This window comes from Phocoena sinus, chromosome 16 (assembly GCF_008692025.1).
Source record: "Phocoena sinus isolate mPhoSin1 chromosome 16, mPhoSin1.pri, whole genome shotgun sequence".
In the NCBI taxonomy this organism is placed as follows: domain Eukaryota; kingdom Metazoa; phylum Chordata; class Mammalia; order Artiodactyla; family Phocoenidae; genus Phocoena; species Phocoena sinus.
This window is the reverse complement of record NC_045778.1, coordinates 65,736,784-65,798,376: the sequence shown is the minus strand read 5'-3', so window position 1 is coordinate 65,798,376 and position 61,593 is coordinate 65,736,784. Positions and strand designations below refer to the sequence as shown.

Sequence of the window (61,593 nt, the reverse complement as noted above, 5' to 3'; positions counted from 1 at the left end):
CTCTGAGGGTAAAAAAAAGTCAGCAAGAAATAGGTGGTATATATATTAAGAAGGAAGAAATAAAACTGTCTCTATTTGCATATGACATGATTATGTAGAAAATCTCAAAGAATCTACAAAAAAGACCTAGTAGAATAAGGGAGATTTCCAAGGACACAAGAGTATTCAACCCAGTATAGACTGTACTGGTGACTTGCTTCCAAAGGAGTGTCAAAGGGGGAAAAAAGTAACTATAGTGAAGAAACCTGACAAACAACCTTGGGCAGGTGATCGAGGTAAACATCACCAGTGATAAAGCATGTTAACAACAGGCACTGCTGATGTGATGTGATGAGAACATTTCACCTCTATAGTATTATATATTTAACTCCAGTTTAACCATGAGAAAAATAGCAGACAAGGGCAAATTGAGGGACATTCTACAAAACATCTGAAAAGCAGTCCTCAAAACTGTCAAGGATGAAAAACAGACTAAGAAACTGTCACAGACCAGAGGAGACATGACAAGTAAAAGTAATGTAGTATCCTCTGTGGGATCTGAGAAAAAAAGGCATTAGTGGAAAAACTGGCAAAATCTGTAGTTGAAAAACGAAATGTACCCTCGTTGGGGGAAAAATGTACCACGGTAACTGTTATGGGCTGAATTGTACCCCCCCTCCAAATGTACATGTTTAAGTCCCAAACCCACTACCTCCAAATATCACTACTGTTTTGGAGATAGGACCTTTTAAAGAGGTGATCAAGTTACAATAAGGCTGGAGAGAGTGGGCCCTAATCCAATCTGACTGGTGTCCTTAGGAGGAAATCTGGACAAACGAGCTTATTTCTTTTAAATGTTATGCTTCAAAAGATACCATTAAGAAAGTAAAAAGACAATCCAAGGGCTGGGGTATTTACAAGTCACACACCTGACAAGGGTCTTTTGCATCCAGAATAAAGAACTCTAACTTCTGTTATTAGTATTCTATAATAATGCAAACTATGATTCTATAATAAAAACACGAGTAACAGAATTTAAATATGGGCAAAAGATATGAATAGACATCTCACTGAAGAAAATATATAAATGACCAGTAAGCAAATAAAAAGATGCTTAACATCATTAGTCATTAGGAAAATGCAAATTTAAACCACAATGAGGTACTACTTCACATAAGAATGGCTATACTAAAAAGACAGAAAAATAAGTATTGGTGAGGATGTGGAAAAAACATAGCCCTCATATATTACTGGTGGAAATGTAAAATGGTGCAGCCTTTGGAAATGTCTGGCAGTTCCTCAAAATGTTAAACATACCATATGACCCAACAATTCCAATCCAGGGTAAATACCCAAGAAAAATGAAAACATATTCACACACAAAAAACTTGTTCATAAATAGCATTATTTATAATAGCCAAAAGGTAGAAACAACCCAAATGTCCAACTAATGAATGGATAAACAAACCATGGTATACAGTTGACCCTTGAACAACGTATAGGTTAGTGGTGCTGACTCCCCTTTGGGGTTGAAAATTCATGTACTGTTATCTCTGCCTCAAAATCAAAGGAATTGATAAATTACTCACCCAAGGGCAGGAAGCTAAAACAGTTTGGATAGAATAAGGCCTCAAACCCTAGATCTTTTGATTCCTCATATTATGAACACAATCTTCATCCTCATACTTAAAGATCAATAAAATGACAATACAGGTGCTATACGGAAAAAAACCCAAGTATAAGTGAACCTGAGCAGTTCAAACCCATGTTGTTCAAGGGTCAAATTGTATATTCATACAATGGGATATTATTCAGCAATAAAAAGGAATCAAGTCCCGGTATGTGCTACAACATAAATGAACCCTGAAAACATGCTAAATAAAGGAAGTCAGTCACAAAAGGTCCCATACTGTATGATTCCATTTATATGAAATGTCCAGAATAGGCAAATCCATAGTATGAGACACAAATTAGATTTGTGGTTGCCAGAGAAATGATAAGGGGAGAGGGAGATGTAGAGTGACTGCTAATGGGTACAGTGTTACTTCTGGGGTAACAGAATGTTCTAAAATTAGATTGTAGAGATAGCTGCACAATTCTGTGAATAAACTAAAAAGCACTGAATTGCACCATTCTGATGGGCGAATGTTACGGTATGAATTAACTCAATAAAGCAATTTTAAAACACAATAAGCAGCAAAGCTCTAATCTGGGAAAGGACCAATGTTTCAATAGCAAGGTTTTCCAAACTATTTATCCAGAAAAACAAGGAAATTTTATAGCTCAATTTCTTGGATACTCTCCCCAACTTCTATTGAACACACTGCCGTTTTAAATTAAAAATACTTTTTAAAGGACTGTTACATTGAGTTAAAGCAGGGGTTCTAACCCTCACTGAGGGTCAGAATCACCTTGCAGAACTTTAGAATTAACAATGAACAAGACCCTATGCCTTAAAGATTTCGATTCAAGTGGTCTAGGGAAAGATTTCAGCAATGTTACTTTTTTTTTTAAATTAATTGATTAATTATTGGCTGTGTTGGGTCTTCGTTTCTGTGCGAGGGCTTTCTCTAGTTGCAGCAAGCCCCTTCATCGCAGTGTGCAGGCCTCTCACTGTCGCGACCTCTCTTGTTGTGGAGCACACACTCCAGATGCGCAGGCTCAGTAGTTGTGGCTCATGGGCCTAGTTGCTCTGTGGCATGTGGGATCTTCCCAGACCAGGGCTCGAACCCATGTCCCCTGCAGTGGCAGGCAGATTCTCGACCACTGCGCCACCAGGGAAGCCCAGCAATGTTACATTTTTAAAAGCTCCCTTATGGATTTAGAAATGCAGCCAGGATTGGGAATCACTGCTGTAATTCAACAGAATATTAAACTGTGTTTTAAAAGTCTTCTTTTAGGGGCTTCCCTTGTGGCGCAGTGGTTGAGAGTCTGCCTGCCAATGCAGGGGACACGGGTTCGTGCCCTGGTCCGGGAAGATCCCACATGCCACGGAGCGGCTGGGCCCGTGAGCCATGGCCTCTGAGCCTGCGTGTCCGGAGCCTGTGCTCCGCAACGGGAGAGGCCACGACAGTGAGAGGCCTGCGTACCGCAAAAAAAAAAAAAAAAAAAAAATTCTTCTTTTAGGTGAAGGCAGACCTTTTCTTAAGCAAAACAAAAGGTAGATATTTAAGAAAAATTTGTTTCTAATCATAGAACCATAAATAAAAAGCCACATAAAACACAAAGTTAGTCATAAAACCAATTATTTAATTGAAGCTATAAAAAAGAGGCAATATAACAGATAAAATAATTAGGAAAGACTATTTAGCACATTTTAAAAGATTTAAAATAGGAGGACACTTTACAAAAGGTTGTGTGGGAAAAATTCTTAAACTATAAGTAGAAATGTAACATTACAGAGCATGTTATAAAATACAATGACAGAAATATAAAAGGGCTATGTATGCTCTAAGTCTGAAAACTATTAATAATGACCAGATATTTAGGTTTAAATTTACAGTTCCTGGGTATGAGGATCATATTACTATTCACATCTTCCAAACCAATGGGAAGTATTTTCCAATTAACCATGAGTGGTATCATCTTCTACAAAGTCTTTGGCCATCTCTGCTGTGATCACATCAATATGACTAACCTGAAGAATAAATGTTAAAAACAAAATCTGTTAAATCTTAAAGAAATATATCAGTGTTCCCCTGTATAGGGTAATATTTTAAAAATACACCCAATCACCTAAATATTTTACATAACAAGTCAAATGACTCTAAAACACTGACTGATAAAACCTTTATTTACAATGCTGTTTGTTCAATGCATGAGTTTAAAAATATTTGAACCATATTTTTGTTCAGTTTTTATTACTTTGCTAATTTAAAGAATCTTACGGCTGAAAGCACCAGGAAGAGTTGTGTGGTCTAACCAAATATAAATGAACTTATGTAACTGTTTAAGACTGTGAATTAAATAAGCACTAAAGAGATAGATAGGAAGATAGTGTCTCTTAATGCCAATAAAAATAAAACCAATGCAATGAATGCTACAAAAAAAACTGATAACCTTCACAGGCATTTTAAGTTTTTTTCAATAACTTTCTAAATTTTCTTTCATACTTAAGTAACATAAAACAAGAATTCAACACTATAATGGATTGAATACTACATGAACTTAAACTTAATATAAAAAAATTACCTTATTTCTGAACTTTACACCATAGAATTTGTCAGCTGACTCAAGCAATTCAGGCCTAAAAGTAGTTGTAATAAATTGAGCATGTACAGCAAGTTCCATAATCATATCTGTAAAAAGAAATAGTAATCTAATAAAACCCTTTTTTCAGTTGAAATGAAAATTTAAAAAGCAACTATCTTTTTACTCTTACCTAAAACTTAAAACTGCCTGCATGCATACATCTACAAAAAATATCAACTTGTTTCTTAAACTAGGGATAAATCTTTAACACAAATAACTTAGTTACAGAATATAAAGAAGCAACACCTTCTAACACAGCATTAGGAATAATGTCAGAGCAAAGTAAATTTTCTCACACAAAAAACCAAAAGCAACCTTTTCCTGCTACCCACACCCCCAACCTGTATACTGGATTTGTTTGCATAAACTTACTAAAGATCACATATAGATTATTTAAACACATCAACATTGTTTATGACAGGGACTATTCAAGCATTGAGAAAAAGTGTTTAAAGGAGAGACATTTGTATAAAGGTTTAACTGGAGGAGGATTTTCAATTATTACATCTATTTCTCACAGCACTAAACTTTGCAGTCTAATACTAGATTTTTGAAAACTTGTTCAAAGAGAAATTATTTTATTTACTAATACCCTGTCCAGGCTCCCTGGATATCTCAGGCAACAAGAAATATACTATAAAAGAGGTAAGCTATTGGGGCTTCCCTGGTGGCACAGTGGTTAAGAATACGCCTGCCAACGCAGGGGACATGGATTTGAGCCCTGGTCTGGGAAGATCCTACATGCCACGGAGCAACTAAGCCCGCGAGCCACAACTACTGCTGCCTGCGAGCCGCAACTACTGCTGCCCACGTGCCACAACTACGGAAGCCTGCGGACCTAGAGCTCATGCTCCGCAACAAACCCACCTCAATGATAAGCCCACGTACTGCAACGAAGAGTAGCCCCCGCTCGCCACAACTAAAGAAAGCCTGAGCGCAGCAACAAAGACCCAATGCAGCCAAAAATAAATAAATAAATTTAAAAAAAAAGAAAGTGAGGGAATTTAGTGGAGTGGGGATGAACGGAAAAAAAAAGTTAAAAAAAAAAAAAAGAGGTAAGCTATCATTTCTAGCAAGTTACTATGAAACCAAAACTGTACCTGACACAGCCTTTCTGTGCTGAGCATCCAGAGCCTGGTCAATCTCATCAAACAAGTAAAAAGGAGCTGGGTCACATTTCTGAATGGCAAAAATCAGAGCAAGAGCTACCAAGGATTTCTGTCCACCTGAAAGCTGTTGCATTTCTCTCATTTCACCTTGTTTTCCTGTAAATGACACCTAAGAAAATATTTAATGAGTTATATCTCAAAGGGGTAAAAATGTACCAATTTAGATTCGCAAAATAGTCTACAAATTCTACTATGATAATGCTCTGGGGAAAATTGAATGTAAAGGTATTTTACCCTAATTCCAACTCCAGTGAACTGGTCAACTGATGGAACACTGCTTTGTGACCCAGAGCCCCTCTCACTTTCACCACTCCCTTCTCCTTCATCCTGAGACTGACTGCCTTCCACATCTCCTTTCTTCATCACCAAAGTAGCTTTGCCACCAGGTACCAACTTTTGGAATACTTCACTGAAGTTTTTGGATACCTTAAAATAAACAGATAGACAGATAGATAGATAGGGTGTCAACTGGAATATGTATTTTTTTAAAAAAAGATAAAATTTAAAAGCAATCAAAAATAGTTTTATTTTTTTAATCTTAAGAACAAGAATAACAGATTGGATCCCCTTTAAGAGCTGTATAAAACATTCCAGTTACTATATTTGCAACCTATATACTGGATTTGTTTGCATGTTTCAGATCCAATTATCAGTGGAAAAAAAGTTTAAAAATCTTTACAAATTGAATAATAGACTGAATAATACCTGAAGACTTTAGCTTGTGTATTTACTACAAATAGAAACGTACCTGTTTGAAAGTCAACTGAATAGCTTCATATTTTCGAAGTTCAAGTACATTCATCAGTTCCATGATTGATTTGTACCCCCTATCCAACTCTTCTTGCCGCTTTATTAACTTTTCTTTCTGCTCAGAGAAATTTACAAACTGATCTAAAGCTTTTTTGTTAACATGGCTGTACTTCTTCAATTCTGTGTTGCATTGTTCAAGTTTTCGAAACAACTATAAAGAGGGAAAAAATGTATAAATAAATCCACATACAGGGAAATTTGCAATGAGATTTCAAATTTAAAACCAATTTGATTTACCTGTTTGAGGCTCAGCGTTTGGTATTTTTCAAATGCTTCCTGGGGAAGTGATCCAAGTTCTCGAATTTTCTTCATACACTCTTCTTTCTTCTTCAGTAGCATGCCTTGTCGATTTGTCATCTTTTCTAGTTCTTTAGTGTCATGATTTATAGCATCCATGTGTTCTTTTTCCATATTTTTCCAGCGCTCCATACTTTTCTGCAACTCCTTAATTCCAGCTTCTGTTTTATCAATGGAATTGTCCAAATCTAAAATGGGGGGAAAACCAAATTAGGCCATAACACCTATTTTATTATTGTTTTGACCAAGCTGCGTGGCTTGAGGAATCTTAGTTCCATGACCAGGGATTGAACCCAGGCCCTCAGCAGTGAAAGCATAGAGTCCTAACCACTGGACCGCCAGGGATTTCCCCAAAACACCTGTTTTAAAGCCAGAGTGTTAGCTGACCAAAGATTTTCAAGGTCAAATCTATCAAAATAAATAGGTTTAAATTTTTTTTTTTTTTTTTGGTTTAAATTTTACTGTGAAAACTTATGAAAAACTTCAGAACAAAATTGGGAGTGTACATGAGTCAAGACATACAGTTTACATTTAATGTTTATTAAAAACCTAAAATAGTTTTCTTCTCAGCAACTAGTGATAAGTAACTTGATTCAGCTGTTTCATACTTTTGTCAATGAAACTAGTAATGTTATGGTCTCTCATAAAATTGTCACAAACATTTCAACAAAACAAAGGTTATTATTTATAATCAACACCCTAAACTCTGTTCACTATAAACTGTTTATGATGATGGAAAACACATAAAAATATTGGTACATGCTTTTGCCTATTTGGATATTTCATTTTGTAGTAAACAATCCTATAAAACCAATAAGCTAAATTTAACTAAATACCAAAACTATTTTTACTAAATAAAAATTCACCTTCTGATCGTGCCATGGTATCTTTTACTCTTTTATTGATGGCTTCAAGTTCTGAGGTTGTAGCAGTGAGAACAGTACCCCCTTCTGTCTCTCTCAGTTCATTGAGTTCCTATAACACAAAAGGAACTTAAGAACATTAAACCACAAAAATATGAATTTTGTTAGTTTTAAAATGTTATAACTGCTGTTTATATAGCTGTTGATATGTCTGAATAAACACTTAAGAAAACCAAAAAACATATTTAAAATAATTGTAAATACTTAATGTATCCATTAAAGGGGAAAAAATTACTAGAAAACTTCTTAGCATCTGACTACTGATGAGAAAATATTCATAACTAATATTTACTACCTAGAATGTGCTAGATAATCATACAAAACGGGTACTACTGCTATGCTTACTTTACACAAGAGGAAACTGGAGCTTAGAAATATTAAATGACTTGCCCAGTACTGTACACTAGGTGGCAGTGCTAGAACTCCAAGCCAGGGCAGGTGGTCAGACTGCTAGGCTTTCTGTCCCCAGAGCCCATACTCTAAATCAGAGTCTCTCATATAAGCATTATCAAAAGGTTATGCTTGTCAAGGAACCCTAGAAAAAGAACATACCTGTTCTACTTGGTCCAAGCGCTTTCTTAAATTCTCGTTGAGGTAAGTCTCTACTCGAGTAATAATACCTTCTAACTTAATTCTTTCATTTAGCAACTGTCTGTTTTCCTAGAAGAAAAAACAAAATTCTTTGTCTACACAGCCATGCACATTTCACATACAGGAATGCTATCAATCTGTTGTTTTCTCCATTATTTTTGTTCAAATGAGCTGAAATAATTTTACACCTTTCCAAAAAGCCCTAAATTAAAAAAAAAAAAAAAAGCCCTATATTTTCTTCATTTTCCCTCTTATCTATTCAGAATGCTGTTTCTGTGCCTGGTTCTTTTTATAAGGCATGCTACCAAAAATATTTTTTCTTCTCCTGCTTTTCGTTTTTTGAACTTAGTATTAATTGCTTACATCTCTGTATTTAAAAATCAAATGTTGTTAAAATGTTTAATCAAGACAATATTATTAAATATGTAAAGGTGGTCAGGTCAATAAATACAGCAAAGCTAACAAGCTCCATCTTACCAATGACAAATGGGCATTAAGTAAGATGAAAGAAAATAAAGATTTCTTACACAATCCTAACATATGGTTTGGAAAAACTTATTAAAACCTCATTTACTTTAATGGATATTAGAAGTCTAATAAGTCTTATATTTTCTCAATAATCTCTTTCACATTCCTTTATTGGCCAGAAAGACACTTTTCACAACAGCCAATTGTCAACAAAAAATTTTTTCCTGTCAACTCTACTTGCCTGCTGAAGTTGACGAATTTCATCATTCAGTGCATCTACTCTCTTCTGATCTTCCAGACTAAGTTGAGAAAGCAAATCAGTTCCAAGTTCTGCTTTCAGCGATTCTCTGGTGGACTCCATAGCATGCAAACTTGCCTCCAAACTTTGTAAGCTACGTTGCTATATGACAGATTATCCATTTATTAATAAACGTACTAGTCAGTGTATCACTTACAATAGTGAAAAATTGGCAACTATCTAAATTTGATATTAAAGTGAGCTAAGTAATATTAACTCAATTAAATATTAGATATCCATTATATTTGATAATTAGAACTATGTAGCAACAAGAAAAATATTTATGATGCAGTATTTGCAGGGTGTAACACATATTCCATGGTCAAACTATAAAATGAAGTTGCTAGAATGTTAGGGTGGTATAATTGTGGGTGTATATATATATATTCTAAACTTTGTTGTTTTAGTACTATTGATGTACAAAATGAATAGTTTTTTGTCAAAACTACTTCATGTTTATGACACCAATGTGTATTATCATTTGTAATAGCAGTAATAGTTTACTTTCTACTCATTTTAGCACAATCTGGACAGAATGCAATCAAATAAATCCATAAATAGTACTTTATAGACAAAAATGGATACTGGCTGACTACTATCAGGCAGTGCTATTATGCCACAGCTCAAAATGCCTATTTGTTTAATGAAGCTGGAAAGTCTGAATGAGGCCTACAAAAGGAGACTCTGGGTACTCATGGGTAAAAGTGTGATAAAGATACATGTAGATTCCCAAAAGTATGGGCCTAAATGAAAATGAAACAGAATGTATATGTTATATAAGTTGTATAATATATGGTCCACCCCAAATCTTTATAATTAAAACAAATCTATTAAAAAAAGCATACTTAACGAACCTTGGGCATAAAGGTTTTCTCTGACTGCTGCCTCTTCTCTTTTAACATCTTCATTTCTGATAATATGCTATCTCGAGATGCTTTAAATTTCCTTTGCTGAGTCTCTATCTGCTGCATTTGGTTCATCAGCTGATCAATTTCATTATTAATCCATATACAAGGCTAAGGAAAATTCTCTTTGGTGCCTGTTAACAAGACATTGTGTATCCCCCTTCCTTTTCTTTATCCGTAAATAAAGCTATTTCCACAAATTTATGGACCATAACAACGCTGAATTAAATACTACACTGTGTTCAGTCATAAAAGAAGCTTAAAACATTTCACCCCACTTCTCTCTCAAAATAACACACATACTGTTTTACTAATTGCTATACAAAAAAATAAATAATAAATACAATCCTGGGAAGCCCTAAAGGAAGCTAAATGAAATATAATACATATATATATTTTCATTTAACAAATATTTACTATATAATCTATTATGCTTACAGCACTATATAAGGGAGTCAGATATGAAGAGGAGGCCTTGCCTGATGTAAAAGAATAACTCCATCTAGCTGGATTATCAAATACAGGAAAGTAGTTGGTGCCTACTGTAAACCTTTTTTATTAGTATTTCCCCATGCTTCGTGCTCACGTCTTGCCAAATTTGGGCAGTTCTCAAAAGTATGCTATGCAGACCCCTGCAAAGTTAAAACTAAGATGTTTGTTTACCTTTTTCTTTGTGCTTTTGCTTGCAACTGATGACAGAAAAGCTATAAACTCACATTTTAAAAAATGCCAGTTCCAATAAAGAATATCCTAATGAAGCAGTAAAAATAATTATTTTTGCTGCTTGAGTACCTGTATTTAATATTGTGTGACACAATGCAAAATACACGTAAAGCACTTCTACCTTATACCATGGTTGCTTTAAGAAGATGCACGTGCACAAGTGTCTCACGGTTGTGAATCGAACTAGTCACCCTTCACAGAACACCATTTTTATTTGAAAGAACTAAGAGAACTATGGTTACTAAGACTTGCATTTTGATGGCCATTTCCTCCACTAATACTAAATCTGAGCCTCAAGATAATAACCTCTAATGGACATTTTTCAACCTTTATGTATTTAACTTCTATGTAGTATGTGGCATTCCTGATACTGTCCACCCTTCTTCCACTGAAATACTATCCTGGTTTTCCTCCTATAAAACTGTCTGACAAATACTCCTCAGTTCCCTCCATAACCTTAAATTTTTGTATTCCTCAGGTTCTTTTCTCTCAGAAGTAGATTTATTGCTACTAGCTATTTAACAGCTAAGCAAAGGATGTTAAAATAGTTTTTAGTTTTCCCTGTCTTCAGAATTTAAAGACATACTACATAAGCTCCTGTGCTTAAATAAAAGTCAAACACATGAGATACTTTTCCCCACGGCATATGAGAAAATACATCTAACATGCAAAAGATTCTATATTCCCAACCAAAACAGTTATTTCTCTACAGCAACACAAGACAAAAAGATATTTTCAATATTTCTGCGCAGATTTTCATTGAGCTTTGCTTCAAGCTCACCTAGTTCTTCTTCTGCTTTTCTAACATCTTTTTGTAATTCAAGTCTAGACTTCCTTGTATCATAATAGCCTCCAGTTAAAGCACCCCGATGACTAACTTGGTCACCTATAAACAAAATATAAGAAAATTAGTAATTCTGTATAACTTCTTTATTCAATAATAAATTGATTAATAATCAAATGACTAATCTAAAGGCTTTACCCATTTAATAAGAATGTAAAAGTTAAGAGTTTAAGTCACTCTGGAAAAAATTTTGCTTTACAATATTAACATTTGCATTTAAAAAAATATACCTTCTAGGTGAGCCTGAACATCCGCCAGAAAGGAAAGAAGTGTTAAAGACTAATAGGAACATGTCAACAGGACACAGAACCTAGCTTGAAATTCCCACTAGCCACAACTGGGAAAATCTGAAAATCAAAAATGATGATGGCAATGTGATAATACACTGAATTAAAAAAAGAAGTCCATGAATCATAGCAATACATAAAAGAGAAAAAAGGATGGGGCTCTTTACAGAAGAGTGACAGCTAATAAATATAGAAGCAATCACAGAATTTTAGAACCACCATTTAGAAATCCCCAATGTATTAACTTGAGTCAAGCAAGGGTCACCAAAGGATGCTAAACCACTGGTGAAGAAGTTTGGGGGAACCTGATATTCATGTATTCTTAAAGGATAATCCCACATATCACTTATTAATTACAAAGGGGATAAGGCATCTTTACAACCAAGATTTGTTAGTGGTCAAATCTGGCATCAGTAACAGTGGGACACATTGTGTAGTGCAATAAGAAGTACACATCACTCATGCCAAGAATGCTTAACCTAAACCTAATGAAGAGAAAGCAGTAAGATAATCCAGAACACAAGACTTTCTTTGAGAAAGTGAATTTCTTGGGGTGGGAGGAAAACGGGAGACCTGTCCTATACTGAAACTGAAAGAATCTAAAGAAAAGGCATCGAATGCATCCTTGATTGGATCCTGGATAGAAAAATATTTTTGGACAACTAAGAAAATTTGAGGACTCCCTTGAGGTGCAGTTGTTAAGAATCTGCCTGCCAATGCAGGGGACACGGCTTTGAGCCCTGGTCCAGGAAGATCCCACATGCCACGGAGCAACTAAACCCGCGAGCCACAACTACTGAAGCCTGTGGGCCTAGAGCCCGTGCTCCACAACACGAGAAGCCACCGCAATGAGAAGCACGTGCACTGCAACGCAGAGTAGCCCCCGCTCACAGCAACTACAGAAAGCCTGTGCGCAGCAACGAAGACCCAAATGAGGCCAAAAATAAATGAATAAAATATAACATTTTGAGAACAGGTCCAGAGGCTTCACCAAAGAACCAAAGGAAGTCCATGGTGCAAAAAAGGTTAAGAAACTCTACTATACATCAAATGATTATACTTAAGAGACATCAACTAAATATAAAGAGGTTGGCCCTTTTTACATTCTGACTTGAATAAACCAACTATTTTAAAAATGAGAAATAACTGGACATGAATTTTCAAACACTCTTAAAACTAAAATGGAATTTATGTGTTCAAAGCTAAAAATTATTATTACAAACCTTCCAGGGTAATGCAGTCCATAGTGAAAGCACGGGCCAACTGGGTTGAAACTTCCATACTACGACAAATAAGTGTTTTTCCAAACACATGTTTGAAAGCTTTGTCAAATCTGGGATTGTACCTCAATTTACTTATCATAGGAATAGCATCCTAAAAATGAATATTTTGCAAGCAAGCAAAGAGATCAAAACACAGTTAATTAAAATGTGTTAGCAGAATCATGAATTACATCTTCCTGAAATACAAACAAAATACCTTTATATTTCAAAACTGTTGGTTTTTATACTGAAAAAGGTAGAAAAATCATTCTACTGAAATATACTGGAAATTGTGCTCATGTAAATCATCCAGGTTTTCAGTACTAGAGCACAGTGATAAAGAGCTCAGTGGCTCTGGAGCCAGACTGCTCAAGTTCAAATCCCAGTTCTGCTGTTCAGATGTGTGCTCTGGACAAGTTGCTTAACTTCTCTATGTAATAGTCACTTCATCTATAAAACTGCAATAACAACAGTACCTTCCTGACAAAGTTGTTAAGTCTAGGCAAGTTATATATGTGAAACACTTAGGATAGCCTCTGTCACATAGAATGGCCAAATGTAAACTAGTAGTATTTCCTCAAAATATTTTCATTTTATTTTATCTCTCTCTATCTACAGATATATAACCTAAGTTAGATATTCAGAAAAAACATTTTTCAGATAAAATTTATTCTCCCTTTTTTCTCTCAACTGGCAACAGAATATTTAGAATTTTTAAATTAAGAAATACGGGCTTCCCTGGTGGCGCAGTGGTTGAGAGTCCGCCTGCCGATGCAGGGGACACGGGTTCGTGCCCTGGTCTGGGAAGATCCCACATGCCGCGGAGCGGCTAGGCCCGTGAGCCATGGCCGCTGAGCCTGCGCGTCCAGAGCCTATGCTCCACAACGGGAGAGGCCACAGCAGTGGAGGCCCGCGTACCGCAAAGAAAAAAAAAAAAAGAAATACATCCTACATACAGAAAAATGCAATAATATGTTAAGCTTAAATTAAAAATTATGAAGCAAACACCAATATAACCACCATGCAGGACATGAAACAAAACACTACTGACACCCAGAAGCCATGAGTGTAACCCTTTCCTAATCATAGTGGTTACCTTCAATGGTTACCTGCTGGGGATGACACTATTAAAAGTTCATTCGGGTTTTTCCATAACCTGTTAGGAAAAACCCAAACGAACTTCTTGGCCAACCCAATATAACTTTTGTGGTCACTACTTCCTTGCACTTCTAGTTATATCATCTAAGCTTATTTTGTTCAGGTAGTGTAAAGGGAACCATACTTACATGCATTCTTTTGTGTCTTGCTTCATTCACACATCACATTTATGACTCAATTTCTCCTCCCCAAAACTTCACAGATAATTCGTAGATTTAAAAGAAGAAAAAGCTAACCACTAAAATGGCTTATAAGATTCTCACTGTTCCTCTAAAATTGTAGATCATTCTCATAGGGTTTTAGCTTTAACCTTAAAAAATAGTGAAATAGTTGCTACTACCATCAATATTCTGAAGCCAAACACCTCAAAGCAATTACATTTTTTTCAAGAATGATGTCTAGGGAACATTTTTAATGTTTAAAAATATACCAGCTAATAACAAAAGCAACAGTATGCTTTCAGAGCCTGTCATCTTGCTAGGTATTTTTACTCTAATTTATAAGCCATTTAAAAAAAGTACATTCAGAAAACTTTAAAATATTTACTTTAAATGATAGTTCCTCAGGGAATTCTTCTCCAGCTACTTAATCTTAATTTTGTCTCCCTGAGATACACTCTCAAAGTATCCTGTGCTTATGTATGGTTTGGCCAAAAAGTTCGTTGGGGTTCTTCCGTAATATCTTAAGGAAAAACCCAAATGAACTTTTTGGCCAACCCAATATTGTAACACTTTGCACATTTTGCAATGGTTTGTTTTATGTCTTGGCTGTGACCTCTGTCTCCCTTCCTTTCCTCATCCAGCACTATGCTCTTCGGTAAGACAGGAATGTTTATCTCACAGACCACGTGAAACCCAATGTACAGTGCCTGTGCACTAGGATGTGCTAAACACAAGAAAAAACGTATTGAAAGGAAGACAGACCTTAACACACATCAACTCACATTGGTTTCAGGATAGGCAGTATCCCTTACATCTAATTTGTTAAGAGGCAGAAAAGTAACCTCTCCAGGTAGGTTCATTTTATTAAACTCCATCAAAATCTTCGTGCTGACTTCATCTGAATCAACAATGTGATAAAACAACCTACATGTAAAGAGAACAGATACATCTGAAGTGCTATAAACATTTAAGCAAACAATTCATTTTTTTTCTATGCAATCCAGTTTGTATGGGGAGGGCTACTTAGAAAATTTCAACGAAGGGAGAGGAAGTACAAAAAAGGGAAATTTCTAGCTTCTACAATTAGGAACAAACACTTAGCATCTACATCTTTAATTAGAAAATTAAGTAACTAAGGATAGACGATAATGGGAGACATATTGTATTAAAACTACAAAAAGTTGTTTCTTAGGTTACTCTTATTCCCTCTTTCCTTTAAAAACTCAAAATATCAAGCAAAAACATCTCACCTATTTCCAGCAGTGACTTCCACGCACGTGTAAAAAGCAGGCTCACATTCAAAGTTATTCATCACAATACCATGATAGCCATTTTGAACATGCTGGTTTATTCCCTTTCGACGGAAGTGGTCTAGCACTTTGTTTATACTATCTATTCCATTTAAAATGGCCTGTTTAGAAGTGAAAAATATTAAAATAGTGCCAATGGCACTCCTGCTGGTAAGAAATGAACCCATTACTCTAAACATTAAAAAATATACCAAATTGGGAGAATGGGATTGACATATACACACTATTATATATAAAATAGGTAACTAATAAGGACATACTGTATAGCACAGGGAACTCTACTCAATACTCTGTAATGGCCTATATGTGAAAAGAATCTAAAAAAAGACTGGATATATGTATATATATATAACTGACTCACTGTGCTGTACACCTGAAACTAACACAACATTGTAAGTCAACTATACTCCAATAAAAATTTAAAAAAATAAAAAAATAAAAAATATACCAGAGATTAAACACTCTCTCCAAAAACAGGTCACTCCCTTGAAATATGCCAACTATGTGCAATACTTTATATCATGGATTCTGTTCTATGACAGCAACATTAAAAATGGACTCGCCATCTAAAAATCAAAAGTGCTATCTTTAATAGCATGGGTGCTTAAATGATACCCATTCTTTTGTATTTATAAGACAAGTAATTTGCCCTCTACTCTTGAAAGCTAATAAATTCTTGTGCAATAATAACTGACAATGCAAACTGAGGTAATGAAAGAACCTGCCCACCTTTCCTGTTGCAGCTCTAAGAAGTTGCTGTTTCTTTTCAAGATCTTCTCTTTTAGCAGCAAGTGCTTGCTGTTCTGCATTCTCCTCTCTCCACAAGTAACTAATCAATAAAAATTAGACTGTCTTTAATTCTAAAAATATTAATATTCTAATAGCATACAAATTTGAATAAATACTGAAATTAAACTTCAATAGTTAATTTATAACTTAAAGACTGTTTAACAGCCAGTAATTACATTACTCAAAAATATTAAGACAAATTTTAGGCTATACTAACTTTCTTTCACTTTGTAATTCATCTTTCTTATTTTTTACTTCATAGTATTTTCTGTCCAGTTCTTCAACTCGAGCTTTGACTTCATTAAGATCCTGATCCAGTTTCTATGGAAATAAAAATAATTCAAATTTAAAATCCAATTCCATACAAACGAATCCATAGGGACAGAAAGCAGATCAGTTGTTACCAGGGGATGGAGGGGGAGGACAGGAAAGGAGGGAGGGAGGAATTACTAAGGGATATGGGAAACATTTTGGGGTGATGAACAGGCTTGTTATATTAATTGTGGTGATGGTTTAACAGGCATACACATATATCAAAACAATTAATTTGTTCATTAATGTCCTTACTACTTCTATAATACACACCCTAGAATTTTAAAAGAAAGAATACATTAATAAATTCTCAAAACACTGCAGTGTATACTTTTCATACTTCCCCCTCTAAACATACACTAGAACATAAGAGATGTAGGAACAGACTAAGAAGCAAAAAGGTTGTTTTGTACAATTAATTAGCACTGTAAAATCATCTCTACCCATTATAAAGCACAGAGTTCACCCTCACAAGTGGTCATTTTGATACACTTAAGTGTGGCCGAAATACTGAAAAATAACTTCAAGCTTGAGAAAGAATGAATAAAACCTCTCACTGGAAAATCTTGGTTTATCACTAAACTTTTTCAAAAGGGCATCTGTTGAGGTCGATATTTCCATGAACTCAAGACAAAATGCCTTTTCTTTATTTCAAGACAGGACTGTAGCTATCGCAGCTGAAACTATACTAACAAATTCCCAATAACTGACTACCTCAATCAACCTGTGTTTTCCATTCCCTCCGTAAAATATCCTGAACAAAGCCCAAAGTACGCTGGACTCTCAAGGCCAGTAGGCTGTCTATTACTCCTGGTCACTTTTCCTACCAGTTGAGTTGTTTATGGTTACAGAGTCAGTTCTGTTTGCTTTCTACTATGTTTTTGTTTTGGGGTAACTGATTACATTAAATATTAGATAAACTGATGATATGAGTACAAGGAAGAGTTGTTTCTTTAAAAAAATTGATTTAGTTTTGGACAAACTCAAAGGTGAGTCACTAAAAATTGGATTAAATGGGCAAATCAACTCTAAAAGACTAGGGAAAATAATTATTTAATATATAATACATAAGTTAATAGATTCTGTGCACTTTATATCAGTAATTCAAAATGTCAAGTCGCAAAGTCAGAAAGACTGAGGAACTGATCCAGATTAAAGGAGATAACAGAAACATGACAACTAAATGCGATATATGATCTTATACTGAAACCCGAATTCTGTTCTCATCCAACTTCAAGGAGAACTGTATTTACATGTGTGGTTCATAACATGAAAGTCCCCTAGGAACTCCAATCACTACTCATATTCATAAGAAATACCTTGGGCTCTACATCAAAAGACTGGTACACACTCTGCTGGAGGAGGTTGATAAGGAGGCTATACATGTGTGGGGGCGGGGGCATATAAGAAATCTCTATACCTTCCTCTCAATTTTGCTGTGAACCCAAAGCTACTCTTAAAAAAAAAGTCTGAAAAATAAAGATTGGTACATATGCATATATTTATCTATTTAAAATTAAATACTTATAAATAGGTACATTTATATATGTGTAAAAAATACATATAAATATTATACATAAGTATACACATTTAAGATTTTATGCTTTTAGTGGCTTTTTTTGATAAACCAACCATACCAACTGGTACAGATCTCATGGGGTAAGAAGGTTCCTTCTGGGCATGTATATATATATTCTCCTCACCCTACACCTGTCCTACACACTCCCTTCTCATCACTTCCAATCATCTATATATATCCACACATATCACTTAAAGAATTTTTCTCCCTTTCTAATTTTAAATAATGTAAGATCTTTCTTGTTCTGAAAGTAATGATTTTATCTTCTACTTCATTTTAAGAAAATGCTAACTAAACATGCATAGTAAATGAAAATGTTATAAAATAGAAAATAGAAACAAAAAGTTATAAAATCACCAATGCTTTAACAAAATATATATACATTCTGCAGTAAGTTATTACATTGACAGAAAATTACATTAGAATATAAAAATGGAAAAATTTTAAGTTACTATAAAGTCATGTTTTAGTTAAGGGTAGAGTTCAGGTACATATTACCAAGTCATAAAAATATATTTTAAAATACATTCAATCTATACGGACACTCACTGACATGTAAGAACTCTTCTTCGAAAAAGAGAACTACCATATGTATCATATTAAATTGTGCTGGTCTTGCCTAATTAAGTATCTGGTCTTGTATATTTTAAGATAAACCATTTACAAATAAAACTTAAAGAAATAGATGAAACTGCACATGTTCACACTCTTCTGAAAGATTTCACAAAGCAGCTATGAAAGTTCTTACATTATACTGCTCCAGATTTTTCTCTTTATTTGCCTCAGTGTCCTCCAAATCCTTATGTATAGCAGCAATCTGTCTTTTCTTGTCATTAATAGCCTGATCTAAAGACTTGAGTTCCTTTTTAATCCACTTATCCCTTTCTTCTTTTGATGTAAACTGGCTTCCTCGACCCTGCTTTGCATAAAGATCCGTTCTTTCCTGCGTAGCTTGGGCCAATCTACACAAGATAGAAGAGAATGGTTTGAAAAGGACAACAGGAAATAACCAAGTTTAATTGCAATAGATACCTCAAGAGTACACAGAGATAATAACCATTTCTATAATTCCATAAAAGAAGGAATTAAAGGGAATTCCCTGGCAATCCAGTGGTTAGGACTTTGCTCTCTCACTGCTGAGGGCCTGGGTTTGATACCTGGTCTGGGAATTAAGATCCCACAAGCCGCATGGTGTGGTAAAAAAAGAAAAAAAAAAAAAAAAGAAGGAATTAAGTATAAAAAGCAACTGTTATCTAATGGAGCTCCTGGGACTAGTTCTATATAACATTAATTTAACTGCAAAATCACAGTTACAGTCAGGTAAAACAGCCCATCCCCTAAGGATTTAAGGTCATTCCAGGTCTGGGTTAATCAGTAAACCTACACAAATCTAGTACCCCATATCTCAGGAATTTTCAAAAATGCTCCAACTATATTTAACTATTTGAACATTTTCAACTCCTTAAAATAAAAGACACTATAAAGATTAAAAGGCAAGAGAAAACACTTACAACATACAGAACAAATATTAATGCCCAGATAACATAAAACAACCCTATAAAACGTAAGAAAAAAAATCAGAAAAAAGGGGCTTCCCTGGTGGCACAGTGGTTAAGAATCCGCCTGCCAATGCAGGGGACACGGGTTCGAGCTCTGGTCTGGGAAGATCCCACATGCCACAGAGCAACTAAGCCCATGCACCAGAACTAGTGAGCCTGTGCTCTAGAGCCCATGAGCCACAACTACTGAGCCCGCGCGCCTAGAGCCCGTGCTCCACAACAAAAGAAGCCACCGCAATGAGAAGCCCGCGCACTGCAACGAAGAGTAGCCCCCACTCGCCACAACTAGAGAAAGCCCGTGCAGAGCAACAAAGACGCAACATAGCCAAAAATAAGTAGGATAAAATAAATTATTTTAAAAAGCTGACAAAAAAAAATCAGAAAAAAATGGACACAAGATATCAACAGGCAATTCATTAAAATGAACATAAGTGGCATAAAAACATAATAATGTACTAAATTGTGAAATCAGCAAACGTTGGCAAGTCCAAATCTACGGATAGATATTAAAATGTCTAGATGTTAAAACGACATAAAGTGGGAGAATGAACACACAGCAGGATACAATTTGGGTAAAAAAAGAACAATCATCATGCATGTTTTTAAATGCCCAACATTTAGCTATGTTATCTTGGGCAAGTTATTGAACACCCCCAGAGCCTCAAGTTTGTCAAATTTACAGTGGTGATACTGTGGATCTCCTAGGGCTTTTGAATAGGCAATAAGCATACAATAATGCTTGGCCGACACTGCCTATTACTTTGAAATGGACATTTAACTTTTGCCCTTATTTACTATACCTTCTTAACCCATAACTATTTAATAAGGTTCTATAGAGGAACAATGTAGAAAATTAGAATTGTTGGTGAAAAAAAATCCCAGACCTAGCAATTCCTCGCTCTTCTTTTTCTTTTACACTGTTGAATTTAGGTTCTGTTTCTGCCAGTTCTTTCTGCTTTTCTTCTATTTTTTCAAGCAGCTTCTGCCTTTCTTTTAATAAGCGTTTCTGTAAATGAAGATAAGTAAAAATGCAATCTGTTTAAAAACTGTTGTTTAATTTATAAGTCTAGCATAAAATATTTTCTCATGAAAAAAATGCATGAGACTGATCACGCAACACAAAATTAATTTTTAAACTGATCCTGCAACACAAAACTAACTTTTAAATATAAGTAACAAAGATAGTACTCAGTTGCAACTTGAATGCAAATTATTTTAATGTGCCAAATCTTTTACAAAAATTCAAGCACCCGTGCCACAGAAAGGACTGTCCTCTGCAGTTCCCACTCACCTGAACATTTATATCTTTCATTTTTAGCACTTTAACTCACCCTCTGTTCACTATTGCCTGCCAATTCATCTTGCAAATCCTTGGCTTTAAGCTCCAACTTAGTCCTCTGCTTAATTTGTTCTTGTCTTTCAGCACTGAGCTGCTCCTTTTCTTCTTTCATAGCTGAAATTTTTGTTTTCAGTTCTCTAACTTGGCGCTCAATATCCTACTCAAAAAGTATCAAATAGAAACAAGTTAGACAACTAGAAATGCAACAGCAAAATCAGGACACCACTGATTTGTCCCTTCTTTTTCTTTCATTTAAACTTTCAGTACTACTGTCTTTCCAATACTCAATCTCGGTGACACCCCACTTGAAGTTACCATTCTATAATTCTGGTACAAAAAGTTTACTGTGGTCAAAAATATGACTAAACCTGGTTTATAACCTTACCTCCATTTTATCTCTTGCATCCTGCTGGGCATCTCTTAATTGCCTGGATTTTTCTCCACTAGTCTCTCGCTTAGCAGAAAGCTGGAAAAAAAACCAAGCTATGATTTCTAACTCATTTCGAATTTGTTCAGTATTTAAAATTTTAAAATATCTGCTAAATTTTAAAATATCTGCTGAATTTTTTAATATCTGCTAAGTATTTTTAGCAAAATTTTAAAATATCTGTTAAAATAAACATTCACTGAAAAATTTTTTTCCAAAAATAATTGTAGTGGTTTTAAATAGAAAATGCCTGTAGTTTTCAGCATTACCTAAAACAAATTTTTGTACAAAATGTCAGGAAAAAAATTCATGAAACTTTAAAGGTGGCTTCCTCTCATCCTGGTCTGCCTGACATCACCACCTAATTATATTTCAGATACAACTACAGCAAGGACTATGTGGGTCTAGGCATTTTCCTTGGAGTAAACCGATAGTGTAAATTTGCTGAGTAATGAATTCACTAAGAGGTTTTAAAATTTTGAAGTTTGTGTTTAAAAATCATTGAAAAGTATAAATATAGAATGAGTTTAATATATTCGTAAAAATAAAATTAAACTGAAGTGGCAAAGTATTTTACCTCATCAAGTTTAGCACGAGTCTCGTTAAGTTCCTGATTGTAAATTGTGTATTCCAGGGCTCGTCTCATCTTATCCCACTTCTGATACTGAGCTAGTTCTTCCTTTTCTTCCTCTAAGGTATGTAATCTCTCTTCAATGTATTTTAACAACTCATTGATTTTTTCCCGTTTGCCCTCTTAAAAATAAATGGGAGAGGGGTGAAGGAGTTCAATAAAATTTTTATGTAACATCAATTCTCAAATATACCATGAGTTAAACTTAATCTTAAGAATGTTAGCATTATTTCTTTGATATTATGTGGTAACCAAATCCAAGATGCTAAAATTGCCATTAAAATGCTTTATTATGAAAAGCATCAGAGAATAAACACATGGTGACACTGATTCTTATATTACATGTGGTAAAGGCCTCTGTTTAAACTTCCTTTAAAATCCAGCGTGCCTTCCTATGACATTAAAAAAAAAAACGTACTTAACATCACTGGTGTCACTGATTCTCAATTCTTACAACAGCATTATCTATAGCTACCATATATTGAATACCAACTATATTCCAATCATGGTGATACTTTGCTCCTCTACTCACCACTACAAACTATAAAAAAGGATTTCACAAGATAGGAAAGTTATGGACCAGGGAGGTCAAGTCTAAAGTCACAATATCACGTAATTATTAGTAAGATTTTGAACCCAAAACTGTCTGACTCTAAGCCATGAGAGGGCACAGCACCTGAAAAGCAAAGTAGGGTTTCCATAATAAATGTACTAAGGAAGACTGAAGTTCAAAATTTCATATTTACTTGCTCCTGAACAACTTAAAGCCTAATGCCAACTGATATTCCAGCAATTTTTTTTTGAGGAATACATACATTATTATCCTCACTAATAATAAAAAGGACATTAGAGGCACAAAGTAGGTGACCTAGAAAAGCACTATTATCTCACAGTAACAACTCTTTATTCAAAGAGACAAATTATTGGAACTCTCAAACCTTAAACTTCCTGAAACTAATTTTTTCTCCATTCAGTATATAGGCAAATTATCATACAATACACTTCTGAGAATAGATAACTCCTCTCAAGTATTACAACACAATGAAAAAGTAATTCACAACAAAAAGAATAATGTAGAATCATATTTATTTTACCTGTTTCCTTCATTAAAGAGATGCTTTCTTCTTTTCGTTCATCATACACTCTAGTACCAGCTACTTCTCTTAATAGTTTTAGTCTCTGAGAATCTGGTGCTGTTGCCATCTGGTTGATCTAAAAGTTTTAGAAAAATAATTATTTACAGAGCTACAGAATGCTCTTTAAGAGCTCTACCTTGAAAGTTATTCACATGCTAAGCTTTAAGTATGAGTTCGCACTGGGAAAATAGCAATGAACAGAAAAGGTCTTGCCCTCGAGGAACCTACTTTCTAGTGGAAAAAAACCAGGAAGTATGCATACCATTACATTATAATTGCTATGCGGAAAAACAAAACAAAATAAGAAAATACAGCATAAAGAGTTGGAGTGACAGTAATGCTCTTGTAAAAGAGGCAGACATAGATGGCTTATATGAAATGACATATGAGCAAAAATTGAAATGATGTAAAGGGACCTACTATGTTGCACGTGTGCAGGGAAGACTCAGATAATGGCTTTCAAATCAGCCTCCTTTTATTTTATTTTTTAAAGTTTTTCTTGATGTGGACAATTTTTAAAGCCTTTATTGAATTTGTTACAATATTGCTTCTGTTTTCTGTTTTGCTTTTTGGCCCCAAGGCATGTGGGATCTTAGCTCCCCAACCAGGGAATGAACCTGCACCTCCTGAGTTGGAAGGCGAAGTCTTAACCATTGGACCGCCAGGGAAGTCCCCAGCCTCCTTTTAAAGAAATTTCTCTTATAAAGACAGTCTTTTCAAACTCTTGCTCTTAAAGTGAAACTCCATATTCTTTCTAATCACTTCTTCTGAATGCTAACTTTCCAACACATACCTAAAAAAGCCTCCAACATGAAATAAGAAGTGGACATTTTAAAAGGATTTTCCCCTAGTTCAATATAGCACAACAGAAAGCTATTAGGACACTGCAGGTATGTTCTAAGAAAAAGAAATTATTTTAGATATATATAGTTAAAACATACGAGGAAACAGTAGAACAATCAGATAAAGTATATAACTCCTAAAAACTATAAAGAATATAAATTGTATTAAGGGAAAATAATATGTAGCACTATGGTAGATTTCTGGTAATTTAAGCATTCTAGCATTTTAACTCTGTGATATACTAACAGAGAGAGTATTAATTTCAGAGAGTAACTTTTTTCAAATGTGATTTTTATAAAGTTTCTACAACATTCTTAAATATGATTGTAACTTCTACAAACCAAAAATGTCTTCCAGTACAGTGCACCTTGGTAAATGATACAGATCACCAAGAAAATAAGATCCACTTAAATAATTCTACTGAAATACTTTTATCCCACTATGCAATGGATCTATTTTGTACATAAATTTATGGCCACAGAAAAGGTAATACAAACTTCAGTGCAAAATAAATCAATGAAAACAGAAGACAATAAGGTCTATTTTCACTCCAACTTAACCACTAGAATGAAATCAAACTCATCATTCAATGAATATACTCAGAAAACAAATTCCACTTATAAACATACTATTTCTTACCTTTCCTTGTTTAACAATATAATAAGGATTGCTTCGAGAAAAACCAGCACTTTCAAGGAGATTCATCACATCATTTTTCCTGTTGATAAACAATTAAAAATTTCAAATACATAACAATCCAACTATAAGCAAAAAGAGTACACTAACTCCTGAGTTAAGGTGCATGAAGGAGTACAGAACAGTCATTTCACCCTTCTGTTCTATCAGCCTCAGAGAATCTTCTGATACTTATGTTTATGCTCTAAATTGTGATTTGTTGAACATGAGGCAAAAGTACCATATATGAGGCAAGTAAAAGAATACTTTTAGTCTTTTGTATAGAAATTACAAACGTAAAGAAAAATGCTTACGTGACCATTTTCTTGTCTAAGAAATACTGATCCTTTTTGGCACCAATAACTCTTCTAAGTGAAACTTCCTCTTTGTCGATCTAAGAAAAAAAGGAAAAGCCCAAAGTTAAATCTAATAGTAAAAGTGGAAACTTTATAGTTAATAAGGTCATTTCAGAGTCCCTCACCATAGCAATTATTTTGAAACTTCAATCATCTCACTAAAGATATGCCACGAATACTCAATACTATGACAAAGACATTTTTTCACAATGGCTTGCACATTCCCATTTGTTTACCAGAATATTCATTACAACTTTAAGACAAAATTAGTATGTAAGCTGTAGTTATTTTAGTATGAACTAAATTATAAAAGCCTAAGTACAACTATAAATAAGTGTTTCAAAGCATGAAAAAAGTTAGTTGCATCAATAAAATTCTCAATGTTACTACTGAAAAGAAAAAGCAGTTACTCACTGGCAACCGGTTGTCTGAATTGTCAAAAATAATCTCCACAAAAGCAGAAATAACACGAGGTCCTGTACCCTCCTAAAACATGAGAAAAATTAATATGTTGCACAAGTGGGATTTTCATATTCTTTAAATACATTTAAAGTTTAGTGCATGGTAACAAGCCTGATTCAATGGAGAAACATTTCTATCAGACTAATATACACCCCTCTTGCCAAAGCAGCAAATACTGGATTAGGATAATAAAACTCAACCAAACAGCTTCTGATTCTGAATTTTAAAAATGAGAACTATGCAAGAGATGTCAAAGTTAGATTTACATAGGTCTTGTTCTGCATATCACCTCATTAGAGCATAAGACCCCAAAGCCACCCAATTTTACCTATTTGCTAAAATATAAAACACTTTGAGGCTTCTCTCTTATAGATTCACCTTAATGCTAGAAAGGAGCCCTAACAAGTCACATGATAAAAACTGTCTTTTTAAACATTTGAGATATTCTATATAGTTTTAAATCTGCTATGAAAACATATGCATTTAACATATGGGTCACATTCAGACCGATTTGTGACCCAACTACTTACATACCAAGCCCAGATAATTTCTAGATTGTGAAAACTGCTATTATGTAGTAGTTCAATACAATGAAGAATGATACCTAAAGAAATTATTCTTTTAATGCTAATCTGAGAAACCTAAAGAGAGATTTTTCTATAGGGAATCAATCCTGATTACTAGACTAAAAATTCAAATGTAAGAGGTGGGGGAGGGAATTTCCTGGCAGTCCAGTGGTTAGCACTTGGTGCTTTCACTACATGGCCCTGGTTCAATCCTTGGTTGGGGAACTAAGATCCTGCAAGCCACACGGCGCAGCCAAAAAAAAAAAAAAAGAGTGAGGCGGAGAAAAATATAATGGTTAGAAAAAGAACTTTAAGTCTGAGAGATACTGTGGAGATATATTGAAGAATCTCACTTTCTGGTCTTAAAATTAATTATAAGCCATATTTAAACAAGACAGGGACTTCCCTGGTGGTCCAGTAGCTAAGGCTCTGCGCTCCCAGTGCAGGGGGCCCAGGTTCGATACATGGTCAGGGAACTAGATCCCGCGTGCTGCAATGAAGATCCTGCATGCCGCAACAAAGACCCAGTGTAAGTAAGTACATAAGTATGTAAGTAAATAAATAAAGTTACATCACTTTATCATAGCCTTTTATACTTTCTTATCCTAAAATCAGTTTATTATTCATAATTATCTAAAGAAAAATTCTAACAATTTTCATTACTATATACTGTCTTTCATATTGGATGTTACCGTTGTTACCAAATGATGTTACCAGTTAAGTATAAATATGGCTAAAAGTAACTTTATGTTGTTTAGTTTGTAATGGTTGCTTTTCTATGCTCCCAATTAACTTATTTATTTATTTACTATTTATGTAGGCTACACTGGGTCTTGGTTGTGGCGCATGGGCTCTAGAGTGCACGGGCTCGGTTGCTGCAGCACGCAGGCTTAGCTGCAGTATGTGGGATCTTAGCTCCCTGAGCAGGGATCAAACCTGGGCCCCCTTCACTGGGAGTGCGGAGTCTTAACCACTGGACCACCAGGAAGTCCCCACAATTAACTTCTGATTCTGAGTCTCAAAGTTTCTAATCCCCAACCTAACTTTCTTCTTTCTCAGCAAACCTGCTTCCAGACCGTTACCAGGCCATACTCCTAATAAAGAATTTATATTTATATGGAAGGCATATCCATCCATAGGGAACTCACACAATTTTCTTACCATTATATAAAATTTAAGCCTTTATCCTGCATTAATATAGTAAGCTAAATTTCACAGCAGAACAACATACGTAAGAGACACACTGTGCCATGTTCACAAAGGATCTGAAACTTGAAAAAATAATTTTGTTTACCAGAATTGACAATGTATTTTTAGAAGTATTTAATATCCATAAAGCAGTCTCACTCACATGTAACAAAGCCAATCTCTGTTCTGGACGAAGATGGCTAAACTCATCACTGAGAACAAACTGAATTGCTAGAAATACAAAAACAACTATTAATAGGATCTAAAAAAGGATTTATGCCTTAGTCATAATTTCCCATACCTTCACAGAATACAGTATATCAGGTAATGAACAATGCAGATAAAGTAGATTACCTGTTTCATATAGACAAAAGGAATGCAGAAAATTTGCCTGTACTTCAGACTAATCAGCTAGGAAATGATGATATTAGAAAAACATTAAGTTTTCACTGAAATATTTAAGGTAAGAAAATAAAAACACTGAAATACACGAACAGACAAGTAGAACTAAGGTGTACCTCTTGATCAAAGTATACATGGTTAGGTTTCAAGCTATAGTTGCTTTTATCCACTAGATATAAATAATATAAATTAAAATATTTAACAAAATAGGATATGTTCCTATAATATCCTTAATTGCATACTTTTTCAAAATAAATAGCACTAAGTAGGAAATGTTTCAGATTTCCACTTTCTACTGCAGTACTTACTTATCCTTTGTCTTCTGTAAGGAGCCATTCCTGCTTCCATAGGATGCCTAACTGGACCACCCTCTCCTAGAAATGGAACTCTTTACTCAACTATTCTATTCCCAGTCCACCCAAGAGAGCTTTGACACTCTAAAAGAGGGAGTATGTATATATTAATGTGTATGCTGGGGGTAGAGGTGGGGATTGGTTTTTTTTTATAATCACCTTGGAGGGGACAGGTTCATCCCCCCTGGAGATCAGGAAATATTAATACTTCCACTCCAATCCTACTCTTCTCACCATCCCCAAATTACAACCACTGATGGGGTAAAGAGTACCCTTTAGCTTTATAAGTAAACAAGGGATAGAACCTTTGCTATTACTACACCCTCCTTTTCCTCAAGCACTACTAAGAGGTTCAAAATTTTTTCAATCTACTCCTTGTACAGTCCAAATCTGTTAAAATATTTTTTCTCCCCAAAGAATTTAACAGAGGCATTACTATGCTTAAACGCATTTTATATTTAGAGAGAGTTTTTAAAGCTCTACTTACTATCTTCTGACAACAACTGTCTTTGTTGAGTCTAGTTTTTTACACCCCTCCATCTTTTATTAAAATAATTGATTTAGATGAAACAGATAAGCCATTTTCCATAACAATATTAACTATTCTACTGCACTTACATTCTTTGAATCTCTCTCTCTCTCTGCATTTACAACATTTATATACAGCACTCAAGTTTAGAAAGCACTTCCATACATATTATCTCATTTGATTCTCACAACCCATCTAAGGTAGGCAGGGCAAATTATCTCTGTTTTTAAACTGAAAGAGTACTTTGAGAAGTTAACTGTTTTGCCCAGTCTCACACGGCTAATCACTAGAGTAGAGCTCAGATTTTTATACTCTAAACCCTCTACATTAAATTGCAACCTCATTTGAAGAAGTATTTCTTGTGTTTCATGCAGACATAACCTCAGATAAACTACCATAAGATACCTAGGTCTTACTATGTTTAGAATTCAAAAAACAATACCTACCATAAAAAAAGTTACTTTTTCCAGATCCATTTCTGCCCACTACAAAATCAAAAAGTCCATGTTATTTTGTATAAAAAACAATAAAACTTTACAGAAAGTATTCAAAAAATATAAAATCCAATTTTCTAACATAACATCTTAAAAACTGAAATTAAGTACAACAGAACAGTGAACAACAAATCAATAAACAAAACAGCTTTAACTACCAGATGAGTGCAATTTTTGCAGTCTTCAGATAATTTTTTTCTTAAAGGAATTTATTTCATTGTTTATTTTTTTGCTCTTTCCCAATACTTTAAAATTAACAGGAATAACTAAATATACTACCTGGTTTTCATGATTTATAATCATTACAATGGACATGTAATTCTATTTAATTGTATATAATAAAATATTTTTAACAATTTAAAGATTCACATAATGCTAAAAATTTTAAATACTTAAACAATCATTTAAAATTTTCAAACCATTTCCATGTTAAACAGTTTCTGATCAGCCCTATACATCATGTATAGTTCTTAGAATCACAAAAATATAGACAACTATGAGGCACTTTTTTTTTACTACCTGAGTTCAGAAATAAGCAATTCTATACATAAAAGGATATCAAATGTTTTAGATTTAATGAATTCATTTGAACTTCTTTTGTTTAACAAAATTTTCATTGTTAAGAGTCATGAATAACTATGCCACTCTCTCTCTCAATCTTGACCAATATCCTGAACAAATTAGCCCCAAAGTCATCACCTTTAATCCAAGATAAATTCTAAAGAAATCAGAAATGAAGTGCTTTTAAAAAAAAAAAAAAAAAAAAGGCATACAACAGACACAGAGGCCAGCCTGAAGGGGGCTTCTATTAGCTAAATCTAGGACAATCTGAGCACCAAAATAATTAGATGAATTATAAATTAGTGCTGGGGCAGCGGTGGGCGGGAATAATCCATGAGCCCATACTGATAATAAAAAGATAAATATATAGCTAAGGAGTGAAGATGTTTGATTACAGTAGAATACCAAGTGGTAAATGTGAAAGGAGTGCTGGAAATGGAACATCATCATTCTGTAACCATCAGAATAAAGGCAAGAATTATCAATGAATGCTAAATCCAAGGGGGAATTTTGATAAGGAGCACAATATGTGCATAGTCCAAAAGTCTCTCCCCATCTCCATATTAGTTGCAAGGGAGAAAACACTAACTATACAGTGGAAAAATTGGACAGAATCTCTACTCAGTGATCAAAATTATCATCATCAATAAGAAGAAGATGGATATCATGTGCCTCCAGGTGGATTCACCCTGAAAAGGACACATCATTTATGTAATATTTTTCAAAAATAACATTGTAAAAGACAAAGGAAGGCTGTGGAAATTATCCAGATTAAATGAGACTAAAGAGGCATGACAACTAAATGCAACGCCTGATCCTAAATTAAATCCTGTACTAGAGGGGGAAAAATGCTACAAAGAAAATATCTGGGTCAGTCAACATAGCTAGAAAATAAAATAACATTATTGTACTGATGTTAAATTTACTGACATTGATAGTTACACTGTGATTATATAAGTAATATCCCTATTCTTAGAAAGTACACATTGAAGTCACAGGTAAAGAACCATGATGTACATAACTTACTCTAAGGAAAAATAAGTGTGAGAGCGAGTGCAAATGATAAAGCAAGTGGGGAAATGTTAACAGTAGATTTGGGGGACTTCCCTGGTGGTGCAGTGGTTAAGAATTTGCCTTCCAATGCAGGAGACATGGGTTCGAGCCCTGGTGTGGGAAGATCCCACATGCCGCGGAGCAACTAAGCCTGTGTGCCTAGAGCCTGTGCCCCACAACAAGAGAAGCCACTGCAGTGAGAAGCCAGCGCACCACAACGAAGAGTAGCCCCTACTCACAGCAACTAGAGAAAAAGCCCATGCACAGCAACGAAGACCCAATGCAGCCGAAAATAAATACATTAATTAAAAAAAACCCCAAAACAGTAGATTTGGGTAAAGGATACACAAGTAGTGTCTCTGTACTGTTTTTAATTACGCAACTTTTCTGTAAATTTGAAATTATCACTAAATAAAAGTTTTAAAAGGTAATTTATCATTAAAAAATTACAGAAATAGTTCAAACCATAATCCATTCATAAATAACTGAAAAATTTATAATTTCCCTAAGAATTGCTCCTACCCACACAGTGGAGTGCTACATAGCAATTTTAAGGATGTTGAATACTTAATGATAGGGAAAGATATTTCAGTTTATTCTGAAGGAGAAAAAAATAGATTACCAAAAGATTACTACAAACCAATTTTTATTTAAAAAGGCGTACTTATATATATGTACACAAAAACTGAAGGGGTATTGAGATAGACCCAGTTTATGTGTGTCCCCAGATTCACCTGCCCTAACCCAGGCCTTGGCTGCCCGTCAATAGAAAGGCTAGTCTCCCAACACCTCAGGTTGTTTCTGCCTACCGTGGGGATGCATTCAGATCTGTGAAAACCCAAAGGAGGTTGCAGTTCCCCAACCACTCCAGGGGGGCTAGTCCCCAGAGTAACACAATCCAAAAGCACAGTGTGGGGGGGGGGAGAGGGGGAATCAATGCCCTATGTGGTAAACTTTGACCAAAGAGAGACAGAAGCCAGCACATAAAACCTTCTCCATACCTCTCCCACCTGAGCTTTCCAAGGTGTGGTGGGTTTACAAAGTCTGTCTGTAAGTTATCCAATGTGACCGCAAACCAGGTGTATCTTCTTTATAAAGCTATGACCAACTACCCCCCACAACCCCTTGCCCTCAGATTGCTCCCTCCCATTAAAGCCTTAGCAGCTAAGCAGGCCTCGGGCTCTGTTTTCCAGGAAACCACAAGCTAGCTCTGGGGAGAAGGATTACCGTCTAAATTTTTTCCTTTTAGCTTTTATGCTCTTTATGTTCTGTAACTTCACGTATATTTCTTTTGTTAGAAGGCCAGGAAAAAGTTAAACTTAAAAAGGTTTATGGTTCTTGCACTTAAACATCAAACATTCAAGCATCAGCACATGAGGTATCTTGTGTTTTTTTAAGGGTCAAAATCATTAAACAATCAAAGTGGTAGGCTTTCAAAAGACATTTTTAGGAACAATCTCACTGTATACTATTTTTGGTCTTTCTTATATGATTAAGGGACCTATTTTTAAAATATGTTAAACAAAGGCATATTATGTTTTTTCAGTTAAAACGAAAGAACTTTAAAAAGCAGAAACTAACACACCATTGCAAAGCAATTATACCCCAATAAAGATGTTTAAAAAAAAAAAAAAGAAAGAACTTTTAGATAATGTCCTTTCTAACTGTGACTATTAACAATCTTAATGTTGCAACCAAAGCAGTAGAACAGCTGTCTGATAATAGCTAAAACAAAAATACTTGATAGGCCCTAAAGATATAATTTAATCATTCTAAGTAATAATGGCCATCATTTTACAGTTCATTTATAAAATTACAGTCAGTCCTCCAAATCCCAAATCCCTGTGCTTCACACCTGGGGATTTAACCAACTGCGGATTGAAAATATTCCGGGTGGGGGCGGTAGGGGAACTTTCCAGAAAGTTCCAAAAAGCAAAACTGGAATTTGCCACAAGCTGGCAACTATTTACACAGCAGGTATATTGTATTTACAACTATTTACAGAGCATTTACATTGTATTATAAGTAATCTAGAGATATGCTTAGGTTATATGCAAAAACACTAAGATTTTATAACAAGTTTTATACAAGCATTCAGGATACCAAGGGACAACTGTATACAATTGACATATTAAGATATTTATCCACTTTTAATTTGTAAGTTAAGGAAATAATATAAATCTAGTGATTATTCATTTTTCTCCGTTTCTAAAGATTTTTTTATTGACAAAAATCAGAAGGCACTTATAATCAAAATGTAAGTAAAACTCTAGTACAATCAAGCTACCCTTATGGCACACCAATTCAATTAATGATTCTCCAGTAGGCAAGGCAGAGGGAAAAGTATGTTTTCTTTATTCCCAACTACAAAGTTGCAATTGATGTACCAAGGGCAGGTGTTTTCCTTGCCCTCAATTTTTAAATTGTATTATATATTCATTTATTTCAAAATAAAGTATGATTCTCCAAGTTTCTCTGGGAACATCAGTATTCATTGTTCACTCTTTGCTGATTTCTCTATGAATCTCACCTCACCCATGCTATGGACTGAATTGTGTCCCTGCCCCACCCAATTCATATGCTGAAGCCCTAACCCCCCTATGTGAAGCTTTTTGGAGAAGGGGGTCTTTGGAAGGTAATTAATGTGAGGTTAGGAGTGTGGGGCCTTTATGGTGGGAACAGTGCTCTTGTAAGAGGGTGAGGGAGAGGCTCTAACAAAGAAGGTCCTGTGAGCATGATGGAGAGGGAGGCCTACAGAGCAGTGAAAAAATAAATCCCTGTCGTTTGAGCCACCTAGTCTACGATATTTTGTTATGGTAGACCAAGCCGACTAGCATGCCAATAAACTCTGTGAGGACACTGTAGCAGAAATCTATGTCAGTAGCAATCTTTGCTTTTTTGGTGTCTAGAAGCACTCACTTCACCTATCCTTTAAAAACTCAGCAGTGTCAGAAAACACTTTTGCTGTCTGTACGAGCAAAATGGAACCTTATCATCTGAAGAACCTATAGATTAACTATTATATTGAAAGGCAATCACCATTAGCCCCTTGTCCTCACACAACTGCCTTCTCATTTAATCTTCCCAACAGCCCCATGAGATGTATATCATTATTTCCACTTTGCAAATGAGAAAACTAAGCAGCTCAGGAAGTCAAGTTTGAAGAATACACGGCAGAATTGGGATTTGAACCCCATTCTGTTACAATTCAAAGTTTATGCTCTTCCCACCAACCTGTGTAGTCTGTCCTTAGACATGAGAATAGGAAATAAAAAAAAATCTGAGAACAATCTAATTTGTGAAAAAAGAATGGTCACCTTTGAAATAAGGCAATAGTGTCCACTTTAACTAGAAAATGACACACCAAGAAGAGCTGAAACGCTAAATTTAGTGTCATTCACTATAAACTTAAATCTGTCAAAACATACACATGAGGCTACCAAATAAAAATGAGTAATTTATGGTTGTCTTATTCAAGTATCTTAACCGTATAAAGGAAGCAATTTCATTAGTGCAGATAAAAAACAGAAAAGTAATTTCATATAGAAAAAAATACACATATATTTATGTAATATTCAGAGACAATTCCTGTCTCCTTAAGCCTAAACACAGGTAGGATTTAAACGGCTGTAGAGACATAAATCTGATCTAGTAAACCATGAACACTTACCAATAACATTATGTTTTGAACTGAAGGGATCTACAATTGTTTGATCTCTATAACTTCGAAAACCCTGGATAATAACCTAATGAATAAAAGAGAGATTTTTTTCAGAACACACCCCAAAAGAAATAACTTCTAAGCTAACATTTTCCTTCTGCACTCCTTCCCGTTCTGGTTTCTCATTTAACGCAAGACAGAAAAGCTTCCATGTCCTAGAAGAAAAACTCATTTTGGAAAGTGATTTAAAAAAACCTCTAAACAGCCCGTTTATCAGTAACCATTGCCACTGTTGCTTTCTTAAGAGTTATAATTAGTAACCTGTTAGGGAACTCTCAAAATCAAGCACCCTGTATACGGTTCGTTGGAACGCTAACCCTTAGAGGGCCGTCTAAAAGTCTATCAAGTATGCAGACCGGCCCAGCTTTCCTGGGCGCCCCTGTCAGTCACACACTCGGGCCAAAAAGAGCCGCCGTTCCAGGACAGGACTGCCTGGAGCCCAACACCTCCAGCAGAGCCACTTCTCGTAAAGAGTGTGAAGGGGCTCATCTTTGGGGTGGACTCCAGCGCGGGAAGACCATTCTGACAGAAGTAACAACGGAATGAGGCGGCGCTACACATTCAGCAGGAACGAGAAGCCCTTTCACTTCTCCGGTTAAGTCTGGAGACACCCCAGCTTGGGCCTCAGGGGCGTCCCCGGAGCCGGGGAGACCCTCTCTCCACACATCCCACGCAAAAGGCCCACGGGGGGCTAGCCGGTCCCGCAGCACACGGCCGCTTCTCACCCTCCCGGGAAGGCCCGGCTCCCTCCAAAGGGCCCCGCCCCGCCGACCCCTCCACCCCTCTCTCCGAGAACCCGCCTCCCTCAGGCGAGCGCCCTGCGGGGAGGCCTGGGCTGCAAAGCGGCGCCCCAATTCTCCGCGGCCCCTGCGCTTGCAGGCCGGGGCCGCACCCCTCCCACCCAGTCCCAGTCCAGCCCCGCGCCCACCCTGCGGGGAGAAGCGACACCCCCGCCTCAAGGAGCGGTCCTCACGGGCCCGTGAAGGGTGGGAGGGACGCACAGGCCTCACCTGCTTTATGTACATGGTTCCTCGCCCCGAGCCGGGGAGAAGGCCTCCCGCGAGAGAACCAACAACTCGGCAGCAGGATCAGGTGAGGCGCCTAGGAGACCCCTCCCCCCAAAGCGCCGCTCTCTCCCCTCTAGCCAAACAAAATGGCGGCGCCCAAGGAGGCGGAGTCCCCGCCTCGGACGGAACCACCCTCGCAGCCCCCAAGGAGCGTAGGGGGAATCAAAGTCAGATCTGCTCTTTCTTTTTGGAAGAAGGAGCCCTTCTTCAATGTCTTTAGGTGAATTTCACTTGATTCCTCAATTTTTAGATGAGTTTTTCCTGAGAATTGTCGGAAGCTTCACTCGGACAAGAGCCTTGATCGTGAGGTTGGTCCGTATTCCCTCCGAGCGTGGAGCCAATGGTTTCGACCACAAGGGGGGAAAGCTTCGGCGCCAAAGCTAAGACTGGGAGTCTAAGGGCCAGTAGCGGTGCGGGCAGGTGCCCACGTGGTCTCGGGCTGTTTGGAAATACGGTGCTGGCGCAGGTCCCCGAACACGGAACGTACTGGACGCGGGTGGGATTCGGTGTGCAGAATCCCTGCTCCTCCACTATTCTCTCTCTCGCTCTGGGAACTTATATAAATTTAGAATTTCTCCCACTGGGTATGGACCGCCCAGCCGCAAGACACCCCAAATGGACTTGACGCTCTAAAATTAGTTTTAATAATGTCATAATTATTAATACCCCGGGCGATTTTTACTGCTCTGCCAACTGCTATAAATCTAGGCAGATTGGACAACTGCAACAAAAAGAGATTTAGGTAAGATGAAAAGCTACCCTCCCCTCCCTTTTTATAACAGCCTAAAACATACGAAGTGCTAGTGGCAACCCTGGGTGTATCTGATATGTTATCAATCGTAGGGGAAAAACATATTGTTAGAAATTGGATCTCCGGGTCCCTGTAAAATTACCTGCCACTCAGCAGCCACTCAGGTTGGTTGGTCCTCGCCATCCCTCCCGCTGCGGCTGGCAGTTCTAGACCTTATTCTTTCTAGATTGAACTGTTTCTAGTAGCCTCTTAACTTCATCCCTGTCAGCGCCTCTTAGTGCTGGCAGAATTCTTTATATACCGTTTTATAGATGAAGGGAGAAGGACACTTCAGGGAAAACAAATGACTTATTTGAAGGTGAAAAGGGGGAGAGAAAGAGCACATAAGGGAAAACAAATGACTTTTAGGAAAGTCAAATGGGCCCTTAGGAGATCAGATGGGAGACCTGCTAGTTTTTGTGACTTTGTTTGGGTGTTACTCAGTGATAAGAGTCAGACTTCTCTGTGAGTTCCCGGAGAGAGGATTTATGACAGTTGAGTTACTTTGAGCTCTTTTGGGAGGCAGATAAGAGATTTCAGGAACTCAAGTACTTTAAGCTCAAAATAATTTTTATGCCACAGTAGTGGATTCTGGAGCCCTTCGAGAGGGTATTCAGAGTATACTTGCCACTTCCTCCCTCCCAGGTCTGAGGAACATGGTGTCAGTATACTGGACCAGCATGATAATCTGCTCAATGATGAGAGAATTAAGCACTCTAGGCTATATTATGACGGAGAGCAAAGATGTAATGTGCCGTTGAATGTGAATTGCTGCAGGCACCGTGGGAGTGCTCCACTCCTTCCAGATGAAGATGAAAAAGAATACATTTTGCCGGTTAATAACTGCCAGTCTGTGTTGATCTCTTCTAGTAAGGATTCTACCTCCAGCCCTGCAGCTGAGTTACTTCTCGCTTAAGTTCTGTTAGTCCACCGTCTGTCAGGATCAATCTGGTTTTGGCAAGGACCTAACGGGTGAATTAAATGGAGATTTAATGGGGACCACCCCCCCATCCTTTAAACCTTTGAGAGTGGCACTCATTTCCACCATTCTGTCCAAGATGTGGTACTGCTTCTAATTTATTATCTTGACTGGCCTTAAGGCAGTTTTAGGGAGTCTGACTTTTAGATGAAAACATGGGAGTAAATCTTTGTGACTATGGATTAGGCAATGGTTTCTTAAATATGATACTAAAAGTACAGTGATGAAAGAAAAAAATATACTTTATCAAAACTTTTGTGCCTCAAAAGAAGTAAAACGACAAGAAAATGTGAGTTATATATTTGACAAGGGACTTGGATCTGAAATATATAAAGAACTCTTACAATAACTTAGCAACTCAATAACTTAACAATAAAAAGACAAATAACTCTGTTTAAAAATGGGCAGGGGCTTCCCTGGTGGCACAGTGGTTGAGAGTCCGCCTGCCGATGCAGGGGACACGGGTTCGTGCCCCAGTCCGGGAAGATCCCACATGCCGCGGAGCGGCTGGGCCCATAAGCCATGGCCGCTGAGCCTGCGTGTCCGGAGCCTGTGCTCCGCGACGGGAGAGGCCACAACAGTGAGAGGCCCACGTACCGCAAAGAAAAAAGAAAAAAAATGGGCAAAGGGGGCTTCCCTGGTGGCACAGTGGTTGAGAGTCCGCTTGCCAATGCAGGTGACACGGGTTCGTGCCCCGGTCCGGGAAGATCCCACCATGCCGCAGAGTGGCTGGGCCCGTGAGCCATGGCCGCTGGGCCTGCGTGTCCGGAGCCTGTGCTCCGCAACAGGAGAGGCCACAACAGTGAGAGGCCTGTGTACCACAAAAAAAAAAAAAAAAAAAAATGGGCAAAGGATTTGAATGCACATTTCCCCAAATGGTCAGTAAACTTATGAAAAGATGCTCACCATCATTAGCCAGTCAGATACCACTTCACACCCACTAGGATAGCTAAAATAAAAAAGACAGACAATAACAGGTGTTAGCTTGGATATGGAGAAATTGGAACTGTCTTATATTATTGCTGCTGGGAATGTAAAATGGTGCAGCCGCTTTAGCTATTCCTCAAAAAGTTAGACATAGGGTTACTATATGACCCAGCAATGTCATTCCTAGGTATATGCCCATGAGAAATGAAAACTTCCACACAAAAATTTGTGTATGAATGTCCATAGCAGCATTATTCATAGTAGCTAAAAAGTAGAAATAACCTAGATGTCCATCAACTGATGGATGAGTAAAATGTGCTCTATCCATACAATGAAATATAAGTCAGCAATAAAAAATAATACCAATACATGCTGAGGACTGTACTGCCACATACACTCACTGCTATGGCCCGGGTTCAATCCCTGGTCCAGGAACTCTTGTGGCACAGCCAAAAAAAACCCACAAATAAACATGGATGAATCTTGCAAATGTTAAGCTAAGTGGAAGAATCCAGTCACAAAAGAGCACATATTGTATGATTCCATTTATATGAAAAGTCCAAAATAGACAAATTCATGGACACATAAAATAGATTAGTAGTTGCCCGGGGCTACAGATTGGGTGGGAAGGTTGGGAAATGGGTTTTGGGGAAGGATTTTGGGAAGTGTTTTCAGAATATTCTAAAATTAGATTGTAATGATGGTTGTACAACTTTTTAAACATAGTAAAAACCACTGACAACTTTGCAATTCAACTATACTTCAATTAAAAAATTTAAAAACTGTACACTTTAAACGGGTAAATTTTATTATATGTGAGATATATCCCAATAAAGCTGAAAAAAAAAACTAGAAAAATTTTCATTATGGATCTTTAAACCATACCCAGGTCTTCCCTTGGCACAGTGGTTAAGAATCCGCCTGCCAATGCAGGGGAGATGGGTTTGAGCCCTGGTCTGGGAAGATCCCACATACCACGGAGCAACTAAGCCTGTGTGCCACAACTATTAGGCCTGCGCTCTAGAGCCCGCGAGCCACAACTACTGAACCCACGTGCCACAACTACTGAGGCCTGCACACCTAGAGCCCGTGCTCAGCAACAAGAGAAGCCACCGCAATGAGAAGCCTGCACACCTCAATGAAGAGTAGCCCCCGCTCTCTGCAACTAGAGAAAGCCCATGCGCAACGGAGACCCAACGCAGCCAAAAATAAATAAATTAATTTAAAAAAACCACACACGACCACACCCAGATTTAGGTCATGTGCAGATTTATATAATGTACAAATTATCTGGGTCATTCTAGAACCATTCCATAAAAGTCACCAGTGATATATATATATATAAAATTATATATGTATATATAATTAAAATACATTATAATTTCAAATATGCTATTGAAATCTCATGTTTATATCATCTTTACTCAAAACTTTAGCTATTTAGCTTAGCGCAGAAATTCAAATTCTGGCTTGGAATCAAATATGCCATCTTCCAAATTCTTGATTTTGCATTCTGTAATAACTATCACTACAGAGTTAAGCACAAAATTACATTCTTTAACAAATAAGATGATAAAATTTCCAATTTAATTGGTATTTTAAAATGTTCTACAATTTAAAAGTTATTTAATGCAAAATCTCCAAACAGTATAAGGGTTTTTGGTGGGGGGAAAGAAGCAACACAATGCAAAAATGAGTTATTTACTAAGAAGAGGGAGGTTTACCTCCTCCCCGCACCTTTTCTAGAACCAGAGTTTTTGCTATAGGCAAGATTTAAAGACCCTAACCTCAGGACCAAGATTTTTTTCCCAAATTTTTGGCCTGTAGCCCAAAGTTAAATTTCTTTTTCCAGGTTGAAAGTCAGATGGAAAAAAAGAATTATTGATTTAAAAATCATTTAATGCAGACATTGTATCATCTGTTTTTCTGGCTAAAGAACAAACAAAACCTCATTCAATCAACTTTCCCAAAAGCAGCTTCATATTTTATACTTTTCAACATGCAGACTTCAGCTGTTTGTTTGGCACCTTCCCAAAGAGACAATTCTCAAGACCCTGAAATCTCTGATCATTTTAAAACTCAGCACACTTCAGATTTGTTTTTATACCATTATACACGCATCAGAATGACTAAAATTAAAAATATTGATAACACTAAAGGTATTAGAGTGAGGTCTTAGAGGAACTGAAACTCATACATTCATGATAGAAATGTAAAGTAAGTGGTAGAACCAGTTTGCAAAAAGTTTCTTTTTTTTTTTTTCTTTTTGAGGCCAGTCAGCTGACAGCTTTATTGCATTGGGGAAGGGGATAGATCTGTCAGGAGCTCTTCGTGGGGCGGGTCCGCTTTCTCTTCACCATCACAGGCTTCGGGCTGCGCAGGATAGCGCTGGCTCGGCGGGTGACGGCCATACGCAAATCCGTATGTTCTTTCGGATCACGTGCGGGATGCTGCTGAGGGTGGCCCGCGCGTTCTTGTTGATGGTGGTCCGCACGAAGGAAGTGGCTACTTTTCGCTGGCCGGATCCTCGCTTCATGACCACCACGACCCCTTTGCCGTCCGCCGCCGGCTCCACGCCCACAGTCTTGCGGTGAATGAGTCCGTTGTAGCGAAAGGAGTTGCGGGCCTTCAGGTTATTGGGTTCAGTGCTGTACGTCTGCTGTTCCTCTCTATCAAGAAGCTGGAGCAGTTCCGCACGACCATCCGTTGCAGATGTGCGGACTTGACGGCGGCTTCTCTCGTGGCAGCGGCCGGATACGGAGTTTCTTTCTTATAAAACTAGATATACATCTACCCTAGGACCTAGCAAGTCCATCCATAGGTATTTGCCTAAGATGAAAATGTAAGTCCAACATGATTTGTATATCAACAGATGACTCAATCAATAAACTGAGGTATATATATTGACAACAAAAAGAAATGAATTACTGATACATGCAATGACCATCGATGAATCTCAACAATATTAAACTGAGTGAAAGAAGTCCTATCTACATGAATACATACTGCATACCTCTATGTATAGGAGGTTCTAGAACAGGTGAAGCAAATCCATGGTGGGAAAAAAAATCAAAAAAGTAATGATTACTTAGGGGAGGTTCCAGGGGAAATGAGAAGGAACGTAAGGGAATTTGGGGGAAGGTTATGGTAATTATATCTTTATAGGAATTTTGGTTCCAAGGTTTCTGCGTGTATCAAAACTCCATGACTATTCACTTAAGAATTTTGCATTTAATTGTATCTTCATTTTACATCAGAAGAAAGAACATACTAAATATAGAATTCTAGGTAATGATAATGAATGCTGAAGTATTTAGGGGGAGGTGTATTGTTGTCTGCAACTCACTTGGAAATTTATCCCCCCAAAATTAGCTGTGTAGACAGATGGACAGATGTGATGAAATAAGTGTAGTTAAAACATTAATGGGAAAGTTGAGTGGAAGGTATATGGATTTCATTGTAAAAATTTTAAAAATTTTGTATTTGAAAATTTTCATAAAAACATTCTGGGGGGATAAAAGTCCTAGAAGTTTCCAAAAAAAAACTAGCCCATTTTTGCCTCTCTGATCTCATCTCCTGCTACCGCCCCTCTCTGTTCTAGCCGCATTTAAGTGTACCAGGTATCCCCTACCTCAGGACTTTTGCACTTGCCCTTCCTGATGCCTGCATTTCTCTTCCCTAACATATCTATCTGACTTTCTCCCTCACCTTCAGGCAGATTTATAAGATTTCTGTCCCCTGGTGTACATGCCCTGTATAATCTCCTCCCCTTGGGTGTAGATGGGACTTGTGGATACGATGGGACGTCACTCCAGGGATTAGGTTACCATATATGGTAAAGGGACTTGAGGGGATTTTGCAGATGTAATTCAGATCCCTAATCAGGCAATTTTGAGTTAATTTTTTGAAAAAGATGATCTTGGATGGGCCTGACCTAATCAGGTGAGCCCTCCAAAAGAGGGCATCAGAAAGGAAGTCAAGTCAGAGAGATTCCAAGCCAGAGATGCTCCCCTGCTGGTCTTTTAAGCTATGGAGAAGGCCATATGGCAGAGAATAACAGGTAGCCTCTGGGAACTGAGGGCCTCAGTCTTAAAACTGCAAGTAACTGAATTATGCCCCAAACCAGTGAGCTTGGAAGAGGCCCATGAAGTTGAGATGAAATTGCAACCTGGCTGACACCTTGATTTCAGCATGTTGAGACCCAAAGAGAGGACCCAGTTGCATTGTAAGAGTTCTTTATATATCCTGGATACTAGACCCTTATCAAATACATGATTAACAAATACTTTCTCCCTTTTCTGTGCATTGTCTTTTTACTTTCTTGATAATGTCCTTTGAAGTACGGAAGTTTTAAACGTTAATGTCACCTGATATATCTATTTTTTCTTTGGTTGCTTGTGGTTTTGTTGCCATATCTAAGAAACTATTGCCTAACTTTTAGTCCAGTTTTTTTGTTTGTTTGTTTTTGGTTTGGGCCATGCTGCATGGCTTGTGGAATCTTAATTCCCCAACCAGGGATCAAACCTAAGCCCTCAGCAGTGAATGCACGGAGTCCTAACTGCTGGATGGCCAGGGAATTCCCTAGTCCAATTTTTATAATTGATATCTGTGAAAGGAGTCACCTGACCACTCCACACTACCTGGAAAACACTTCTACCAGACATCCCCAAGACTTACCCCCCACTTCATTTAGGCCGTTACACAATTGTCACCTTATCAGCAAAGTCTTCTTTGATCACTTTATCTAAAGTAACAGTACCCTTTGGTCACTTACCATACTTTACACTGCTTTATTTTTCTTTAGAGGACTCCTTATATGACACACTCTCTCTCTGTCCCTCTCTGTCTCTCTTTTCTTCTCTTTTCCATTTTCATTTACTGCGTACCCCTGTGCCCATATTGGAATGTATTCTCCTGGAAAGAAGGGATTTTTGTTTACTTTGTTAACTGCCAATTACTCAGTGTCCAGCATAGACTCATAATAGGTGATCAATAATAATTTGATAAGTCAATGATTCCCCCAATCCAAGTGTTATCAAACGTTTTCATCTTTGCCAATCTGAAATATGTAAAATGATATTGTAATGTCTTTATTTGCATTTTCATTTCTGTGAGTAAGGTTTAGCACCTTCTCATACATTAAAAAAATATTTCTTTCTCTGTTAGCATCATTGTTTTCAATAGATGCTGTTGTAATAAATGAAATATACACATCCCTTCAAAAGGATTATAAATGTTATAGTAGTGTTTGGTCGTTCTATTCTCTATCAGGGTTTGAAATAATGCCTTTTGTTGAATGCATGAAGAATGAACAGCTAGAAGGTGAAGACAGGCCCCATGAAATGTTTTGAAGTTTAAAAGGAGTCCTCATAATTGAAGGGTATTCTGTAGGCTAAAATATGGAGAAGACGTATTTAGCTGTGGCAAAATACACATAACATAAATTTTACATATCTTGACCATTTTTAAGTGTACAGTTCAATGATATTAAGCACATTCACATTGCTGTTCAAACATCACCACCATCCATCTCCAGAACTCTTTCCTCTTGCAAAACTGAAACTTTACCCATTAAACAATAACTCTCCATGTCCCTCTTCCCCAGCCCCTGGCAACCACTCTACCTTCTTTCTCTATGAATTTCACCACTCTAGACAACTCATACAAGTGGAATCATACAGTGTTTGTCTTTTTGTGACTGGCTTATTTCACTTAGAATAAAGACTTCAAGGTTCATCCATGTTGGAGCATGTTGCAGAATTTTCTTCTCCATTGTGTGTGTGTGCGTTTCTCTGCAACCGGCCTTTTTTTTTTTTTTCAGTTGAAGTATAACTGACCTACAACACTATTTAGTTCCAGCTGTACAACATAGTGATCCGATATTTCTATGCATTTCAAAATGATCACCACTCTTCTGTTGCCTTTGAATGTTTCCCCATGCTTTTGGCCCACCTGCATTTCACACTCCTTAAAGGTCAGACTATTGGCTGCTTCAAGGTGTATCATGCAGTCCCTTGGAATTACATTGTGACTTATACATTCAGGTGTTGATTGTTTTTCACTCATTCATTCATTCACTACAAAATGTGACAATCATGGTTCTGCAAAAAAGGAAGGAAGATATGCTTAAGCGCTTTGAAGTTTATACCTAGCTGACCTTGCCTCTTGTTGCCCAGGGCACTGGGTTTGCCTTCATCCCGTATTTTTATGCATCCCAGAGAAGGAAACTAATCAAGTGCCACCAGTCCTGGACCAGATATCCAAGTAAACATCAACTACAGGTACCTATTGGGCTAAAGAATCGGAAGTCACAAAATAAAATCTGTGCTCTTTGCAGATCATGTCTGAAGTCACAGTTACCTTCTGTTGATTTGTGAAAGGAGTAGAGGACTGTCATTGGGATCTTGATTATGTTATCTAAGCTGGTTTTATAGTCATCACAATGACTTCCCTGGGAGGAAAGCCGGTGAATCTATTACCTGGAAGGAGACTGTGTCCCAGTGCCAAGGGTTGGCCCTGGCTGTTCTAGACAATGCCGCCAAGTACGACCATGTAGACTGCACTGCACAGCTCCTGAGGACACCATTCCTAGGCTTGTGTCATATAGAGAACTGAAGATAAAGATCTCAAATGGAAGCTCCTTCTCAAACAGGAAAGGACTGGGAAAGAGAGCATTGGTGGGTATCTGTGCTGATTGAATGGTGCCAAAGAACTGACCCCTCCCCGCATGACTTTGTCCTGAGGAAGAGAGTGAGGGTTAGGAATCTGGTTGGTGAGATACCAGTCTCCCTCACACAGTGAGTTGATAGTCATAGTCAGAGCATCTACCCTCCTGCAGACTCTGTGCAGACACTTCATGGATAAATCTCATCCAATCCTCTCAAAAACCATTTAATGGGTGAAGAAATTGTTCATTTCCTTAGAGAGGGAAATGAAGAGGGCATTAGACTAGGAGAAAGGTGGCTCACTACTTACTCACCAGTGGACTTTTGGCAACTCACTTAGGTCTTCTGGTCAATACTCAGTTCCCTGCAGCCCACGAACTGCTTGTTGCAGCACATGAGGAGAGCAGTACAGGATGAAGAGCAGGTGTTTAGAAACTCTCATGCAATTTGACGTCCAGTGCATGATCAGGGAACTTGTTTCATTGAACAAGGGATAGAAAAGGTGCTGTCCATGAGTTAGGTGTATTGAGAGCTGTATGTATAGTAGGAAAATGTTACCATGTGTGACATTTTAAGGGTTAGTTGGTCAACTGTAAGCCAAATGCATACAAAAATCTGAGAAAATAAAAGCATTTAGGTCTTTGTATAATTTGTTATTTTTTACTTATTAAATATAACTTTTTTGTAAAAGTATGTTTAAAATTTGTAGATATTAGCTAAATTAGGAAGACAAATTTTCATAATAATATTTAACTATAACTTACAGTTGTCAAAACACTCTTCACTTGACTTCTTTTAATCAAGAAAAGACATACTTTTCCTAACACGCAATAGCAGCAGTAATAAAACAAGTGATGACTGTGAAAGTGATTCTGAAGAAATTAAAACCAAAAGAATTTGTATTAGTTTTACTTGAAAGTATAAGTCTTCATGTGTTAAGCTCACTTTTGTGGACATAACTGATACTAAACCACTAAAACTGTGATATGTTATCTGCAGAGATGTACTAGAAAATGAAGCTAATAAAGAAAGTCATCTATATAGATCAGTGGAACAGGATACAGAGCCCAGAAATAAACTCACGCACTTATGGTCAACTAATCTACAACAAAGGAGGCAATACTTTTCAATGGAGAAAAGACAGTCTCTTCAATAAGTAGTGCCGGGAAAACTGGACAGCTACATGTAAAAGAATGAAATTAGAAATTCTCCAACACTGTATACAATAATAAACTCAAAATGGATTAAAGACCTAAATGTAAGACCAGTTACTATAAAACTCCTAGAGGAAAATATAAGCAGGACACTCTTTGACATAAATCACAATATTCTTTTTTTGATCCATCTCCTAAAGTAAGGGAAATAAAAGCAGAAATAAGTAGGACCTAATTTAACTTAAAAGCTTTGCACAGCAAAGGAAACCATTGACAAAATGAAAAGACAACCTACTGAATGGGAGAAAATATTTGCAAATTGTATGACCAATAAGGGATTAATATTCAACATATATAAACAGCTCATACAACACAATATCAAAATACAAATAACCTGATTAAAAACTGGGCAGAAGAACTGAATAGACATTTTTTCAAAGAGGAAATGCAAAGGGCCAACAGGCACATGAAAAGATGCTCAACATCACTAATCAGGGAAATGCAAATCAAAACCACAATGAGATATCACATCACACCTGTCAGAATGGCTATCATCAAAAAGAAAACAAATAACAAATGTTGGCAAGGATGCAGAGAAAAGGGAACCCTCCAACACTGTTGGTGGAAATGTAAATTGGTGCAGCCACTGTGGAAAACAGTATGGAGGTTTCTCAAAAAACTAAAAATAGAACTACCATATGACCCAGCAATTCCATTCCTGGCTATATAGCCCCCCCGCCAAATCACCAAAAACACTAATTCAAAAAGATTCATGCACTCCAACGTTCATAGCAGCATTATTTACTATAGCCAAGACATAGAAGCAACCTAAGTGTCCATCAACAGATGAATGGCTAAAGATGTATTTTATATATATATATAATGGAGTACTACTCAGCCATAAAAAAGAATGAAATTTTACCATTTGCAGCCATGTGCATGGACTTGGAGGGCATTATGCTAAGTGAAATGTTAGACAGACAAAGACAAATTATGCATGATATAACTTATGTGTGGAATCTAAAAAATACAACAAACTAGTGAATATAACAAAAAGAAGAAGACATAGATATAGAGAACAAACTAGTGGTTACCATTGGGGAAATGGGGAAGGGGTAATATAGGGGTGGGGTGGTGGGGGGTATTGGGTGTAAGATAGGCTACAAGGGTGTATCGTACAACATGAGGACTATAGCCAATATTTTGTAATAATATAAATAGAGCGTAACCTTTAAAAATTGTATAAATAAATAAATAAATAAAAAGTCATCAAATTTAGGTAGCATTTACAAAGAAAACAAAAGAATAAGTTTAAAACTTAAAGAATACTTTGCAAGACTATTGAATTTTTAAAAATTGATAGAAGCAGAGGTTCAAACTTTCCCATATAAACATTGTTAATTGTGTCTAATAAAGTAGGACTTTGGGATGCTAAAATTAAAAAAAAATAGTGCAAAACTGTATCAAAAATCTTGGAAATTATGGGTGAATTTGTGGCAAAGAAGGTAGGTCAAATATCATTTTTCATAGCTGGACAAATTCAGCAGCTAGCTAATGACATGGCAGATTAACTCACAAAACAAATACAGGTAGCAAAGTATTTTTATTTCTTTTCATTGCAAATTGTTGAATGCACACATACTGCTAACATGACAATTAATTTGAAATATGTATATGCAATTTGAACATTGTAGAGATATGAGGAAGAATTTTTTTTCAGCCTCATTGATGACAACACAACTAGCTCTGAACTACATAAAACTGTGAAGGATTACACTGTTAAGGAATGTGGTTTGAGTTTAAATTTGTGTAGGAATATGCTCTAATGGTGCAGCTGCGTTGACAGAAAAACATTCTGTAGTTATTACCCAAGTTAAAGAGCTTGCATGAGTATGTAAATCAGCACATGGCTTCCCTCATCAAGAAAGCTTTGCAATGAAAAAATTTACAGTGTCTAGTTACGTAGTAAAAAAAATGTGAATTATGCAAAAGGTGATGTATTAAGTTTGAGATTTTTTCCTCTTTGTTATGTGATAACATGGAAGCTGATAACATGGAAACACCTATTACTGCATATGATATGAGGCATGAGATTCCATGCTTACTGAAGGGGAAAGTTCTATTAACAATGTCTGAAAATGAAACAAACTTTCAGTGTTCCTAGCAAGTGAAAATGCACCTCCATAAGGTCCCCACCTTTTAAATATGTGGTTTGGATGACAGACTAGTTTATTTGTGTAATATTTTTGGCATTTTTGATGATCTTACTACTTCTAAGCAACGAAAGACTGCAATATGATTTTCAATGGCAGATGGGATCGAAGAGCAAAAATAAAATTGAGAAGCTTGGAAGAACAGAGTTTCCATAGACTGTTATAACATGCTCCATAATTTAACAGCAATTATCAGTAAAGTAGGTGATGATCTTGATATTGCACATCTGGGAAGTGTTATGGCCAAATGTCTTACAGATTTCACAGAATTGTTTAAATTTTATTTCCATCAAAAGAAGATCCATGATAGGAAATTCACAGATCCAGAAACCTTTGCTTTAATCGAAAGATAATTTGATTCAACTTTATAACCTTACAGGATAAATTGGTGGAAATGGCAATGGATTGAGAATTGAAGATGGATTTTGAAAATCAGAATCATTTGCTTCACTTTGGGTAAAAGTGAAAGATGAAAATCTTGAGCTTCCTGGAATGGCTTTAAAATTTCTTCTTCCATTCCCATTAACAAACCTCTGTAATAGTGGTTTCTCCACTAGAGCGCTTATTAAAACAAAATTTTAATAGTTTAAAATAATTTTAACAGTTTCAACAGACATTGTACCTTGTGAGTAGCATTATATTCCATTCTGCCTGCATTAGATAGACTAACAAGCCATAAGCATGTGTATTTGTACATTAAAAACACAATATTGATATAAATAATATTCATTCGAAGTGGGGAAACATATCGTACTTATAATTTTTCTTTAGTTATGACTGAAGAATGACAAAAAAGTTATTCGCATAATAGCAATTGTCTATATTAATCGGTTATTACATGCACATTTAATGAACAACACATACAGACTTTGCAATTGTTTTACTTTTTCCTTTGTTATGTTTGTTCTATGTTTATTGAAACGTAATACTGTCTGTTGAATCTGATAGTAACAATTAGGTTTTCATTTTATATGTTTGTTTTGAAACGTAATTTATCTAGTTTTTTATTTTTTATTGACTTTTTTTTTTTTTTTTTGCGGTACGCGGGCTTCTCACTGCTGTGGCCTCTCCCGTTGCGGAGCACAGGCTCTGGACACGCAGGGTCAGCGGCCATGGCTCACGGGCCCAGGGGCTCCGCGGCATGTGGGATCTTCCCGGACCGGGGCACGAACCCGTGTCCGCTGCATCGGTAGGCAGACTCTCAACCACTGCGCCACCAGGGAAGCCCTTGATTACAATTTTGAGTGATGTGAAGTCCAGTAAGTTAGGAAAAAATGGCCAATTTTATTCCAGTAGGAAAGATGAACATTGTTCTGAGTTTCACTTTTTCATCTTTCCCACTAGAGGGCAGTCAAGAAGTACTTATAAGTGTTGGGCGTATCATAAAGCCAAAATTGCTCTTTAACTAAGAGATTGAAGTGCGGAGAAAAAATAAAACAGAGCAAGATCAATTACCCAGCGAAAGTTTACTGGTACCAATACTGTACTGTAAAACACTAAGACTCGATGAAGAGCTCGAAACCCAGTGTCTATGTATTTATAGCTAAAATCCAAGATAGTAGGTAAAAATGAGACAACACAAGGCTAAAGAAAGAGTTTTGCAAGATGTTGTTTTATATTATGTGTATTTTAGAATGCATGCACATGCAGGAGAGAGAGAGAGAGAGAGAGGTTGATTCATTCCTCAGGCCTGAAGCCTGGGAGGGCTGAAACCATCTATATTGACAGTTCCAGTTCATAAGACGTGGAGGAGAAGTAGAGGGACACAGGCTGCACATCACAGGTGTTACTGAGCTGTTGCTCTGGGGCACACACACATACATACACTTACTTTTATTCTGATTGTCACTACAAATCTTAGACCATCTCTCTATTCCAGTTTCCTAGCTGACTTCTTTAGGGAATTGCTTTCACTAATTAGTTCATTCAACATTTGCTGAGTATCACCTTGTTCCCAGCATCTTGTAAGGCTCCGGGTACAGCTGTGAATGAGCTTCTACTCTCAAGGTGTTTAGAGAATATAGCTTTTTATGTTTGGGGCCTTGAAGGTCCTGGCAACTGTTTTTATTTCAAGTTAGCATCTCCTTCAATCGGTGACAAGTGGGCCACTTGGAGCTGCTGTCTCTCAAGTGTTCTCTTGCAAAGGTGGGAACACAAGAAAGAAAAAGAGAGAATAACTATAGGACCATAGTGTGATCCAGAGTTGCCTTGATAACAAGATTAGAGAAAACAGCCAAGCCTTTGAGGTGCCAGGGCTGGACTCAGTCTTGGCCAGCTGTCCATGGAAGCATGTCACCTTTTGACTTTAACAGAACTTCACTGAAGTGAGTCTTTGAAATCCAAAGGAAGAGGGGCCCATGCATTGAGGAACTCATGCCACGCCTACTCCAGCCTTGTTCCGATTCTGTAGGAACACAGGATATTCTCACTTTAAAGACTGTCTGGGACTGCTGGAGGCAGTATAGTGGATGGGTAAGAGTTTGACTTAAGAATCAGACAAGCTGCAGTTAGAACTCAGGCTGGACCTCATGGTAGCTGTGTAACTTCAGACATTATGTCTGAGCCCTAGTTTCCCCACTTGAAAGTGGAAATAATAATAAGAGTAGCACCTCAGAGGGTGTCGTGAGGATGGAATCACATAAGTGAAGTTCTTAGCACACTGCCTGGCATAGGATAAGCACACAGTGAGTGCTGGCTTTAAAAAATAAGCTGAGCTGGAGCTCAGAGATCATCTCATCCAACTCCATTCTATAGATGAGAGAACTGAGGCCCAGCAGCCTAGTGATAGCGGAAAGATCATGAATTTTGGAGTTAGACAGACCTGGTTTTGAATCCTGGCTCTACCAATGGACTTGAGGAAGGTCACTTAATTTCCGTAAGCTTCAGTTTCCTCATCTGTGAAATGGGACAATAAGGTAACTCTGAGGACTAAATGGTATATATTATGTAAAGCACCTGGCACAAGGGCCTGGCACATAATAGTTGCCCAATAAAACGTTCCTTTGCTTCCTTCCTCTCTTCCATTGTCCAGAGTCATACTAGGTCCTAACTTTAAAAATGTAGGCCTCAGGGAGTTCATGCTGACCCTCATGATGCAAATGTGGAAGTCAGGCTGGTCTCAAGTCAAATCCAGTTGCTGACCTTGGGCAAGTGACTTATCCTCTTTCTGTTGCATTTAACTTGTCTGTAAAATGACGTTAATAACACTACCTACCACCCAAAGCTGGTGTGAGGATCATGCTCTCTTTTGAAGTGTCCCATAAACGTTTATTTTCATGTCCTTCAAACATGGCTCTGATCTGCAGGAGACTCTCAGGTAGATTAAGTAGTCACGTCCATGTTCATTCATTCAATCAATCGTTTTTTTTTGTTGTTGTTGTTCTTTTGTGTGCCAGGGTGTTATCAGAGCTGGGAGTCACAGAATTAGACAAGGCTCCTCCTCTTGAGTTGCTCACAGTGTAGAAGACTTAAACAATGGCTACGTGACTGTGGGTCAAGGGCTTTGAGAGGCTGGGTCATCAGCGGTTAAGAGTACAGAATCTACAGTCAGACAGCCGAGGTTTGACCTCAGCCTGCCACTCCGTGATCTTGTGCAAGTTACTTAACCTCTCTGTGCCTCTATAAAATAGAGATTACCACTGCACTTCGTTCATGGTGTTGCTATGAAGGTTAAATGGTTTCATAGCTGCAGAGTGCTTAGAACAGAGCCTGGAACATAGTAAACACACTCTGTGGGCTTTTCAATCAATAGGAGCATAAGCAAAAAGGACATCAGTAGAATTTAGGGGAGACGGTGGAGTCCTAGAGGAAGAAATAGGGAAACCCAGGAGGAATTCAGTGCAGTTTCTATACCTCAGCCACACTACATTTCACATTTCAAAACATTCCCAGCAGCCAAACCTGGAAGGAATCTGGAGAGCTTTTCGTCACAGACTCACAGTTTGCAGATGAGAAAACTCAGGCCAGAGAGAGAAAATGGCTTGCCCAGGTGAGGTAGACAGAATAATGACCCCCAAATATGTTCAAGTCCTGATCCCAGAACCTATGATTATATAGCCTTACATGGCAAAAGAAACTTTGCTGATGTGATTAAATTAAGGATTTTGAGTTGGGAGATTATCCCGGTGGGTGGGTCTCAAGAGAGTCCCTAAGGGAAAGAAGGAGGCAGAGTCAGAGGGGCAGACATGGCATCAGAAGAAGCGGTTGGATTGATGTGGGCCGACAAGCCAAGGACAGTGTGTGAAATGGGACTTCCGCTTCCCCCATGCCCCTCCCCCACGGAGGCCCTTCCATTGATCTGAGCCTTCACTTCCTGTTATTTGTCCCAGGAACCAAATTTGCTACTTTCAGCTCTGATAAAATGCCTGCCTCCCCAGCTCCTGGCTTTAGAGAGAAAGCCAGAGCCTCACTCTCAGAAGTGTCCACAGAAAATGAGTGATATTAGCTATCTAATGGAAAACTTTTAAGGAAATAACTCACCCTAGATGAGATTTGTGAACAAGGCTGATGAGATTTGGGAAATGTAGTCAATAGCAAATAAGCAGTCATCTGATTATCAGCGGTCCTCTGTGAAGCAAGACTTGGTGGCTGTGATGGAAAACTGGCAGGAGACGACAGTCAGAGTTTGTGTCTCCAGAACTAGACAAGGTAGAAGAGGCCTTGTGAGGCTGGGAGACCAAATTTATGTATTTGGACAGAAAAATCCTTAGAACGGAGAAGAGAAAGTGATCAGGCTACTGCTGCTGGAGAGAAAAGAAGGGTTGTCGACAATCAAGATAGGGGACACTGCTGGACTTGATAGGTGGGAACATAAACTGACATGAAGTTTTTGGAAGCCTGTTTGTAAGTATGGACCAAGAATTCTCCTTTAGGAAATTCATCATAGGGGAGTAATAAAGATGTTCAACTGCTAACATGTTCATTTCGGCATTGTTTACAATGGTGAAAATACTCAACAATATGGGATTGGTTGAATAAATGATGATATGACTATCTGGTAGGACACTATGCCAGACATTAAAAAAAAAAATGATGCTGTAGAAGACCAGTTAAAGACATGAGATGATGCTAATACACACTCATAAGTGAAAAGAGCGGGTTGGAAGATGGAGTGGGCATAGGATCTCATCTTTGTTTTAAAAAAATTATAATACACAAAAAGCCTGGAAGGACAAATACTAAAATACTACCAACAGTTCCCTCTCGATGATGGAGAGGTTTTGATTTTTTCCTTTTGGCTTGTTGAATATTTTCCATATTCAATAATTAGCATGTGTTACCTTTGCAAATGAAAGCTATCTATAAAAAATAATTAAAAGAAAGTGACACTGGGTGATATCTAGCTTGTACCTGGATCTTCCTGTATGTTATCTCATTTACACTTTAAAGCAGTATGAGTTAGGTGTTATTGTGCCCATTTTACTTACAGAGAAACTGACATAGAGACTTTAAGTAACTTGCTCAAGATCATACAGTTCATAAGTGCAGGACCTATGATTTCAAACCAATTGCTTCAGACTCTAAGGCCACCTTCTTTCTACGACATCACTTGCTTCCTTGTAAAGAGTTGCCAGGTCCCTCTGTGCTCTTTCTATGTTCTGAGCAACCTTCTGCTTATATAGTAGCCTCGGCTTGCCTTATCCTGTAGCAAAGAACAATACTGCTGCTGCTGGACTCAGGAATGGCCTGATAAACTAATACATTAGTTTCCTGTTTCATTATTCCCACTCTTGTTATTACTTAGAATAAATTGGTCCTTCCAGAACTTATTAGGGCTGGGGGAACAGGTGGGTCAAGTCCCAGGGTCCACGCTGGCAGGCTCTGGCTACCCCGGCTGGTTTCCTGCCCAGGCTCCTTCAGTCTAATTCCCAGGGGGTCATTTGAAATAAGCTGTGACTTCTGTAGAGACTAGAAGCTGGGTGATTCCCCAGCGTATGTTAACCCAAGGGCATTGAGATAAATGCTCAGTTTCCGTCATGTGAGTTGACCAAGGAGAGAGATGTGCCTAAATTGATTCCGTATCCACACCACGTGCTTGGCAGGAAGAAGTCACTTGGTCGATATAGAATGTATCCATGGCCACAGGAAACCACCGAGGTCACTCTCTGTGCCAGCAGCTGCCTTTCCTCTCCCCTTGGGTCAAACATTGCCCAAATGGCCGAGAACTGATCAAGCAGTTGGTATTTTCTGGAAACCTGCACTGTGTCCTATTATCTGAAATGACTAAAGGGAAGGTGACAGGAACAAACAACAATTGAGCACCTGCCTGCCATCAGCATTCTCCTCTTTCCAATATTCATTCATTCGACAAATATACAACTTGTTAAATGTGTACCGTGAACTAGACCTTGCACTGGATGCCAGAGAGAATAAACAGGTAAAAAGGATGCCATGTAAGGAGCGTCTTACTTAAAGCATAGGATTAAAATTTTTTTTGTTGTTTTAAAATTATTGTTCAGTAAAGTTGATTCTGCTGATATACAGTTCTATGCATTTTATTTCTTTTATTTTTTATAAATTTATTTATTGATTGACTTATGGCTGTGTTGGGTCTTCGTTGCTGCACGCGGGCTTTCTCTAGCTGCAGTGAGCTGGGGCTCCTCTTTGTTGCCGTGCGCAGGCTTCTCATCGCGGCGGCTTCTCTTGTTGCGGAACACAGGCTGTAGGCGCACAGGCTTCAGTAGTTGTGGCACGCGGGTTCAGTAGTTGTGGCTTGATGGCTCTAGAGCACAGGCTCAGTAGTTGTAGCTCACAGGCTTAGTTGCTCGGCGGCATGTGGGATCTTCCCAAACCAGGGCTCGAACCCGTGTCCTCTTCATTGGCAGGCAGATTCTTAATCACTGTGCCACCAGGGAAGTCCAGTTCTATACATTTTAAACATGTATAGATTCATCCTGTTAGCATCACAATCAGAACACAGAACAGAGTATAGGAATTTTAATTTCCAGTTGGCTGTTGTGGAATTCAGTCCCAGAGAGTTTGAGCAATTCTCCAAGGTCAAGGTGTCCAGTGTTTACACAGATGATGGAAGGAAATGCGGGTTTCACCTTGGAGTCAGCAGGAGGTCAAGGAAGGGCTCTGTGGCCCAGCATTGGTCCTTGAAGTGGAAATCCCCTCTTTTTCATGGATGGTTGCAAACTTCTTGGTGTCAATGAAATCTACTCTGTAGCTTGTCTGGAATAACTGATTTAACAAAGAAGTATTTTGACTCACTTTCTTTAAAAACAACATGACTGCAAGGTAATCTTTTGCCAGTAACTCTTGGTCATCTTGGTGACTGTCATTTGCGGTACCTTATTCTGACTCCTCTCTTGGGGAAAGTGTGCTTGTTGCCCTCACCACAAGCCCGCCTTTAACCTGATGCGTTTAATGAGCTCTATCCTGGACAATAAACACTGCAGTGTGGTGAAAACTGTAAACTGAAAGTCAATAAAGTTGAGTAAAAGTTGAGAGCCCTTTCTAGGGAGTGTCACGCACCTGCAAAATCCAGTACTTCTGTTCTACTTCTTAAATCACCTGCTGTCGTTGCTGAAAGCACTTCGGAAAATTTTTAAGTCAGCATTTTTATGTTAGTTTATGTAAGTAATAAATGCACATGATAAAAATGACACTAAGTGACTGAGAGTCTCCCTCCTACCCCCAGACCTCGTCCCTTGGTCTCCCCTTCCAGGGGCAAATGCCATGGCCAGTTTACTGTGTATCCTTTTGGAAAGTCACTAAACAATCAGAAAGCATTCTATTTATTGTCTATAGAGTGTGCATTTATGTACTGCCTAAAAGAAATATGCCACCCCACTTCTCCTGACTCTATTCGTTCAATTAATTTAACTGGGGGCTGGTACCAGGTATACAAGGACCAATAAGGCAGCTGTGACTTTCAAGGAGCTCTTGTCAAGCAGAGGAGCTGGGGGCAGCATTTGTGTAAACAGGACTAAACACAGACTGCTTGGGTTAGTGGCCCAGATGCCCCTTAGTCCTGCCCGTTTGGTCCTGGCCCATCCACCACTGGCACCATCTTGTGGCAGTGGCTGGTTTTCCAGATGTACCTGCAGGGCTGGTCCCAAAGCCTCCAAGGTGGGGCTAAGCTTGCCTTCCCTGGCGGAAGGGAAATTCTTCTCCTCAAAATCCCCAACAGGACCCCAGAGGCCACCCCCACAGCTGGTGACCCCTAGCCTGGAACAGGCCTGAGGAACGCTTACTTTCCAAAGTGCTTGGAATTCCCACCCCTGCATCACCGGACTGGAAGGGACTTGAGAGGATGAGCCACCCCCTTTCCTGACTGCCGTTCCCACACAACACATCCCCATCCTGGGGACTTCTGACCTCGTGGGGGTGGGAACACACCGAGGACCAGGCACTCCTTCCCTGGGCAGCCCACTCAGTGGTCACACAACACAAATGGTGAGAAAGATCTTCCCTATATTAGACAACACATGTGGCCCAGTGACACCCATCCAACAGGCAGACCAAACCGGGCTGACAGGATCAGAAAGTGGAGGCATCTGAAAGCATAAACAAATTTTCAAGGGACATTGATATTTGATACTATTTAAAAAAAGAAAACAAAAGAAACGAACGCACTAAAGTGGTCATTATGAGAAAAATCAGAACCTTATTGGACTTCCTTATACTTGTCTTTAGGAATTAGATTGCTTAATTTTATATTACCTCTGGGAGGAGGGTGGGCAAGAAATATGATCATTAGAGGCTTAAGACTTCGAAAGATCTTAAACAATATTCCTGGATTCTGCTCTCTGCATTTACCCGGAGGAAGTGTCCCCCACCAGACAGCCTTTCAAATATCTGATGACTTCTTCCGCTCTCACACTCAACGTTCCTTGCAGTTTGTCAACCTCCAGGAAGCCCTTTCTGTGCGACTGGGAGAGGATTGGGGTTTCCCCTAGGACACACAACCCCGTTTGTGTTTGTCTTTCCACTCAGAGTCCTGACCCCTGTGCTTGGAGACAACAATATCCCCTGAGTGGGTGCCCAGGAGGCACCCACAGGGTCAGTGACTACTCCTTACTTCATGGCTAAGGCTTGAACATCCGCCTACCTGTCCCCATCAGCCTTACATCACAGGTCTGGAGGGATGGGGTCCTCGTTCTTTTCCCTCCTTACCCAGCCCTAGGACAACCAGGGTCTCCCGCCAGGCTTTCCATAGCAGGGTCGTGGAATAGGGCTGAAGTCGAGAGCTGGTGCCTCTCAACCTGGTAGGATAAGGGCACAGGAAGGGGTGACTAAGCCTCCCTGGCAGCTGGGGGTCATACGTATCATGTCTCTTATTACTAAACAGGGCATGGCAGAGTGAGGGCTCTGGAGCACAGGGGACCCTGAACGAAACAGGAAGTGGTCACTGTGATTCAACCACAGAAATTTTTCCTGTCATCTGGTGGGAGTGACACAGCTTTTGGGGAAAGTCAGTGTTGAGGTGGGGGTGTGGGTGGGTGGGTGGGTGGATGTTCAAGTTATGGGCCGGTGCTGCCGCAGAAACTGGGCAGTGAGGCCGGGAAGGAGGGCAGAGTCCTTCCTGTAGCATCGGTGTCTCCAGGGAGTCACAGCCAGCACCAGTCCCAGCCATGTGGGAAAATGCTTCTCCGTAGAGGGGACAGCTCCCAGGAGGCAGCATCTCTCTGCTTTCCTGGAGTCAGAGACCCTATTTACTAAAGCTACCATTTGTACAGGTTACTTTACTTCTCTGAGCCTCTATTTCCTTATCGATATAATGGGAATAATAATGGAGTCCACTAACAGCTTTGTTGTGAAAGTCAAATGAGATGTTATGTTTATCACTTAGAAAAGTACTTGGTATATGGTAGGTGGTAATAAACAATAGCTGTTATTATTTAGTATTTATTATAATCAGGGACTCTCAGAGATGGAAATCTTAACCTGAATAATCCATTTTAAAGAAAAGAAATCTGAGGTGTCAAGAGGGCCAGTGATGTACCCAAAGTCTCACATTGCTAACCAGAGGCACAGGTGTGCCTAGAACCGAGGTCTCCTGCTTCGCAGCCCCTTTCCCTCGTTCTCTCCCCACCCCCGTTCATCATCCACCACTAACTGGGTTCTTGTCACATGCCAACCATTTAATGTATATGATATCAGTTAATTCTCAGAGAAAGTAGGCAAAATTGTTCCATCTTTCAGATGCCATGTCATTCAGCATGCTTTCAGCCACCTTCTCATCAATTCCTTTAAAACTTGCTGCCCAGCCACCCGCTCCAGGAAGTCCTCTTGCATTAAACCTTCCCCAGGATTCTAGTCCCTCCCAAACACCCTGCCCTCTCAGCTATTAGCCGACAGCCTGATCTAGCAGATACATCTTGCAACCATCAACAATCAACATAAACATGAGGAAGGACAAACATATGAAGGACAACATCCTTCAAACATGGGTCTTTCAAATCATAACTTTAGAAATTGTTTAAAATACTTTTATAATAAACATAAAGTAACAGCCACCATTTTTTGAGTATTTATTTTATGCCAGGCTCTCTTCTGATTCACATGGAATATCTTTAAATATGCATTTCTAATATTCTCAACAAGTGAGGAGAATTCCATGGCGGCTCCCATTCTTCCAAGGTGTTCCCTGGCTTCTAGCAGCTCACTCGAGGCAGTAGCAGCTTGTGGGCATCTTCTGCCCTTAGGAGAGGTCCAGGCACAGATGAGGCCACAGAGCCCCAGGATGGCAGACAAGGACTAGAGGGGGGCAAATACCCCAGGTACATCTAGGGACAGCCAGCCAAACATATTCATGATGGTGTGAACGTATTTCTGAGGGAAGATCTGCCCTCTCTGGTTTGTGTCTTATTCTCCTGTTTCAGTGTCAGCCTGAGCGTTGTTTGCCAGCCTGTGATGTAAGGTCCAAAATCCTTAGAGGACGTTCTCAGCCTGGTGGGCCCTGCGTTACTCTGTCCTCTCCTTAATCTCTGAGACCTGCTTACCTACCACTCCTTCCCCTGCCTCGTGACCTTGTCTCTCCTACACCAAAGAACTTTGCTGTCATTCCCCCTAATAACCCCAGCTGGAATACAGCTAGACTTCTGCACATTTCCTTCCCTGCCCTGGCACTCCCCCTCACCTCTTGCTTGCTTCCTGGGGACATTCATGCAGAAGTAAATAAATACTCCATTTGGGCTTCTCTGCCCTGATGAAACTGGTGGGCTCCTCAAAACAGGGACTGGGATTTAATCTTAACAAAACTTTATTTACAAAAATAGGCTGAAGGCCTATGGGCCTTAGTTTGCCATGTGATTTTTAAAAAATATTGCATTAAAATATTATTTTGGGGCACTCCACCCCTCCCTTAGGTTTTGTACTCAGAGCAAGTACTCAACTCTTCTCACACTATTCCCCGTCCTGTTTGTATCCTCAGCCCAGCACAGTACCTGGAGGTGTGTCAGCTCAGTTCTCACAGTTGGATGAATGAATGAAGTGGAAAGGACACCAGAGTGGGGATCGAGAACTCTGAGGTCCAGGCTCTGCCACTAATTATGGGACCCAGGCATATTTGTTAATGCTGCAGACCTCAGTTTTCTCATCTGTAAAATGCACAGACTGTGTTAGGATTCTTTCTGCAAACACTCAACAAACATTCATAGACAAAGTTATGGCTCAGACATAAAAAGAGGGACATGACCGAGTTCGTTGCCCTGGAGGTCCTCACAGTTGAATGCATTTAGTAAATCTCTGAGCCTTAGGTTTTTCCTCTGGAAAATGGGATGATGTTTGCCTAGGGCTGTCGGTGAGGCTCAAATGAGAGAAGGCAGGCATTCTGCACTGTATTACCCCAAGTCCTCTCAAATCTTGAGCCCCAGGACTTGTTTAATGCTCTTCTATAAACCAGTCAACAAAAATACTAACATCACACCCTTGTACTGGCTATGGGGAGCAGCTGAGTGCCAGGATTTCAACTCTGGGTACTTACTGTGTGTCCTTGGGCAAGTTACTGAACTCCTCAGGGCCTCCATTTGCTCATCTAATGAATGGGAATGACAGTTAAGTGTTCTCCCACCTCACAGCATTGTTGCCAAGGTGACTGGAAAATGCCATTGCAAGTGTATTGAAAACTGAAAACACCATATTTGGGAAGTCATCAGAGGACTCCTCCCGGCACAGTGAAGTTTTATGTCCGTCCCTCCCCGATCACACCTGCTCTCAGAAAAGGAACAGAAACTACTGCTTACTGACATGGAAAGTGATCCCCGCCAGGGGAAGCTTAACTTTTACTGGGCATCAAAGCCTTACAGAAGTGAAGTGGAATTTCAGGTGTTGGGGAGTTGGGGGGTTGGAAAGCCTTTCTGAGCCACTGAAATCGCACGCAATAAGCAATGTCGTGGACAGCGCTTCCGAAAGCTCCTGACACTCTCATTTGGTCATTTCTGATCGAAACTTCAAGTAGACCAACTCACTTCTGCTTGGGCCTCAGTTTCCAACTGCATGAAAGGAGAGAGTTGGGCAAGGACAGCTCTGAGCCTCCTGCATCTTTTAGGTTTTAATGGTGTTTCAGAAAGCCGGGAGGTGTGGTTGGGAGGGGAAAGGACGATTTCACTTCCCTTTGCCCTCCTCAGTTACCCTTTCCGGTCACTTCATTCACACACCGGTGACCAGGGCATTGCCAGGGCGTATTTGCGCCCAGGTAGGCTGGGGCGCATCCTCTGCCCGCCCGCGGCACCCTTGGATTCCCTGCCGGCTGGGCGCGGGTGCCCATTGCGCAAGCGCTTTTGGGGAATGTGGCCGGGGCAGTTCCCACGGAGCTCCCATCTCAGGGTGGGACCCTTTCCTCGGCCGGGCAATCAGAATCTCACTCTGCAAAACACTAATTATTGTTGTTTCCAAAGCTCCACCGCTGGCGTTGCCGGGCCCTGCCCAGGAAGTCCAAATAATCTGCACCTATGGCATTTTAGTCACCCCTGGTGGGGAGCCGGGTCACGTGATCCCTGGGTGCTCCGTAGGCGGGAGCCACTTCCTGGAGCCCAGCCTGGGACGGGCAGGTGCCGGGAGGCTGGAAGGCGCTGGGGCCGAGTCGGGGTGTGTGTTCGTGGGGGATGTAAGGTGAAGAAGGGAAGAATATGAAACTCTCCAGGAAGAAGGAAGAAGCACTGTCTAAGTGAATTTATACACGATTCTCTTCGTTTTCCAGAAGAGGTTGAGAGATGTAAGAAAATCGCCCCAAGTCCCAAGCTGCCAAAAGGAAGAGCCAGGGCACTTCCTACTACACTAAAGGCAGGTAATTTCACAGGCAGGATAAACCACCCCAGTCTAAACAGTGGTTGAGCATATTGGGAACGTGAGAAAGCAGTGGGCAGGCCTGCCCTGTCCAGGTGACTATGGGGCTGTGGGACTCATACTCTTTGTGGCGGTGAAAATGCCCTGTCAAAAT

At 38.5% G+C, this 61,593-nt stretch overlaps 1 protein-coding gene and 1 pseudogene across 1 annotated transcript; both read right to left on the bottom strand.

Moving 5' to 3' along the window:
• Positions 1–3,207: 3,207 nt before the first annotated feature.
• On the bottom strand, positions 3,208–35,598 carry SMC3 (structural maintenance of chromosomes 3). The gene is made up of 29 exons (XM_032608827.1): positions 35,422–35,598; positions 34,361–34,436; positions 29,029–29,067; positions 27,462–27,529; positions 25,497–25,568; positions 25,041–25,120; positions 24,691–24,769; positions 23,167–23,284; positions 22,019–22,194; positions 21,400–21,480; positions 21,007–21,171; positions 20,560–20,681; positions 18,865–19,078; positions 16,443–16,546; positions 16,166–16,265; positions 15,377–15,537; positions 14,909–15,050; positions 12,769–12,919; positions 11,148–11,300; positions 9,641–9,792; positions 8,730–8,888; positions 7,982–8,089; positions 7,373–7,481; positions 6,447–6,694; positions 6,148–6,360; positions 5,634–5,825; positions 5,331–5,508; positions 4,171–4,277; positions 3,208–3,616 (listed from the first exon to the last, which is right to left on the bottom strand). Exons 1-29 carry the CDS (start codon positions 35,434–35,436, stop codon positions 3,545–3,547), a joined length of 3,654 nt encoding a protein of 1,217 aa, XP_032464718.1. The 5' UTR covers positions 35,437–35,598; the 3' UTR covers positions 3,208–3,544.
• Positions 35,599–40,492: 4,894 nt separating this feature from the next.
• LOC116741327 lies at positions 40,493–41,185 on the bottom strand (annotated as a pseudogene).
• Positions 41,186–61,593: the final 20,408 nt, after the last annotated feature.

What these genes read in the sequence shown, in the direction of transcription:
- SMC3 (XM_032608827.1), bottom strand. An exon ending in GAATTACAAAGTGAAAGAAA is followed by an intron (nt 16,266 to 16,442) that starts GTTAGTATAGCC and finishes TTTATTGATTAG; the next exon opens with TTACTTGTGGAGAGAGGAGA. An exon ending in AAACGCTGAGCCTCAAACAG is followed by an intron (nt 6,361 to 6,446) that starts GTAAATCAAATT and finishes CCCTCTTTATAG; the next exon opens with TTGTTTCGAAAACTTGAACA.